This window comes from Oreochromis aureus, linkage group 1 (genome assembly GCF_013358895.1).
Source record: "Oreochromis aureus strain Israel breed Guangdong linkage group 1, ZZ_aureus, whole genome shotgun sequence".
NCBI classification, from domain to species: domain Eukaryota; kingdom Metazoa; phylum Chordata; class Actinopteri; order Cichliformes; family Cichlidae; genus Oreochromis; species Oreochromis aureus.
The window spans coordinates 5,669,047-5,741,135 of record NC_052942.1 but is presented as its reverse complement, the minus strand read 5'-3'; the positions used below and the strand labels follow the sequence as shown (position 1 = coordinate 5,741,135).

At 42.3% G+C, this 72,089-nt stretch overlaps 2 protein-coding genes across 4 annotated transcripts; one reads left to right on the top strand and one right to left on the bottom strand.

Moving 5' to 3' along the window:
• Positions 1–24,294: 24,294 nt before the first annotated feature.
• Positions 24,295–36,769, top strand: LOC116325092 (toll interacting protein). Of its 3 annotated transcripts, none has more exons than XM_031745899.2 (6): positions 24,300–24,495; positions 27,129–27,278; positions 27,947–28,129; positions 35,015–35,167; positions 35,537–35,621; positions 35,715–36,769. In XM_031745899.2, the coding sequence occupies exons 1-6, from the start codon at positions 24,463–24,465 to the stop codon at positions 35,936–35,938; spliced, it is 828 nt and encodes a 275-aa protein (XP_031601759.1). In that variant the 5' UTR covers positions 24,300–24,462; the 3' UTR covers positions 35,939–36,769. The 3 variants fall into 3 exon arrangements, with proteins under 3 accessions (XP_031601760.1, XP_031601759.1, XP_039455337.1); XM_039599403.1 differs by lacking the exon at positions 24,300–24,495 and adding an exon at positions 24,763–24,895; XM_031745900.2 differs by lacking the exon at positions 35,015–35,167 and having other exon boundaries at positions 24,295–24,495.
• Positions 36,770–37,124: 355 nt separating this feature from the next.
• On the bottom strand, positions 37,125–56,050 carry LOC116325093 (intestinal mucin-like protein). The gene is made up of 20 exons (XM_039614357.1): positions 55,225–56,050; positions 53,211–53,496; positions 52,216–52,493; positions 49,664–49,835; positions 48,925–49,169; positions 48,607–48,790; positions 46,531–46,735; positions 44,599–44,771; positions 44,431–44,500; positions 44,108–44,223; positions 43,984–44,015; positions 43,734–43,902; positions 41,641–41,736; positions 41,338–41,378; positions 40,263–40,514; positions 38,613–38,714; positions 38,145–38,273; positions 38,013–38,052; positions 37,804–37,921; positions 37,125–37,498 (listed from the first exon to the last, which is right to left on the bottom strand). Exons 1-20 carry the CDS (start codon positions 55,906–55,908, stop codon positions 37,297–37,299), a joined length of 3,594 nt encoding a protein of 1,197 aa, XP_039470291.1. The 5' UTR covers positions 55,909–56,050; the 3' UTR covers positions 37,125–37,296.
• Between the last annotated feature and the right edge of the window lie 16,039 nt (positions 56,051–72,089).

Here is a 72,089-nt window from a genome sequence, read left to right as displayed (position 1 = left end):
CAAGAAGGCCCTGAGTAAATGTGGTTATCCCAACTGAGCGAAACCGGCGCCCTCTGTGGCTTTTAAACTCCAAAACACCATGATTGCCATGATTTATACATTAGGGAAACCAAACAACCTCTGGCTAAGGGGAGGGCACAACACAGAAGAGTTAACTTGTCAGGCCAGGACTCTGAAGTCTATTCACACCTAAAGGCCTGTGGAGACTCTTTCAGTGATCAGGATGTACACATCCTGGACAGGGAAGAACGCTGGTTTAAGCGGGGAGTCAAGGAGGCCAGTTATGTGAAAAGCGAAAGACCATCTCTGAATCAATGAGAGGGCCTTAGGGCAGGGGCGGATCTAGAGAAATTTTCTTAGGGTGGCATGAGGGTGGCAGAGAAACCAAATGGGGTGGCAAAATTAAAGCCTTTTTTCCCCCAAACACATATGCAGGTGGTTACATATGGTTAAAATGATTCAAATGTAGTAAGTATACACGATTTTCATATAAATATAGTCTATAACTTAATTATTGTCTGTAGCCCACATAATTAAACACTTTAGTTACATAAAACATGTAAGTTTTGATGTTATGTACTGTATAGCCTGTATAATAAATAAATATGTAGCCCAATAAGTATAAAATCTAGAAAGCTACACAACATGGGGCGGTTCATTTACGAACACAAGTCTAACTTTGTCACGGCGAGTGGGATGAGCCGTGTGGAAAATAATAAAGGAGGATCCAATCGCAGGCAAGAATGAAGGTGAGAGGGTGGTTTATTAAACACAAAATGAAATGGACAAAACAGCAAAACGGGACCGAAACTATCTAAACTGAGAACAACTAAACTACTGACACAAACCAGGACCTGAACATGAAGGAGGATGAGCGGAGGTAGCAGGCGACGGACAGCAGGGAGACACACAGATGAAGCAGGGTGCATACGCAGACGGACCAGCAACTACAATGACTAAAGACGTGACTTAAATACACAGTGTTACGCCCCCAGTCTAGGCGGGTGGAGACGCACATAAAGGTTGGAAGAGAGAGAGACAAATACCCGCCCTGGTTCCCAAGCCAAACATCCAAAACCAGTTGTGAGTAAAAAAAAGTGATTTTATTAAAGGTGATGAAGCATAGCTCCAGGGTGAACCCAGGCCAAAACAATAAACAAAACCAACTAAATCCCACCAGAGAAAACTAACTAAACCCTATGAAAGAAATAAAACAAACAAATGACAATACTAACCCTCGCTCCCTAACCTGGAAAACAGGAGAAAACTGTTCCAAAGAAAAAGGCGGCTCACCCCTTCTGCTTCAGCCTATGAGTGCCTAAGCACTAAGTTAACACACTAGGAGCTGCTCTCACCGAACACGCTCACACAAATACACAACAAAAGGTATAAGCTGGAAACCAGGGCCAGGACCGCGTCGGCTGTCAAACCGCTTGCTCGCTTCTCTCTCTCTCTCCGGAGCTGTCAGAGCGGCTTTGGAACGTGGGCACGTGTTCCACGGGCCAATCAGCTGCTTGCTACTCTTCATTAGAGGATGGACCTGCAAAGAGTCTAAAACACAGTAGAGAGACAGAACAAGACAGCACACAGTGGTCATATGGCCGCAGCCGTAACACCCCCCTTCCCAAAATCAAAGACATCGCCCTTGTAGATGTTTTGACATTCACGTTTAAAGGAAGGTACGGGACAGTGCATCCGCCAACACATTCTCTGTCCCCTTTTTATGGCGGATGTCCAAATTGAAATCTTGCACCAGAAGAGACCATCTCATAAGCCTTTGGTTCGAGTTCTGCATACGCATTAGGAACACCAGGGGATTGTGGTCGGTATAGACGATCACAGGCGAGGGGCTGGAACCGACATACACCTCAAAATGCTGCAATGCAGACAGCAGAGAGAGGGCCTCTTTTTCAATCGTGCTATACCTTCGCTGATGGACATTGAACTTTTTTGAGAAATAGCCGATTGGGTGATCCACACCATGTTGGTCTTCCTGTAGCAGTACGGCACCTGCTCCGTTTGCACTGGCATCCACCTCTAATTTAAAAGGGCGCGCAAAATCAGGGGCAGCCAGCACTGGCGCACTGCACAGGAGCGCTTTAACAGCCAGGAATGCACTCTGACACACAGAAGACCACACAAAAGGTTTCAACACACTAGTGAGGCCAGTGAGGGGTGCGACCACTTCCGCGAAATTTCGGCAGAAACCCCAATAGTAGCCCACCATGCCGAGAAAACGGCGGAGCTCACGCCTAGTACGAGGGGCAGGGAAGTCCAGTATGGCCTGGATTTTGGCCAGAAGAGGGCGCACTTGGCCCTGACCCACCTGCTTCCCCAGATATGTCACCATGGCTTTACCGAAATCACACTTGGCGAGATTGAGGGTAAGGGATGCCCTTCCCAAGCGATGGAACACGTCAGTGAGTGTTTCTATATGCTCTGACCAGGTGTCTGAGTAGACGACAATATCATCTAGGTACACTTCACACTTGCGAACGCTTCCCAGCACAATGTTCATGAGTCGTTGGAATGTGGCGGGGGCGTTGCGCAACCCGAAAGGCATGACAGTGTACTGCAGAAAATGGTCAGGAGTGACAAAAGCAGAGATTTCTGCTGCACGTGATGTTAGAGGAACTTGCCAATAGCCCTTTAACAAGTCTAGCTTAGTGACAAACTTCGCAGAACCGACCCTATCAACACAATCTTCCATTCTGGGAAGAGGATATGAGTCAGGCTTGGTCACGCTGTTCACCTTCCGAAAATCTGTACAAAACCGTGGGGTCTTGTCCGCTTTAGGCACTAGGAGACACGGGGAACTCCACGCGCTAGAGCTAGGAACAGCAAGACCATTTTCCAACAGATAAGAGACCTCTGTCTGGAAAAGAGCACGTTTAGTGGGATTCACCCGGTAGGCATGCTGCTTGATTGGAGGATGGCCCCCCACATCGATGTCATGCTCCAGCACGGTAGTACAGGATGGAGTGTCCGAGAAAAGATCAAGATGATTCTCAATCAACTGACACACGTCATCTCGAACATCATCATCTAGATCTGTTAGATGGGACCTGAGGTCACTTTAGATTTCAGAGTTTCTGAGACGTGCGCAGCCCTCCGCACTACCGAAAACTAAATCATCATTTACGGGGTCATACCGGGCTTCTAAACCTGGCACCCCCACAGTCGCAACTGTTGACACACCACCAGCAAAGTAGGGCTTCATCATATTAATATGACACACACGACATTTTTTCCTTCGCTCTGGGGTGTCGATGACATAATCCGTGTCACTCAACTTTGCCTGCACCGTATACGGACCACTGAACTTTGCCTGGAGAGAAGAACCAGGGACCGGTAGAAGGGTTAAAACCTTATCACCAACCTCAAATTTCCTTTGCACAGCCTTCTTGTCAAACTTTCTCTTCATCTTGCCCTGCGCTGCCACGAGAGCATCACGTGCGATTGCACATGCTTTATGCAAACGCTCTCTAAAAGAACTCACATAATCCAACACATTTTCCTTAGGAGCAACTGTGTCGGACAGGAAACTCTCCCTGAGCAGTCGCAGCGGGCCACGCACCGTGTGACCAAACACCAGCTCAGCAGGGCTAAATCCCAGTGATTCCTGCACACTTTCCCTCACCGCTAAAAGGAGCAGCGGCAACCCCTCATCCCACTCCTTTCCAGACTCAAGGCAGAATTTTCGCATCATGGATTTCAAGGTCTGGTGAAACCGCTCAAGTGCACCTTGAGACTCTGGATGGTAGGCACTGGATTTTTGATGTTTAACACCAAGCGACTGCAAAACTTGAGCAAAAATCCTAGACATGAAATTAGAGCCTTGGTCGGTTTGGACAACTCTTGGTAACCCGAACGTAGAAAAGAAATTCACCAACGCCCGAACAACTGATTTAACCTTAAGGGTGCGCAATGGAATCGCTTCAGGGAAACGTGTAGCAACGCACATCAAAGTCAAGAGGTACTGGTGGCCAGATTTTGTTTTAGGAAGTGGACCAACACAGTCAATGAGTATGTGTTCAAAAGGTTCCCCTAAAACTGGAATAGGGTGTAATGGAGCGGGTGGAATGACTTGGTTAGGCTTACCGCTAATCTGACAGGTGTGACAAGAACGACAATACTTAGCAACGTCACTCTTCAGTCCTGGCCAAAAGAAATGGCGCAGAATGCGGTGGTAGGTTTTCCTAATACCTAAATGTCCAGAAAAATTGTCATGGGCAAGACTAAGAACTTTGTGCCGGTACTGTTGAGGCACCAGAACCTGCTTAGACACATTCCAACCCAGATCACCAGTTGCTCTGTAGCCTTTTTGGATGTTGCTGTAGGCTTTATCCAATGTGTTTTTCCCCCTGGTTGCACATTTAATATGCTGTTCAAATCTGGGGAATACTGACCTTAAATCAGCATGGTTGAAGTCCCCAGCTATAATGTGCACTGCGTTTGGATGGGAGTTCTGCTGGTTGCTTATTGTCTTGTGCAGCTCCTCCATGGCCGAGTTAGCATTAGCATCGGGTGGTACATACACGGCCGTTACCATGACAACAGTAAACTCGCGAGGTATGTAGACAGGTCTGCACTTCACAGTCAAATATTCCAAATCCGGGGAACAATGGCTGTCTACAGTCTTTGTGTTTTTGCACCAGCTGTCATTGGTGTAGATGCATAAACCCCCTCCTTTGATCTTACCGGAGTGGCCGTTCCTGTCGTGACGGTGGACCGTGCAGCCTGCTAGCTCAATAGCCGAGTCCGAATTGATGGCTGCAGCCAAGTCTCTGTGAGTAATATTATGCTGCTGTCCCGTACACACTTGTTGATTGCAATCTGTAATCTCAGTTCGTTGATTTTGTTGGTTATGGACCTGACGTTAGAGAGGAAAATACTCGGAAGCGGTGGCTTAAATGGCTGTTTCTTTAGCCGTGCTAGTGGGCCCGCCCTGCAGCCACGCTTTTGCCTCCTTTGTTTACGTTTCCTCTTTGTCTTGCCGCTGGGAAGAACCAACCACGGAGACCCTGGAGCTCTTATTATGTCCTCCGAATGCCGTGAAAATGGTGGTAGTCCGATGTAATGCTCCTTGCACAGCGTAATCCCAAACTCAGAAGGTCCTGACGACTGTAAGTGGACTCTACTCGTTGTATAATAATAAAAAACACACATCCACACAGACACACGTAGAAAAAGTAAAAACAAAACACCGAACGTGAGGAGCAGTGAGCCGCTGCGTCTGTGCGCGCCGCACAGACGCAGCCATCTTAGCAGCGCCGCCATCTTAGTCTTATAACTTATGGGTTGTGTCTTTCTCCCATATGCTCTTCCAGTATTGCTCCGTCTCCAGCCTTGGTGGTGCTGTTCTGTTATTGTTCCCTTGCCACTGAGAGTACACCTTTGCTGGTTCTGTGGAGAACAGCTGGTTTATTCTCCTGCCTTCTATCTCTCTGGTGTACCTCCTCAAGCGGCTGGCCAAGGCTGTGAGTCATTGCTTGGCAGTTTCCAAGGCCTCAGGTATGGACAGCTTGCTGTATTTCTTATGCACCTTCTTTGTCGCGCCTTTCTGCAACTCTTCATTAGAGGATGGACCTGCAAAGAGTCTAAAACACAGTAGAGAGACAGAACAAGACAGCACACAGTGGTCATATGGCCGCAGCCGTAACACACAGGGAAACACAGGGAGATTGCACACAGGTGGTGGACACAGCTGGGAGTAATTAATGAGACGAGACAAGAGGTAAAACTGAACACACTCACATGAGACGCAGACTTTCACAATAAAACAGGAAACAAGAACACTACACCAAGACGCAGACCTGACACTGAGAGACAGACAAGGAATGACACATGGAACCTGAACTCACACAAAACATGAGAACAAAAATCCTAAATACAAATAAACAGAAACATGGAACTCTAATAACAATAATCATCAGCACCATCACCAAAACACCAAGATAACTGAAACATAGTACCAGAGAAACAAAGAATAATCCATGATGCAAAAAGTAAACCAAAACATAATAAACTCAAAATACTGGGTCCAACGGACCCAGAACCGTAAGAGTACCCCCCCTCTAAGGGCTGGCTCCCGACAGCCCTAAACAAAAAAGCACAAAGCACCAGGCCAGGGCGGGCGGAGGGGGTCCAGGACGGAGGGACAGAAAACAAACAAAAAACAAGGAGCACAAGAGTCCAAAAACACAGGAAAGCACATCAAAAACAAGACGAAACCAGAGCACAACAAGAGTCCACGAACAGTTCAGGGGGTCGACCCGGAGGTCGGCCACACAGGAGCCAAAACAGGTCAGGGGGCCGGCCATGCACACGGCAACGGGCAGACAATTCAGGGGGCCGACCATGCACACAGCAACGGCGGCGACGGGCAAACAGTTCAGGAGGCCTACCACTCGGAAGGCAGTGGCGGCCACTGAGCAGATCCGGAGGTCGGCTGCGATGCCAGCAGTGGCGACGATCTCCCTCCGGAGGCCGGCCTCGACGGCCATAACACCCAACTAGAGGCTTAGAAAGCGGCCAGCAGAGGCAAGGCGGAACAGGACGAGCTGGGTCCCATGACAGTGTGGCAACCGCAGGGCCAGACGTGGACGAGGCAGGGCCAGACGTGGACGAGGCAGGGCCAGACGTGGACGAGGCAGGGCCAGACGTGGACGAGGCAGGGCCAGACGTGGACGAGGCAGGGCCAGACGTGGACGAGGCAGGGCCAGACGTGGACGAGGCAGGGCCAGACGTGGACGGGCCAGACGTGGCAGGACCAGGCAAAGGCGAAGCTGAAGCTGGACCAGGCGAGGACGAAGACACGGAGGCTGGGCGAGGCGTGGACGAGTCTGACGAGGCTGGACCAGACGAAGGCGGAGCAGAAGCCGGACCAGGCGTAGACGAAGACACGGAAGCCGGACCAGGCGTGGACGAGTCTGACGAGGCTGGACCAGACGAAGGCGGAGCAGAAGCCGGACCAGACGAAGGCGGAGCAGAAGCCGGACCAGACGAAGGCGGAGCAGAAGCCGGACCAGACGAAGGCGGAGCAGAAGCCGGACCAGGCTTGGATGAAGACACGGAAGCCGGACCAGGCGTGGACGAGTCTGACGAGGCTGGACCAGACGAAGGCGGAGCAGAAGCCGGACCAGACGTGGATGAAGACACGGAAGCCGGACCAGACGTGGATGAAGACACGGAAGCCGGACCAGACGTGGATGAAGACACGGAAGCCGGACCAGGCGTGGATGAAGACACGGAGGCCGGACCTGACGGCAGCGGGACAGCTGCGGAACCTGACGGCAGCGGGACAGCTGCGGAACCTGACGGCAGCGGGACAGCTGCGGAACCTGACGGCAGCGGGACAGCTGCGGAACCTGACGGCAGCGGGACAGCTGCGGAACCTGACGGCAGCGGGACAGCTGCGGAACCTGACGGCAGCGGGACAGCTGCGGAACCTGACGGCAGCGGGACAGCTGCGGAACCTGACGGCGGTGATATTGATGCTGCAGGAGATGATGCTGCAGGAGATGATGCTGCAGACACGGGGGATAGTTCAGCAGGTGACGGCTGAACCAACTTCCCCGGACCGTCAGCTGACATGAGGATGTGCTGGCTGGATCCTCCAGGGCCCCCAGCAGACGAGGCGTGGTGCTGAGTGGGCTCCTCGGACCCACCAGCAGACGTGGCATGAGGCTGGACGGGCTCCTCGGACCCACCGGCAGACGTGGCATGAGGCTGGACGGGCTCCTCGGACCCACCGGCAGACGTGGCATGAGGCTGGACGGGCTCCTCGGACCCACCGGCAGACGTGGCATGAGGCTGGACGGGCTCCTCGGACCCACCGGCAGACGTGGCATGAGGCTGGACGGGCTCCTCGGACCCACCGGCAGACGTGGCATGACGCTGGACGGGCTCCTCGGACCCACCAGCAGACGTGGCATGACGCTGGACAGGCGACTCGGGCCCTCCAGCAGACGTGGCATGAGGCTGGACGGGCGACTCGGGCCCTCCAGCTGACGACACTTGAGGCTGGACGGGCAACTCGGACCCTCCAGCTGACTTGGCTTGAGGCTGGACGGGCGACTCGGACCCTCCAGCTGACGACACTTGAGGCTGGACGGGCAACTCGGACCCTCCAGCTGACTCGGCTTGAGGCTGGACGGGCAACTCGGACCCTCCAGCAGACGTGGCATGAGGCTGACTGGGTGCTCCCGAACCCCCAGCTAACGTGGCTTGAGACTGGACGGGCTCCTCGGGCCCTCCAGTGGAAACAGACACTGAAGCAGTAGGTACGCAGACCTCTGTCAGTGTGGACACTGGCTGGGACTGAGCAGCACAGTGGCTGGACTCAGGCAACAACAGTGGGATGCGGTCCTCAGAGGGCTGAAAGTGTTCCCCAATACACTCAGCAGAGCACGGAGGCGGATGGGTGAACTCACTTGGACTCACAGGGGTGCTGAGAGCCGAGAATGTTCTGGTGAGTTCCCCGATGAAACTGCTGGCGCTGGCGTCTTGACCTCTAGGGGTCCAGAGTCAGCTGGTGAGCGACACCCAGCCTCTGGGGAGGCCCTAGAGGGAGTAAACGTCTCTGAGGTGGCCAGCTTAAGAGAACCAGCAGATGTAATGATGAAGTGTGTTCCCTGCTTAGAATGAGACAGTGAGGATGGTGGCTGAATGGGTGAGTGAGCTGATTGAACTGAGGGCAGCGTGGCTGCTGACTGAACTGAGGGCAGCGTGGCTGCTGACTGAACTGAGGGCAGCGTGGCTGCTGACTGAACTGAGGGCAGCGTGGCTGCTGACTGAACTGAGGGCAGCGTGGCTGCTGACTCAACTGAGGGCAGCGTGGCTGCTGACTGAACTGAGGGCAGCGTGGCTGCTGACTGAACTGAGGGCAGTGTTACTGGCCTGACATTTGACTGGGATGGAAGTGAGGACGGGATAATGGAGCGGACACGGTCATAAACTTGGAACGAGGATTCAGAACAGGCTGTCTTAGAAGCTACGAGCATGGGTGAGACGGGGAAATCATGGTTATCCTCAGTAGAAACACAAAAAATTGCCCCAGAAACCACAGTCACAGAAGCAACAGAATCAACAAAAGTGTCCCTTTCACTCATCACAGCCGGCTGATCTGACATTCTGAATTCCGGCTGTGGGGTGCCGCGCCGACGGCGTGAACGTCGCTTCCTCCGTGGAGACGGCTCCGACGGGCTGGGTAACTCCTCATCCGGCGGTACGGACGGCACGTCCTCCGTTGAAGCGAGCGGGCGAGCAGTGACGGCGGGGGGGTGAAGGTGTAGTTCGTGGAGAATGAAGTTTTGAACGAGCGGGTGGAGTGAGTCCAATAGCCAGGGATAATCAGAGATAAGCTGTTGTAGCTTGTCTTCCACAGCATAGAGAAATGCTTCTCCCTCATGCTTTAGCCACAGGTTGATTAACTTGGAAGCTGAGTCCGTTATGAGCTTTCGAAGCTCCGTGGGTGGGGTGAATGCCACTGGATCCATATCTGGCTGGTCCGTACTGTCACGGCGAGTGGGATGAGCCGTGTGGAAAATAATAAAGGAGGATCCAATCGCAGGCAAGAATGAAGGTGAGAGGGTGGTTTATTAAACACAAAATGAAATGGACAAAACAGCAAAACGGGACCGAAACTATCTAAACTGAGAACAACTAAACTACTGACACAAACCAGGACCTGAACATGAAGGAGGATGAGCGGAGGTAGCAGGCGACGGACAGCAGGGAGACACACAGATGAAGCAGGGTGCATACGCAGACGGACCAGCAACTACAATGACTAAAGACGTGACTTAAATACACAGGGAAACACAGGGAGATTGCACACAGGTGGTGGACACAGCTGGGAGTAATTAATGAGACGAGACAAGAGGTAAAACTGAACACACTCACATGAGACGCAGACTTTCACAATAAAACAGGAAACAAGAACACTACACCAAGACGCAGACCTGACACTGAGAGACAGACAGAGAATGACACATGGAACCTGAACTCACACAAAACATGAGAACACAAATCCTAAATACAAATAAACAGAAACATGGAACTCTAATAACAATAATCATCAGCACCATCACCAAAACACCAAGATAACTGAAACACAGTACCAGAGAAACAAAGAATAATCCATGATGCAAAAAGTAAACCAAAACATAATAAACTCAAAATACTGGGTCCAACGGACCCAGAACCGTAACAAACTTAAGTTTCACACTGTTTTTTGTTAGAAAACAGTCACATTGTTACATGCTTAAATTACACAAAATGTCAGAAATCTGCACTGTCATGAACAAAAATTTAAACCAAATTTTTCATGATTTGTTGGATTAACCCACTTAGGTCTGAAATACAACCAGACATTTTTGACTCCTTTTGAGTTTACGTTTGTATTTCACCCTCAAATTGTTTCATTTTATTTTTTTCCCTTTGCCTTGTTTGGTATCATTCTTTTCAGCTCAAATGAATTTAGTTGTTTTTTCACTGACATACTGCATTAGTACTACTATTACTATTAATAGTACTATTACTGATCTGAAATCACACAAAGAACTTAAAATGCTAGTAGTATTTTTTACAGTAAAAAAAACCCCCACAGACATGTTGAGTAAATTTTTATAACTTGAAATGAAAATATAAATTGTACATTTTGTAAACATATACAATTATTTATATAAAAATGCAGCCAATACACCTGCGGTTTTTTTTTTTCCATTTTGTACAACCATTTAAAAATATTACTAAAACCAAAATGAGAGAACAATCAGGTGTCGCAATAAGATGCCCCACAAATTATGTGTCACAGTAAAAAAAAAAAAAAAAAGTTTGTCCACCAAAAGACAGAGGAGAACAGCACAGGGATAAACCTGCAGGCCTGACAACAGGAGGTGTATCACTCCGCTGGTTTTCTACTTAGTGACAGTGTTTACACTGCAATGTGCCTTTGTGTTCATTAGTGCCCTCACTGACACACAAAACAAAACGACTACACAACAGAACAACTACACAAGACAACACAACACACTAAGTATACACTCCACACTAAACGTCACAAATCTCCCACATCTAAACTCTCTCTCTCTCTCTCTCTCGCTCTATCTCGCTGCCGTTACCGTCACTCCCAAAACTTTCCCTCTTCCTAAACAACCAAATCCTACGTGTTGACTTTTTTAAAATTCGACATGGTACATTTTCGATAGGAAAGAGGTGGCTTTTTTTCCTTTCTTTACTGTTTTCGCGCTGTCCTTAGAAAACGCTTAAAACACACACACAAAAACGTGACGACAGTATTTAGAAAAAAGCGTGGCTTATATATATAATCATAACCCTGGATTTACCGGCCTGTAATTAAAATGTATATACTTTGAAGTGCGAACTTTCAATCTGGGCTGAAACAGAGACTCAGCGTGGCTGCAGCTTGTTGCTATGTCAGTTTAACATAGTCATGTGATTTGGAGGTGCAGCGTGTCCGTGGACCACAGAGAGTTAATAACACTCACCTTGCTTCCATTTCCAGAGTGTAACATCCAACCACCTGTGTAAAATCCGAAATTCCCATGGTGTTGTTCAAAATGTGCTCTGGCACAATCATAAGCATGGCTTGCTACAGAAAACAAGAAAAAAGCCGGTCCTGCTATGGGCTGAACCATTTGTTAATGGTGGAGGGGGGTAACACTATTCAATATATTCAGTTTTAGCATTTATATTCACTGTTGACTGTAACTACGCTTGAACTGTTAATGCTATTTTAATAAACAACACTGTCATATGCAAAACTGGGGTGGCACTTGGGGTGGCAAGGGATCATTTTAGGGTGGCACTTGCCACCCCATGCCACCCTTCTAGATCCGCCCCTGCCTTAGGGTACATCTTTAACCATCTTAATATGCTGTGATTGCAGCCATCTCCCAACTCTCTGTGAATGGTCCTCATGGCCATTGATCAGCGGTCTTTGATCAATGATCAATGGTCTTTGAGCAATGGTTGTCAGTGGTCATGACAATTTGCATATCAAGGTCAAGGAACTGACATCACACCCCACTGTTCATTCAGTGGGCTAGTTTCAGTCATTGTGCAAATGTTCTGTTTATAAGTTTGGGGAAACCTGCAGTCAGCTGAGACTGAAGAAAGATGGGTGATGAGTGACGAAACGGAAATCTCCTATGTCAATATCCTCCCTCCAGTTTCTTTGATCTCATCCTCACTTTCCAGGACCTCCACCATACTCCAACAATGGCATCTGAAGCTGTGTATTTAAGAATGAAAGTGCAGCACAAAATACCTAATACTGAACACAAACTTCCCCTCTCCATCAGGAGCATGTGTTAGACCTTTCTATTGTATATCACCATCAGTGATTAGACCCAGACGAACTTTTAATTCATTTGAAAGCCTCCACCACCACCCTAGCTGCCACCTATCATCCACCTGGGCCTTACACAGAGTTTTCTCAGACTTTTTATCTGATTTAGTTCTCGCTCAGATAAAATATGTATTGTGGGTGATTTTAACATCCTTGTAGATGATAAAAATGACAGCCTCAACACGGCATTCAGTCTGTTATTAGACTCAATTATTAGACTCTCTCAAAATGTAAAAGAACCCACCCACCACTTTAATAACACGCTAGGTCTTGATTTAACATATGACATAGAAACTGAACATTTAACAGTGTCTCCTGAAAACCCTCTCTTGTCTGATCACTTCCCGATAACATTTAAATTTACAATAATTGATTACACAGCAGTGGGGAGTAGATCTCATCACAGTACATGTCTTTGTGAAAGTGCTGTAACTAAGTATAATTCACCCACTGTTATCATCTTCAATGCCCTTGTACCAACACAGAGCAGAGCAGTTATCTGAATGTTACTCCAACTGAGGTCGATTATCTTGTTAACAGTTTTAATTCTTCACTACATATGACTCTGGATACTGTAGCTCCTGTGAAAAAGTGAGCCTCAAATAAAGTACTTGACTCCCTAGTATAATTCTCAAACACGTAGCCTAAAGCAGATAACTCATAACCTGGTATTGGAAATGGTGTGTCACAAATTTAGAAGATCATCATTTAGCTTCGAAAAATGGTTTGCTAATTTATTTTTAAAAAGTTCTCCGTAAATTTAGAACATCTTACTACTCATCATTGATTGAAGAAAATAAGAACAACCCTAGGTTTGTCTTCAGCACTGCCGGCAGGCTGAAAAAAAGTCAGAGCTCTGTTGAGCCATCCATTCCTTTAACGTTAACAAGTAATGACTTCATGAACTTCTTCACAAATAAATTTTTAACCATTAGAGCAGTGGTTCCCAAACTTTTTTTGCCAGGCCCCCTTTTTACAAGAAAAATGTCCCCCCCCCACACACACACACACACAAACACATCCTCCAAACACACACACCCATATTTTGTTTACAAACTCCATTGCGGTTTATTTCACACCTCAAACATTTAGTAAACAATTAAGCAAATACAAGTAAACGGCAATAAATTACAGATAGTAATAAAATATACTGCTAACTCTTTTACGCTGCGTCCACACCTACACGGGTATTTTTGAAAACTCAGCTGTTTCTATGCGTTTGGGCTTTTCGTCAAAACATAAACGGTGTTGCGATTCACCAAAAATGGAGATTATTTAAAACTCCTTTTTTGCGTTTACGTGTGGACGAGGATTACAGAGTTAAATCACGCAACGTCAAAGGTATGCCTCTTTTCACGCCACGCTGTGCGCCACGTTATTGTTTACATGAGATGAATTGCAGAATGGCAGATAGAGACAAAATACTGTTAATCTGACTATCTTCAGGTTTTACACGCTTACATATACACACGCAGTTACTGTCCCTCCATTTAGAAAAATAACAAGGCAGAGGAGTCACGGTGTAATTATTTTACGTGTAGTTGTTTTTTTTCCTGTGTAATAATATTCAACATTGCTGTCAATACATTTTTCAAAAAATGCCTCTCTGTGCAAAATGGGTTTAAACACATAAACAGTTGTGGGATACTGTTAGTCCGTGATTTGAACAGGGGGAACAAATTACAGCAGGATCAGCCTGATATTATTTGTATCCACTGTAACTTTACTGCATAAAGAGCTAACATGTCCAAAATGTCAGGAGTAGTTAGTTATTACAAGAAGTGTTTGTGAACTAAAAATCAAGAATGTGAGATACTGTTTGTCCGTGATTTGGAGAGCCCAGCGCGTGCTCCTGACGCAGGGAAACTAATTTTGCAGGGGAGACCTACCTTGGCACTTGTGCAGGTGAAGCCAAAGGGAAGATACGCTTCACCATATTTTCTAGTCTTTGGCTTGGAAGGAAGTTAGTTTGGAAACATATTTGGCGATGCTTCATCTCCTGCTTTGTTTATGTGGGAGCCCCGTCAAAAACCTGTCCACAGTGTCCAAGCGCTCTTTTTTTTTTTTTTTCTTTTCATACCGCGCCCCCCCTGCAATGGCTCTGCGCCCCCCCTAGGGGGCGGGCCCCACACTTTGGGAACCTCTGCATTAGAGAATAAATTACTCATAATCATCTCACAGATGTAACATTATCTACAGCTACTTTCAGTACCATTGATACTCTTTTAGAGTGCTTTGCTCCAGTTTATCTTTCTGAATTAACTTCAGTATTTAATTCATCCAATTCATCCAAACCATCATGTCTTTTAGACCCCATTCCTACAAGACCGCTCAAAGAAGTCTTTCCATTAATTAATGCTTCAATACTTCAATGCTTAAATCAACCTATCTCTAATAATCGGCTATGTACCCACAGGCCTTCAAGCTGGCAGTAGTTAAACCATTACTTAAAAAGACATCTCTTGACCCACCTGTCATAGCTAATTATATTCCATTCAAATGATTAGAGCATGCTGTAGGTATTACAGGTACTGCGCTGCAGTGGTTTGAATCATATCTATCTAACAGACTCCAATTTGTTCATGTAAATGGAGAGTCCTATTGACATACTAAGGTTAATTATGGAGTTCCACAGGGTTCAGTGCTAGGAACAATTCTGTCTACATTATACATGCTTCCCTTACGCAGTATGATCAGAAGGCATAGCATACTTTTTCATACACTGGAGTGTGTTTGAACACCAGGACCTCAAGGAGCACACAACATCAGTGCTCTCATACATCAACTTCTGTGTCGACAGTGTCACTGTGGACAAACGTCTGCGCGTGTGTTCTAACCAGAAACCTTGAAAGACTAAGGAGGTCCAGGTCCTGCTGAGGCAACATGACGCTGTTTTCAGATCCGGTGACAGTATGCAGTATAGTGCAGCCAGATTAGATCTGAAAAGAGGTATCAGAGAGGCCAAGGCCGCGCACAAGAGGAATATTGAAGACCACTTAACAACAATTGGCGACAGGTATGGCAGGGAAATGGGCAGCCTTAGAGAATCTATCCACAATGGTAAGGATGATCGAGTGACCAGAGGAACACGGCAGCCCCATGACGAAGTCGACAGCGATGTGCGACCACGGGCGACTGGGGACGGGCAGGCGATGCAAAAGCCCAGAAGGTGCCTGGCTTACCCGGAGGTCCCGATCCCGGATCATGCTCGTGCCGCTGAACCTGGCGCACCACAGCCTTGATCTCCCCCACCAAAGCCCCCACCACACAGGAGGGGGGAACGATCATGCCCACGCCCAAAACCTCAGCTTCCGAGGAAAATTGGCATGACAATGCATTGGCCTTTGTGTTACGGGAGTCCGGACGGAAGGAAATCGTAAAGTTAAAGCGGCTAAAAAACAACTGCCACCTGGCCTGCCTGGAATTAAGCCACTTCGCTTTGCGAATGTAGACGCAATTCCTATGATCGGTCCAAATCATAACCAGATGTTCCGCACCCTCCAGCCAGTGGTGCCACTCCTCCAAGGCCAACTTAACAGCCAGGAGTTCCCAGTTACCCACATCATAATTTCTCTCTGCGGAACTAAACTGTCGAGAAAAAAAAGCGCACGGGTGGAGACGCCCATCGTCCGGCGAAATTTGAGACAGCACTGCTACCGTGCCTGTATCGGAAGCATCAACCTCAACAACACGACTGAAAAACCTCTGAAAAACACGAGCAGGGGGATGTCAAACTAGTAAGCGGAAGCACAACTCGACTGAAATTCTTAATGAACTGCCGATAAAAATTAGCAAATCCCAGAAACCTCTGCAATTGCTCGCGTGTGGAAGGGGTCGGCCAACTCACAATGGCTTCAAGCTTACAGGGGCCAGCTCTTAACTGTCCCTTTTCCAGTATGTAACCCAAAAAGGACACCGACCCCGCGTGGAAGACACATTTCTCAGCTTTCACGAACCCTTTATTTTCCAGAAGCCGCTGTAACACACAGCACACCTGCTGTACGTGGTCATCCAGTGATTGGGAAAAAATGAGAATGTCGTCCAGATACACAAAGACAAAACGGTTCAAAGAGTCCCGCAACACATCATTGATCAGAGCCTGAAACACCGCTGGCGCATTGGTCAGTCCAAATGGCATTGCCATATACTCATAATGTCGCAGCGGAGTGTTGAATGCCGTCTTCCACTCATCCCCCTGACGCATGTGTACCAAGTGATACGCATTATGAAGGTCCAACTTAGTGAAAACAACCGCTTCCTGTAACGGAAGAAAGCAGTGGAAGGGGATATTTATTCCTCACAGTGATGGTATTAAGTCCACGATAGTCAACACAAGGTCTGAGAGATCCGTCCTTTTTCCCCACAAAAAAACTCCCCGCAGCCACGGGTGAAGAGGATGGCCGAATCAAGCCTGCCTCCAGGGACTCCGTAATATAGGCTTCCATGGCAGCCCTCTCCGGCCCAGAGAGGTTGTACAGCCGACTAGTAGGCAGCGGAGCTCCAGGCAACAATTCAATAGAACAGTCATACGGCCAGTGAGGAGGCAAAGATGTTTGCTGAAAACTGACCTCAGATCATGATAGACCTCTGGCACAGACTACAGGTTCAAATCCTCTTGTGTCGATTCGGGAGCACTGGCCGCAGAAGGAGGTAAAGCAGACCGCAGACAGTGTGACAAACAGTGGCTACTCCAACTCTCTATACGACGGGTGGCCCAGTTGATATGGGGATTGTGGCACTTGAACCGAGGATAACCAAAGACTATGGGGGAATCAGGGGATGCGAAAACAAAAAAATGGAGAAATTCGCGATGATTGCCCGAGAGAATTAATGAGACAGGTTCCGTTTCATGGGTGACCGAGGGCAAGGGCTGACCATTGAGGGCAACAACCGAAACAGGGACCTCTAGAAGCCGTGTTTTAATACTGAGGAGACGTACCAGACCTCTGTCAATCAAATTCTGTTCAGCCCGGGAGTCTAAAAGAGCTTGAGTAAAGTAGGTCTTAGAGTTATTAGACAGCGGAGAGCTGCATGCGGGGAACCTGAGACCGAGAAAAGGTGCCACGCACCAGTACCCCCGCAGTTACTGGTGGGCCCCGCCTTTTAACCGAAGCTGGCAGGTAGATACAAAGTGGTCTGACTGACCACAATCCAAACATAGCCGCACCTTAAAACGTCTCTGACGCTCCTCAGGGGTAAGTCTCGTGCGACCCAGCTGCATTGGTTCCTCAGTATTATTCCCAGGAGGTGACCACGCTTGGACGTGAGCGGGAAGGAGTGAAGGTTGAGTGACCGTGCGCATCGAGGCACCTTCCCCCGAGGTTGCGCGACCCTTGCCTCCCAGTTCTTTCTCCCTCTCTCTCTCATGCAGATGGTTATTGATGTGAATGGCTAGCTTCACCAATTCCTCAAAACTCTCCGGTTGGTCTTGGGTAGCGAGCTCGTCCTTCAAACGTTCGCTTAACCCGCAGACGAACGCCCCGCACAGCTTGGCATCCCCCCACCCGGTCTCAGCCGCCTTAACGCGGAAGTTGATGGAACACTCCACTATGGAGGAGTCGGAGCGCCGACAGCTGTCGTGCGGCTTCGTCCGCGCGCAAAGGGTGGTGAAACACGGACTTAAAATCTTGGATAAATTGAACATATGTGAGGGACTCAAGATGGAGGATGGAGAGCCAGATATGATTCGGCCCAACTTAAAGCTTGATCATGAAGGGCGCCGATCAAATATGAAATTTTAGAAGCGTCGTCAGCAAATGCACGGGGAGAACGCTGAAAAAGCAAAGACACTTGAATCAAAAATGGACTCTATGGCAGAACACACAGAAACGCAGGGAATGCAGAAAGTGCTCTTTATTTACGTCTGGATTATTTACACAGGGTGGGAGATTGTGTACAGTGATAAATAAACGGAGGGAAACCAGGGAAGGGGGCTGACGCACACTCGGAGGGAAAGGGGTAATCAGTGCACGCAGGGTGGATCTACGAGAAAAAGGGGAAGATACCAAACAATCAGTAAAAAACGGCAATAAACATGGGGAGAGTTCGAGAGCACACTTGTCACACTGGCAGTACAGGCTCGGGCGAGAATCTCCGGGATGTGAAGGTAAAGATGAGATTGATCTCTGTAGTGATCCCGGAAATACGGCTTCACCAGCAGCTGACAGGCAAGTGGGTGATGGATCCGGCTAAGGATACAGGACAACAGGTAAGCAGACAAAATCCAAAACATGGGTTGGCCGTTAGTGCACACCTAGGAGATTAACAAACACGTTACCACTCAGGGAGGCGACAATACTCTGACACCAGACGTCTGTCGTGCTGCTCCTAAATAACGCTCCATCAAATGACGTCTGATGTACCGCCAGTGTGCCAGTATCCCGTGACACACCGCCCCGCCTACCTGTGCTGAAAAAGGAAGCAAACTCATGACACCACACCAGAGAAACCCCACCAACTCCTAATAGGCAGCACCTAACCAACTACAAGCCTGGCAAAACCATGATGACTGAGGGCAACGTGGCACTTGCGGAGGAGCTGGACCACTTCTTTGCACACTTTGAGGTGAAGGGATCAGAGGCTGCCATAGCTCAAACATCGAATGGCAGCAGCAGCCCAAGCTTCATGGTGCAGGAATATGAGGTGAGGTGTACACTGAGGGCTGTGAAAGCCAGGATGGCCACCAGTCCAGATGGGGTGACCAGGAAGGTCCTAAAAGAATGTGAAGACCAGCTGGCTGGGGTCTTCACTAAGATCTTCAACGCTTCACTGTAGCAGTCCTGCATCCCGCCATGCCTAAAGTCGGCCACACTTATCCTACTATTTAAACAGACCAACATTAGCAGCCTCAATAACTACTGACCAATTGCTCTAACACCTGTTATAATGAAGTGTTTTGAGAGACTGGTCCGACGCCACATCGTGTCTTGCCTGTCACCCACACGCGACCCACTCCAGTTCGCATACAGAAGTGAAGATGCCATTGTTACAATGCTCCACACCACAATCTTCCACCTGGAACAACAGGGGCATTAAGCCAGGTCGCTCTTTGCTGACTTTAGCTCTGCATTTAATACGATACTCCCTGACAGACTAATAGTAAAACCGCTGAATATCGGACTTCCTTTTATTACCTGCTGCTGGATCAAAGACTTTCTCTCGGACCGTGTAGAGAGATATAGTAGGGCCTCATCTTTCCTCAGCCCTCACCCTTAACACCGGCTCTCCACAAGGCTGTGTACTAAGTCCCCTACTGTACACTCTGTACACACATCACTACTTAGTACCCACCCACACAATGCAGTCATTAAGTTCGCGGATGATACCACCGTGGTCGGCTCATCTCTGGGGGCAACGAGACAACATACAGAGCTGAGGTTCAGAGGCTGCTGGATTGGTGTGCAGAGCAGACAACAACTTGGACCTCAATACCACCAAGACAAGAGAGCTGGTAGTTGACTTCAGAAGGAGGAAGTCTGTGCTACAGCCTATAAGCATCAACGGGGAGTGCATGGAAAGGGTTTGAAGCTCCTGGGTGTGAACATAGATACAGACCTCCAATGGAGCTCAAACACCTCAGTGGTTGTAAAGACGGCCCAAAAGCATCTCCATTTTCTGGAATGTGCTGACATACTGCATCTGTGTATGGTTCTCCAGCTGCACACCGTGGCACATGGGTCATTAATATGGCCCCAAAAAATCATTGGACATCCTCTTTCCTCCCCGAAGGACCTATATAGCACTCGTTGTCTCAAGACAGCACGCAGCATCCTACAGGATTGCACCTGGGTGTTTAGGTTTATGCTGCCGTCTGGAAGGAGATTCAGAGTGCTGAGGTTGCAGACAAACAGACTCAAGAACAGCTTTTACAACAGAACAAAAGCTCTAATCAATGCTAACAGCTGACCTGATTGGCTACCTGTCTGGACTTTTTTAGGAGGGCAATAACAACAACAACAACAACAATAATAACAAAGTGCAATAAACATTCACTCTTTCTTTTATTCATTTATCAAGTCATTCCTTTACCTTTCTTTTTTGCTCATACATTTCTTCCACTTAAAAAAATACCCTTTAAGTTACTGTGTTGTGTTGTGCTTTGTGGTGTTTAGTTGTCTGTATTGCTGACGTAGGACAGTTTCCAATTTTATTGTACTATTGTACTGGGTATGACTGTGTAATTCAATTCAATTCAATTTTATTTATATAGCGCCAAATCACAACAAAAGTCGCCTCAAGGCGCTTTATATTGTACAGTAGATAGCACAATAATAAATACAGAAAAACCCAACAATCATATGACCCCTATGAGCAAGCACTTTGGCGACAGTGGGAAGGAAAAACTCCCTTTAACAGGAAGAAACCTCCGCAGAACCAGGCTCAGGGAGGGGCGGCCATCTGCTGCGACCGGTTGGGGTGAAAGAAGAAAAACAGGATAAAGACATGCTGTGGAAGAGAGACAGAGATTAATAACAGATATGATTCGATGCAGAGAGGTCTATTAACACATAGTGAGTGAGAAAGGTGACTGGAAGGAAAACTCAATGCATCATGGGAATCCCGGCAGCTCACGTCTATAGCAGCATAACTAAGGGAGGATTCAGGGTCACCTGGTCCAGCCCTAACTATATGCTTTAGCAAAAGGAAAGTTTTAAGCCTAATCTTGAAAGTAGAGATAGTGTCTGTCTCCCGAATCCAAACTGGAAGCTGGTTCCACAGAAGAGGGGCCTGAAAACTGAAGGCTCTGCCTCCCATTCTACTTTTAAATACTCTAGGAACAACAAGTAAGCCTGCAGAGCGAGAGCGAAGTGCTCTAATGGGGTGATATGGTACTACAAGGTCATTAAGATAAGATGGGGCCTGATTATTTAAGACTTTGTATGTGAGGAGCAGGATTTTGAATTCAATTCTGGATTTAACAGGAAGCCAATGAAGGAAGCCAAAACAGGAGAAATATGCTCTCTCTTTCTAGTCCCTGTCAGTACCCTTGCTGCAGCATTTTGGATCAGCTGAAGGCTTTTCAGTGAGTTTTAGGACATCCTGATAATAAAGAATTACAGTAGTCCAGCCTGGAAGTAATAAATGCATGAACTAGTTTTTCAGCATCACTCTGAGACAGGATATTTCTAATTTTAGAGATGTTGCGCAAATGGAAGAAAGCAGTCTTACATATTTGTTTAATATGTGCATTGAAGGACATGTCCTGGTCAAAAATGACTCCAAGGTTCCTCACAGTGTTACTGGAGGCCGAGGTAATGCCATCCAGAGTAAGAATCTGCTTAGATACCATATTTCTAAGATTTTCAGGGCCGAGTACAATAACCTCAGTTTTATCTGAATTAAGAAGCAGAAAGTTGGCGGCCATCCAGGTCTTTATGTCTTTAAGACATTCCTGCAGTTTAACTAATTGGTGTGTGTTACCTGGCTTCATGGATAGATAGAGCTGCGTGTCATCTGCATAGCAGTGAAAATTTATGCTATGTCTTCTAATGATGCTGCCTAGGGGAAGCATGTATAATGTAAATAGAATTGACAGAGATGAGTCCACTGTCAGAGGCCATAAGAAGATTATTTGTAACCTTCACTAAAGCTGTTTCTGTGCTGTGATGAGCTCTGAAACCTGACTGAAACTCTTCAAATAAGCCATTCCTCTGCAGATGATCTGTTAGCTGTTTGACAACTACTCTTTCAAGGATTTTTGATATGAAAGGAAGGTTGGAGATTGGCCTATAATTAGCTAAGACAGCTGGGTCTAGAGATGGCTTTTTAAGTAAAGGTTTAACTACAGCCACCTTGAAGGCCTGTGGTACATAGCCGATTATTAGAGATAGGTTGATCATATTTAAGATCGAAGAATTAATTAATGGCAGGACTTCTTTGAGCAGTTTTGTAGGAATGGGGTCTAAAAGACACATTGATGGTTTGGAGGAATTAATTATTGAAGTCAACTCAGAAAGATCAATTGGAGAAAAAGTCTAACTTAACATCAATGGTACTAAAAGTAGCTGTAGATAATATTACATCTGTGGGATGATTATTGGTAATTTTTTCTCTAATGATAAAAATTTTATTTGTGAAGAAGTTCATGAAGTCATTACTAGTTAACGTTAAAGGGATTGTTGGCTCAGTAGAGCTCTGACTTTTGTCAGCCTGGCTACAGTGCTGAAGAGAAACCTGGGGTTGTTCTTATTTTCTTCAATCAGTGACGAATAGTAAGATGTTCTGGCTTTGCGGAGGGCTTTCTTATAAAGCAGCAAACTATTTCTCCAGGCTAAATGATGATCCTCTAAATTTGTGACACGCCATTTCCTCTCCAGCTTACGAGTTATCTGCTTTAGGCTACGTGTTTGAGAATTATACCACGGAGTCAGGTACTTGGATTTGAGGCTTTAGTTTTCACAGGAGCTACAGTATCCAGAGTCGCACGTAGTGAGGAGGTAAAATTATTAACAAGATAATCGACCTCTGTTGGAGTAGCGTTCAGATAGCTGCTCTGCTCTATGTTGGTACAGGGCATTGAAGATGATAACAGTGGGTGGATTATATTCTTAAACTTAGTTACAGCACTTTCAGAAAGACATCTACTTTGATAAAGTCTACTCTCCGCTGCTGTGTAATCAATTATTGTAAATGTAAATGTTATCAGGAAATGATCAGACAGCAGAGGGTTTTCAGGAAACACTGTTAAATGTTCAGTTTCTATGCCATATGTTAAAACAAGATCTAGAGTGTGATTAAAGTGGTGGGTGGGTTCTTTTACATTTTGAGAGAAGCCAATTGAGTCTAATAACAGATTAAATGCGATGTTGAGGCTGTCATTTTTAGCATCTACATGGATGTTAAAATCACCCACAATAATTATTTTATCTGAGCTGAGCACTAAATCAGATAAAAAGTCTGAGAAATCAGAGAGAAACTCTGTGTAAGGCCCAGGTGGACGATAGATGATAACAAGTAAGACTGGTTTCTGAGTTTTACAGCTGGGGTGGACGAGGCTAAGCATCAGGCTTTCAAATGAATTAAAAGTCTGTCTTGGTCTTTCGTTAATTAATAGGCTGGTGTGAAAATTGCTGCCACACCGCCCCCTCGGCCTGTGCTTCGGGATTTCTGGTAGTTAGAATGACTCAGGGGTGTTGATTCATTTAAACTAACATACTCATCCTGCTGCAACCAGGTTTCTGTAAGGCAGAGTAAATCGATTTGTTGATCAATTATTAAGTCATGTACTAACAGAGACTTGGAGGAGAGAGACCTAATATTTAATAATCCACATTTCACTGTTTTACTCTTTGGTTCAGATGTGGATACTGTATTGTTCTTTCTTTGTAATTTTTTATGTTTAAGTTGTTTATTGCTGGTTTTTGGTTTGTTTTTGTCTTTTGGGAGCTGACACAGTCTCAATGGAGATGGTTTTTGGGGGTAGCAGGAGGAGAGAAGCTGCAGAGAGGCGTGTAAGACTGCAACTCTGCTTCCTGGTCCCAACTCTGGATAGTCATATTTTGGGGGGTTTAATGAATTTGTCCATATTTCTAGAAATGAGAGCTGCTCCATCCAAAGTGGGATGGATGCCGTCTCTCCTAACAAGACCAGGTTTCCTCCAGAAGGTTTGCCAATTATCTATGAAGCCCACATCGTTTCTGGGACACCACTCAGACAGCCAGCAATTTAAGGAGAACATGCGGCTAAACATGTCACTCCTGGTCTGATTGTAATGACAATAAAGAGTTATCTCTTAATCTTATCTTGAAGGGTAAAGTGTAGTCGTGGTCAGCAAGACTAGAACATCGCAATATAATGCAGTGCATTCCATTCATTTGTGGATCGGGTGTAGCTCTTCACCTGAGCTAGTAACTGAAAAATCTTGAACGTGGTATGGCTAGAGTGGATTCTATTGCCCACTCCAACGCAGTAGGTGGCGGTAAAGCACTGTAATACTGGTTGTCACATGACATAAATAAAAAATCAAGCAGGAAGAGGAGGTCTGTCGAACGGTAAACATCCGTCATAGTGGACAGTGGTTTTGTTTTTCAACGGCATACGCTTGTGATTTAAGAAAACAGAGAAAATCTCGATAAAGAGGAGACGACATGGCAACTACCATCAGCACCCAGAGGGGACAGGTAGCGGCCTCGGCGTTTGTCTAGTTTGTTGGCACTGGCACACACACACCTAAACGTAACTGTGGATTGTAGTTCTGGCAGTTCATTAAATGACCAAAAAAAGAGTTGCACAGAGACCCACAGCACTGATACTAGCTTAGCATTCAATACCCGGACAACGTCGGCGAAGGTAATTAACTGATAAGCGTTAGCTTAGGTAGCTAATAGCAACTCAAGGATTAAACTGCCAGGATAGCAACACTGACGTGTTCCGTGTTACACAACAAACGATAAAAAAACAGTTGCACTCCCGTGCTTCAAATCTGGGAAGCTTAATTTTCAGTTTCTATGTTGCTCCTTAGAGGACTCCGGATGTTTTGTTATTACAAAGAGTCAGAAAACATTAAGCCTTTGATCTGTGGTGAGCTGACATTTTCTAATGATTACTCATAAACCGACTAATTACAAGTTAATGAAGTTCTGAGACTTGACAAGCAAAACGGTGTTCACGTCCAACATTTTCCACGTGCTAGAATTACGTTAAAATGTTAGAAGAAAGGCTAGATAAACATATTAAAGGCTTGGGTTTACATCTTTTAAACTCACAAAATCCTAAAAACTAACAGAAAAAGTTTTCTCGTGGCTTCTTTAGTTCAATATACCCTTGAACATAGAAATGTGTGGAAGACATCCTGCTCTTAGCGACAATAAGTTGGCATCATTTTCTGTGTTTATTCAGGTAGATGAAGACAAACTGATTTAGCCCACTATGTCTTGCAGTTTTTTAATGCTACATTCCTTGCTCCTTCTCTCTTGTACACTTTCACTTGTGGAAGACAGAAAGTGAGAGATATAGTCGCTATAATGACTGTGGGAGAAGACTTATTTTTGAACACTGAAAGAAATATGCTAGCAGCATTTCCACCCACTGAGTGACTTCATACTGGATTGGTCAGAACAGTAAAAATATCTGTCATTATATGGATATAAATTGTTGGACAGTTTTCTCTCTGTAAACCACCACATTGGATTTTAAATCGGACAATATGTGATCAAAATGCTTTCCTTTAGTTTTCATTTTAGAGTTTTTACAAAATATTTTGGAATTAATTGTTTAGACAGGTTAAATGGGGCCTGTTGCATTGCTATTACATGACAAATGAAGCAGACATAATATCTTAAGTTGATTCAGAGTGAAGAATTTTGTATTCTGTAACTTTTCACTGTAATTTTGAATATGAAACCCAAGAGATGTCAGTGTACGCAGGGAAGGCTATTATGATGCAGAAAAAACAAACTAAAGCATGTGGTAATGTTTGTGACATAACCACATGCTGCAGAAAATTTGATTTCAGACAGTCATTGATTAAAAGGATTTTTAAGTATTAAAAACCTACACAGACACTTTAATCATATATTGGTCCATTTAAAATCCACTATAGTGGTCTACATGACTACTGGGTCTCTCTACAACAAGTGTAGCTAACTAAAATTCAACAGCGCCACCAAGATGTTTTCCAAATGAGCTATACATATAAATCAACACCTCTCAAACAATTTCAACAAAAATTGAAAAAAACAAACAAACCCCAAAACAAACCAAAGAAAAAATCCTTTGAATTTATTACAGAACTGTTTCATCATGACTCACTTAATTGACTGTATGTTCTACCTGCAGGTTAGAATTCAAATTCGGATGCTGATATGTAAAACACGATTAAGTCCATCAACCCTCATTTGAATATAGGTGTCTATAAATGTACGTTAACCAAAGTCCTGCTTGTAGAAGGAACTCTTGCCACTCTTGCGGCAACCTAGAAATACCTCTGGGGACTTTTTTGGGTAGTACTTTTGAAGCATTATCTAAATGAACTTACATTTATGTCGTCACTAGTACATCACCAGTCAAATAAGATAAAAACTGCTTACAATATTTATTGACTTTGTCCCAAAATAAGGTATAGTATATATTTTTTACATTCTAACCAATTTAAAATTCTTCTTCTGAAATACAAAGACCTAAATGAATATGCACCATAAAGACCTCGTAATACTATATTATCTCAATAGAGCACTTTCCTCTCAGAGTGCATTCATATTTGTGGTTCCTAGAGATTTCAAAAGTAGAACTGGGGCAGAGCTTCTAGCTTACTGGCCCCTCTCCTAGGGAACCAGCTCTGAGTTTGTATTCAGGGTTGGATCACCCTGCTAGAGGACTTCATTTGTTTTCCATTTGTTCTCCTCTTTACCTTCATCTTAGTTTCAATAAGCACTTCATTTATCCCATATTTAAATTATATGGCAATACTACATGCTGCATGTCAGTAACTTTTGGTTTCTCTCTTCCATCTCAAAAAATACGTACAATGTTAAATAATTTTGTATGAATAATACAATCTTAATACAACACCAAGCAATCTTCTCTTCCTCCAACCCCTTTTATGCTGGTGAAAAATAAATAACTAAGTGGCAGTTTTTCTGGGTAAAATTTAAACCAGTTTTTTGCTGTCAGGAGCCAACTTCTTGAAATTTAGCAAACATGATCGTCAGTTGAAATTAATATCTCGACGTAATCTCATGGAGTATGTCATGTTTAACTGTCTCTCTGAGTGACTACGCAGAGTAACTCTTAATCCCTGTGTCTTTGTATTCAGGTGTATATTGGGGAGCTTCCACAGGATTTTCTGCGAATCACTCCCACCCAGCAGCAGCAGCAGGTCCAGCTGGATGCCCAGGCAGCCAGGCAGCTGCAGTATGGAGGCTCCATAAGCACTGTAGGAAGACTTAGCATTACAGTGGTCCAGGTGAACACAGCTTCACTATTAGAAATACAACTGGATGACACTACAGTATTTGTTCCATTGTGGATAAAATATACACACCAACAGCTTGTTCTTTTATGTTACACATAAAAGCTTGTTCCGCTCGTTTATTTTGTTTAGTTCTAAACTGCCCGTTTAGTACAATTGTTAGAGAACACAAGACTGGTTCGGCCAAGTGTAAAAAGCAGGATTGACTATTTCTTAGTTAATTTGATCAGAAAATTCATTATAGCAAAAGTGCCAGAAATTCTTTATATCAAACTGTTATTTTTTTCCGATCTTCATCCATATTCTATGCGCTAGTTGACAGACAGGTGTTTTTTGTTACCTCCTTGTCGAACTAATCTAACGCAGAGGACAGTGCAGTGTAGCCAATGGTGGCATGGAAATGTTTTTGTCTTTCATGTAGTGCATGTTTTATGTCTGAAAAAGTTTTTTGTTAAAAAGTTCCTCAGACCCCAGGAAGAGTAACTACTGCTATTACAGGAGCTAATGGGGATCTTAATAAACTAAGCTAAGTTTTAGTTAGTTTTTATGTTTTTGTGTATAACTTAGATTAAATACAGGAGTACATGTGCAAGCTTTACTGTAATATATGCATCTTAAATTAATCAGTTAATTGAAGCCACCTGTCTTGTTTTATTGTGTAGGCCAAACTGGCTAAAAACTATGGTATGACCCGAATGGATCCATACTGTAGGATCAGACTGGGCTATGCTGTCTATGAGACACCAACTGCTCATAATGGAGCCAAGAACCCACGCTGGAACAAGGTGATCCAGTGCACGGTGCCTCCTGGGGTTGACTCTTTCTACTTGGAGATCTTTGATGAGGTGAGGAGGTCACAGAGCTTCTGAATGGTTAAACATGGGCACAGCTTTTCAAAGGATGAGCTCTATAGGGTCCTTTTATTTGTGTTTTCTCCTTTTTTTTATTTTATATATTTGTCTATTTCATTTTATCATTATCATATTGTTCAAGTAAGTGGACTGGTTCTTATATAGCACTTTTCTACTCCAGGGTGTTAACCTGGCCCGACCCTGCTTAGCTTCCGAGATCAGATGAGATTGGGCATGCCTAAGGTGGTATGGCCATAAGCTGTGAAATAAGGCAATAACAGAGCTGACAATCAGAGGAAAAAAACTAAAGGACAGAAAGAAGAAAGAAGCAGGGAGAAAACAGGAGAAATATAATAATAATAAGAAGATGGAGCACAATTAGAAAAACATAATGGGTCGAGCACTGGTTTAGCTCACTGGAATGAGCAGGTGACCGTATGCCGCACAGCTGGGAGTGGCCAGACCAGGTTAGAGTCCGACCTGTGGCCCCTTTGCTGCATGTCTTCCCCTCTCTCTTTCCTTCATTGTCCCTATCAAAAATAAAGCCATAAAAAGGCCCAAATATACAGTCAGGTCCATAAATATTGGGACGATATATATATATATATATATATATATATATATATATATATATATATATATATATATATATATATACACACATATATGTGTATATATATGTGTAGATATATATATATATATGTATATATGTACAGGGCTCTAGAGTGCGACCAATATGGTCGCAAATGCGACCAAATTTTTCAATGGTGCGACTAAAAAAATATATATTTTTTAGCGAAAGAAGCAGCAAACTACGCTTCACATTTGATTAAACATCGTCATGAATTCCCTCTGAGTTTTGCTGTTTTGCTTCCATCACGATAAAAATCACACTTCATGCACAGCTCTCTCTCTCTCTCTCCCTGTACTTCAAGAACAGTTTCCCGTCTCAAATCTCTGTTTTCTGCATTATCCATTCGCTTATTACCCACCAGTCTACCGTTGTTTACAGCGCTGTCGGCTGCTGTCTTTTTCTTTTCTTTTTCTTTTTTTCACTTAAATGACCTCGGACAAGAAAGCCTAATTTCTGCTGTTCAATACTGAAGAAATTTAAACTTTTTAAAATTGTGCAAAATTGCAGAATATTTTTAAGGTTATCTGCTATAAAAAGCCAGGCCAGAAAAATTTCCTTCATGTTTTTCTGTGTTTTATTCTCAGTTACATTCACACAAAGGCATCTGCTGTGATGTTCACAATTCTGATGAAGTCTCACATGTATCAGTACTGATAAATGATCAGAATTATAGTATTTCTAACTGTCTGAGGCTATTCAACTTTTGGAGATTTACTTTCCTGGATGATTGAGAATGCATCAAGACGATGTCTGAGGCTAAATTGAATCGAATCAGGACTTTGAGAACTGGAATCGAATGGATTATAGAAATCAGTGATGATACCCAGCCCTAGTGAGTAGCCTAGGCCCGACAGAAGTGGATGTAGCTGTGGGTAATAAGAAAAGTTGAAAAGAACTATTGACAACTTTTTTGTTAAGTTAAGGCCTGATCCATCTGAAATTCATAGGCAGTGCTCTGACACGGTGCCATCAATCTTTGAATGCTGAAAAAGCACAGTGTATCCAGAAAACACATTATATGCTGCAATAAATGCACTGCCCACGTGTCCCCTCTCCCCACTGCCTTTCAGCAGCATGCAGCAGCAAACAGGTCGTCAGAGGAGCCAAGATGATGATTAAGTTTTCTACAATAACATTTTCTACAATATTGACAAAGCACTTTAAGCACAAGATTGTTAGTTAATAATTTAGAAATGAATATTGTCTGTATGGACTGCAACTTCCCCCCCAAAAAAGTGCACATGTAAAACTCTGGTGTTAAGCAATGCGGTTGAAAAATTTGAGTGCGCCTAACTTTTGTGCCGGTGCGCCTAACTTTTTAAACTTTTTAAAGAAAAACATAATAGGTCATCCACTGGAGCACCTGTAAGGTGTCATCCAAATAACAAACAGCATCTGTAAGAGAAAATCCAGTGCAATGCAATTTCTAAACAGAATGCAAACCCAAAGAGCACAACTCCCCCAATGGACATATACTAAAAATTGTTATAATTTTTTAAAATGTTTAATATTTTTATTGTTATTTATTTATTATTATTTTTTAGTTTTATGCTGATATCAGCATTGTTAAAATGGAAATCTGGTGTTGTATGTTAATCTTTTTGTGTAATTGTGAAGTCATATAATGTTGTATTAATAATGTTTTAAAGAGCTCAAATAAAGAAATTGCGCATGTCCCCCCAATCACTAATATATTGCTTTAAAATCTAGAGATGATCCAATGGAAACTAAAGTTGTTTCATAATTTTGTACAAGATGGAGTATATGATTTAGCATAGTCTTGCTGAAATATAAAAGCCCGCCCCTGAAAAAGATGGATGGGAACATGCTCTAAAATCTGTATATACCTTTTAACTAACACGTTGCCATATCACATCGTCCACAGTATTACCGGTACAAACTTTAACACAATATTAAAATGTTATTTAGCTATATCATTGCTATAGGAGTGTCATGTGTTTACGTTCTCTAGTGTGTGCAGCAACAAAACATGCCCAAGCATGTCTGCGAGTAAGACCTGGTGTCAGCCTCTAAGGATTTACTACCTAAAAGGGGGAGCTACTTCAACATCCTCCAATAAAGCACAGTACTATACAAAATATGCAAGAAAACTCTTCAGTTCAGTTCAGTTCATTTTTATTTCAAACATATACATTCACCAACATTTCATAAAATCATTCCATGCAGTTTGAAAAGGAGTAGGCTGAAGTATATACTTATTTAGCCCTACCCCCTCAGGTTTAGATCCTCATCATCTAAATTTGAACAACAAAACGTTTACAATGCCTTCAACTTAGAACATAATAACATCACAAAAAAATAAAATAAAAAAAAATTGTCATGTTCAACAAGAAAATCAAGAAAATAAACATCAGTTTGACTGCTGTCTTGGGTTAATTGCATTTTCTTCATTCTTATACTTATTTAAAATTTCTTTTTTGAGTTTTATTTTAAACTGGTTTATATCACTACTGACCTTTATTTCTTCTTTTAACTCATTCCAAAATTTAACTCCCGCTATTGAAATAGACATCCTTTTCAATGTTGTTCTTACTTTTTGTAATTTTAAATTCCACTTCCCTCTAAAATTATACCTCCCTTCTCTTTCTAAGAACCATTTACTTATTTCGATTGGGAGCATCCCTTTCCTTGCCTTATATATTATTTGCACTGTTTTAAACTTCACCAGATCCTGGAATTTTATAGCTTGCGTCTTAATAAAGAGCGGGTTTGTGTGAGCCCTATACCCCTCCTGATTTATTAGTCTAATAGCCCTTTTCTGCATTATAATTATAGTCTGAATATTACTTATATATGTATTTCCCCAAACCTCTACACAATAACTCATGTATGGTAATAGTAAAGCACAATATAACATATACAATGTTTTCCTATCCAAAAATTGTTTTACTTTCCCCAAGACAGCAATGCCCCGTGCTAACTTTCCCCTCACATAAGTGATGTGTGATTTCCAACAGGCCTTATGATCAATGATCACACCAAGAAATTTTATGGTATTAACCCTTTCTAGATATACATTATCAACACAAATTTCAATATTAATGTTTTTCTTATAGTTTCCGAATAACATAAATTTTGTTTTATTTAAATTTAAGGACAATTCCTTCCTTCTAAAGGTGAAAGAAATTATTTGTGTCTTAACACTTGGAGGCAAAAACACATTGTTGAGTACAAGCAGGCTACAAAGGTGGAGATTAGTAGCTGGTAATGTGCTACCCAGATAAGCATAGCTCTGTGGAGGTGAGGAATACTCCTCTAGCTCTACTCATGACAGGAGAAGCAAATGGTGGAAGGAAATTACTTATGCAGTTACACAGTGGAAAAGAAGGGCTTTTGAAAAGGTGGTTAAAAAGCTTGCCCCAAAATACAACACCCAGGTAAAAAAATATTTGTGTCAGTTTTATTATGTGACAGTATTGTGAACGCTACTAAAGAGTTACAAGGTTATTTGTTAAGCAGTAATTTTTTGCTTAAGATTTCCAGGGAAAAACTGTCTGGGCTGCTTTTATGCTTAAATTTTACTTGCATAGTATCACTGGATATAATGCCATGTCAGTGCTATTGTAGTATAATTCTCCTAGCACAGGGGTCGGCAACCTGCGGCTCTTTAGTCCTTATACTGCGGCTCCACGTGGTTTGGAAAAAAAATTGTAAGTATTTATCTGAAGTGTATTTTATTTGTGTTAGTTCTTTTTGACTTGTAGTTCTAAATTGGAAGATTATTGTGATCTTGAAATATAAAAATAAAATTATACATTATTATTATTTTTCATCGCTCAAAATAAGCGTAACAATCGCATAAACCATACCCGCTGAAATGCTGTGCATTTATCGAAACTTTCAACCCCAGGCAGGCCAAGTATGGATCTTCGGATCCACATACGTATGTGAGCAGCTATTCTCCACCATGAACTATGGTAAAAACAAACACCGCTCACGCCTCACAGATGACAGCTTACTGTCCTGTGTAAAGATGAAGTGACTTCGTACAGCCCCAATTTGCAGACGTTGTGCACAGAGGTTGGGAGCAGAAGTCCCATTGTAAACATACCATGGCAGACGCGACGATGTTTGCATGAACATGTTTTTCAGCATTTCTTTATTGACCACTTTTCACACATGGTTGCTGTACCCACACAGCCGGCTGTAGCTTTTCAGCTCACAGCCCGACACATAACAACACAACAGCCGAGAGAGCACAGACTTTAAGCCGGCAAGGCGTGATTGCGGATGCCGCTCAGGTGTGTCCACCTCCCCTGCAACGGCACTGCAGACCACACCCCGACACACACATTAACCACGTAAAATAAATATTTATCCAGATATTTTGCAAATATGTATTTTTCATTTTTTAGCAGCATTGTGCTTTTTTTCCAATTATTTTTGAAATTCAGGTCAAGACTCCGCTACAGGCTGCAAAATTCCAAAGGTGATATAAGCATGACGGCTCACTACAGTTTTTGTTTGCTATATGAATAATTTAAGTTCAGCTTCAGCTTCATTTAAAAGAGACCTTCAACTGGGTATATCTCCTTTTTTGTTATATTTTTTAAGAGTTCAAAATGTGTTCATGACATAAATACAATTTTATTTTCTCTGTAGCACTTCATGGATTTCATAAGCAACACAATTTAGTTCTTTATACAAAGCATAAAGGTAAAAAGCAATAACAGTGTTATCTTCATTTTAGATGTCAAAAACGTATTTGCGGCTCCCAGTGTTTTCTTTTCCATGGAAACTGGGTGCAAATGGCTCTTGGGGTGTTAAAGGTTGCTGACCCCTGTCCAAGCACCTTGTTTCTGTAGTTTCACCCTTCAAATGAGGAAATGTGTTGCCAAGGATGGACAAAGTAAATGAAACTACAGTTGAAACTACTTTCAAGATTGATTTTGAAAAACTGTGTCAGACAATTTAGGAAAGTGTTTCTGAGCCCATGCAGTGAAATGACAGCCTGTTGGGCTCTCGCTGCCACTGCAGAGACAAGGATCTCAGTGTTAATTTTCAGCCTTTTCCCTTATACACAGAGATGAATCTGGATTCCGTTATTCCTTTGATGATACTATGTATATTAGGTGATGTGCTATTCAAAGAAAATTTTATGTTGAGGAACATTATTCTGGAATTATTTCACAATTTGTAGACAGAGTTTTGCCGAATGATGAACCCCTGCCCATCTTTACTTCTGAGAAACTCTTCTAAGATGTTCTTCTTATAACCAATCAAACACTCACCTGTTGCCATTTAACCTTATCACTTCCAAAAACCTCCTCCAGTTGTATTTTTTCTAGGATCACTTACTTTTTCAGCCTTTTGTTGCCCTAACAACTTATTTAGATAACCTTTATTTATAATTCAAACATCTGATTGCACAAGTTATAAAACCAATGAAACATCAAAGTATGTTTTCTTACATTCTGTCTCTATCAGCAGTGCATATTTATTGATGATAAGGGGTGTACTCAAACGGTACAGGGAAAAGGCCTATAAAAATCTACATTTAAACTTTTAAATCCTAAAGATCATGTTCTAGTGCGCCTCTGGATCATCTTCAGCATGACTCCTACTTTTTAGATCTCTTGGGAGAAGTCCTGTTATGTCCCTTTGTACTTGTTCTTCTGAGAAACGTGCAGTTATGATCCATTATCACAAAATGTAGTCAATTTGAAACAGAAGTTGATAGTTTCTCTGCTTGAGGTTGAGGTCTATGGTGAAATCACACTGAGTACATCAGCGACTGGTAATTTTTTTTTAATTAATTAATTTTTTAAAGATGGCTGCCCTTCCCTGAGTATAGTTCTGCTGGAGGTTTATTTCTGTTAAAAGGAAGTTTTTCCTTCACCAAGGAAAAACCAAGTGCTTGCTCATAAGCAGTTGTGTAGTTGTTGGGTTTTCTTGTAGGGTCTTTACCTTACAATATAAAGTGCCTTAAAGTGACTGTTGTTGATATTTGGTGCCAAAAAAGCTTGAAGGAGAGACAGCTAAATTTAAATCAGGTGTTTTAAATGAGCCTGTTCCCAGAACTTTTTGGTCACATATTATATTCTGAGCTGAACTGAACTGTTGAGTGAATTTTTTTGATACTCAGGTAATTTCCTTGTCTTAAAGCCTAACAAATGAAGAAACCGTTGAATTTGAACTCTGATGCTGTTAATGATCAAGCAGTATACATTTGCATGTATCTACTGACCTGATAATTGTTTTAATGTGTTTTTGCTGATGCACAGAGAGCATTTTCTATGGATGACAGGATAGCATGGACACATGTCACGATCCCTGAAGGCCTAAGGGAGGGCAGAGTGGTGGATGAGTGGTTCAGCCTGAGTGGCCGGCAGGGTGACGACAAGGAGGGCATGATCAACCTGGTTATGTCTTTTACTGTGAGGACATTTACACATACCCTTCATCAGATAAGATGGAAAGTGCATCACACCTCTGTGTGTTAAATCAATGATTTAGTTTTGGTTATGCTGTTACTATGGACCATATTATTCCCGGAAGTAGCATAAGTATTTGGACAATGACACAATTTCCATAAATTGTTTTGTTTAATGTAACAAAAATAATCTTGAAAGCTTGGAACATGATAGCCTTTAATATATATTATTAATTTTTATTTAGGTTCAAGTAAAAGGCTTTAAAAATGATGAAGTCTTGCTTCACTGTCAGGAAAAATCTTGAAAACCATCTTTCATTTCTGTTTTATTTATTTCCATGTAGTGAAACTGTTAACCCTGTCTTTGTGCCAGTCTTTACCAGCAGGAGTAATGACTCAGCCTGTTGTCTTTATGCCATCTGTATATCAACAAGGAGTAGGATACGTGCCCATCACAGGTCAGTCAGTTAATTACTTTTTTCTCTCCAAAACCTTGTATCTAATAAGTTAAAAGCTGGTTCTTGTATAAGCAGTGTCAACTGTGTTCCTAGGAGTTCCTGCAGTCTACAACCAGGGCATGATGCCTATGGCAGTGCCAACTACCATGCCAGCAATTGGGAACCAGGGCCTACCGTGCACGGAGCAGGACCTTAAGGCTCTGCAAGACATGTTCCCCAACCTGGATAAAGAGGTGGTTCGCACTGTACTGGACGCACAGCATGGCAACAAGGATGCTGCCATCAACTCTCTGCTGCAGATGGCTGAGGAGCTCTAACTATACAAGACAGTCTGAAACCAGACATGCCAACAGATGCATGCATTCACAGTGAAAGTAGTCTATACACAGAGATCCACCCCTTCTCTTATAGACATGTTTGTACTCCTCCCACAGTAATATACTCTCACACACTGCAGCAGCAGCTGAGTTCCCAAAAGAATTTTGTTTCCAGTTCAAATGAGGTTCCAGAGTGCTTAAACTCAACTCTGCTCCCAAGTTCTGACAGAGTCATTTTGGTATAACCATTATAACTTACTGGGTGTTCTAACCTCTGATCACAGGATTGGATTTTCACAGTCCACCATCTATTCATGTTGATGCTTTCGTAAACGTATGTTTTGCACCTGCCGTAACTGCAGTAAATCGCAACCTACTTCTGTATTATTGGTATCTGTAAAGTGTGTAGTGCATTTCAAATTAATCATTGTGTACATATATATAGAAATGTATGCAGAAATAATAATTAATGAATGACTACCCTGGTTAGAAGAAATCTTTTGTCCACTGTGAGTCATCTCTATCAATGTTTGCCATCACTAAGTCAGAACATGAAGGTTTGATGTGCAGTTACTTTCCAAATGAACTCCAGAGATAGAAGGCAGTACAAAATGAAGAGGTCACTTTGCTACTGATATCTGAATGGAGGTCAACAGTATGACATCTGCAGAGGTTTTAAGACCAACAAAGCTCCTTGGTGACGCTGTATTCTAATCCTAAGTCTTCTATTCACACTTGTAACCTGCCAACATTTTGTCTGCCAAAGTTCTTGTCTATGAGACTGTCAGTCTGCAAAACTATTAATGTTTAAAGTGCAGTCGTGTCATGTGATTCTGTTATTTCAGTGTACTACACATCTTTAAGTCCAGAAACTTTGGTATTCAATTGGTGTTCGCTGATTTCAGAATATTCATTCATTTATTTATCTAGCATGAATTGCAGTCATATATCACTAGACAAGAACAAGTAGTGCACATGTTTTTTAAGTGAGAAGCTGATGCAGAAGCCAGCCGATAGCAGATGTAATGGAAATGGAATATAACCTTTCTGTAAGATTGTTCCCTTCACAATGTCAAATTTATCAAAAAGTGTTAAACCGCTATTTTATTTTTTTTTTGAAAAGTAAGTATTTTTCAAACCTTTGTGTTCTTTGATGTTCAATCCCCACAAAGACTTGGTAAAAATGTTCATGTTGCAGAAAGGACTTTAATTTTTATCACCAAGAAAAGACAGTTTACATCACAGTGGTATGTTGTGATACAGAAAAGGAGCATTTGTTCAACCAGAGATAAGAAAACGTGGTACAAAGAGTGTCAAAGGTGGTCTTAGCCATCGTAAAGCATTCAAGTTACTGATGATCAGCGTCTCCTGCGGCGCTGTGGTTTGGGCGTTGTTCCTTCCACGCATTCTGTTTTGATGCACTGGCATGACTGTGCCATGGTGTAGCTGTGCTGCAGCTTAGACCCATCAGCACAGGTAAGCTCCACCTGCTCCACACTGGTGGTGGCTTCTTGGCAGCACTCGCAATTGTGTACCATTGTGTTGGCTGCCATAGAATACCTGAACACACACACAGAAAGACCAGTTGATGAAGAAAAATATGAATGTTCCTTACAATGCCTAATCCTCAGTGGGTGAGGTTTAAAGATAATTATTACTTTAATGTTGCACTCATAAATACTAGTTATTATTGGTAAGTAAAGTTCACTTACAGCAGATACATAATAGTGTATTCTTACTAGTCTTTGGTATGCAGTAAAAAAAAACAAAAAACAGATGAAATACTCTCAGAATACAGTGAACATGTAGCAGGCAGTTAAGGGAAATGAAGGCAATCTTGGTTAAATTTAAAATAATAGACTTACATGGAGAAACTGTCACAGTGTCCGGCGCAATATGTGATGTTAACTGGCTGTGCACTCTTGCAGTTGTTCAGTTCAATGATTCTCTGCTCCTTCTGGGTCTTACACAGACTTATGTTGCCTGGAACACATGACAGCAGTTGCACACTCACATGATGCAGTTTTAAACTTTGTTCTTAACATGTATTTAGTTATTTAGTTTGATGGCTTACACGTTTTGCAGCACCCATTGGCATCTGTTGTTTCAGTGCCCTGGAGGAAGAAGACATTTCATGTTGTGTGAAATATTCAGCAGTAAAACGCAAAATCCACTAATCTGATCTGTAAAAGTCTAATAAACTCACAGGTTCACAGTCCAAGGGATTAAACGGAGGACAAGTAGTCTTGGTTTCCTTGGTAACAAGCTGTCCATTGAGCTTCTCACAGGTATATTGCACACATTTGTTATTAGGAGGTATGTAAGAGCTGTTGACCTGTAAAACATGAAAGTTAGAACCAAGAAAGTTGTCACAAAGAGACCATCTATCACTTCTGGCTCAAAACAGAGGGTACCTGCATGTCATCTCATTTCAAAAATAGAGAAGGTCTGATAACTCAGTTTGATTTAGTTGCAATTAATAGGTTCCTGCTTGTTTGCTTATTGTTGGTTTTTGTTTTGTTTTTGTTTTTTTACACTTTTTTGGCTTTGAATTTATAAGCTTTTGTTTTTTAGGTTCTAAATTGCTGATTAGTTTTTAAGAAAGAGAAAGAAAGGAGTGCTGCTATGCTGCTAATAATGCTAGTATTTATTCGCTGTTGGTTGCAGTACTGACCTCAATAACATGCACCGTCACGTTGTCAGTTGTGGTGAAAATACAGTCCGTCTGAACACATGTTCCACAGCACTTTCCTGGTTCAGTCTGATATTCATAACCCTGCGAAAGAGAGGGATAAGGAGAGTAAGAGAGCTTTGTAACAAAAGATAACAGTATGTGTGTGTTTGTCTAGACCTGAGTATGCTGGAATATGCTCCACTGTGGCTGAATTAAAACATATCTGCATGTGAAGGACTCTACCACTTATCACAAATGCTTGAATACAGTTCTTGCTAAGGGGGCACAGCCAGTTAGTAGGTTTAAGGGCCAATTACTTTTTAGCATAGGGTCAGGTATAGGTTTTCATAGGTTTTGCTTTCTTTTTTTCATTATTTAAAAACTGCATTTAATATTTACTTGAGTTATCTTTATCTAATGTTAAAATTTATTTGATTACCTTAAACATCTAAGTGTGGCAAATATGCAAAAAACGAAAAAATCAGCAAAGGGCAAAAATGTTTTATCATTACTATTTGCACAACAAAAGTAAAGAAGAAAGCTAGTTTATAAAGGATAGGGTAAACACATATATACTTAGAGGCTAATAAGTTTCAAGTTACATGACAATAAAACTTGAAACTTATTTGTTAATGATGCCTTCACAAAGTTCTTAAAGAGAACCTGTGCTCTTTTTCAGATCTGTAGTCATGTTCTTGGACTATACGAGAGTAGCGTTTCAAAATTCATAGTTCTTAATAATGTTTATCCTTAGTTCATTATCTGAAACATGTATTTTTAATTCTTCTGTCACCTTAAAGGTATATTAGCCAACTTTCTATTGAATGGCTCCACCTCACTAAGGAAACATTTGAACAACAGGTGGGTGGTGTTTCTGTGTTCCCAGTAAAAGCTGTGCACCTGAGTGGTCCATATTAGTGATATCCAATCTCAGTGACATCATATTGAGTTACTAGTGAAAAAAAAAAAAAAACACCAGCAGAAATGGTGTTTAGAGAAGTCTGAAGGATTGCGTGTGCATAAATATGTTGGCCTCATTATTTCAAGCTACAGATGTGTTTAATGTAACATAGTAATACCATTTTGTTTTGTTTTGGAGTCGTTTGGCCAAGTTTCACAAATCTGTTCATTTCAATTCACATCTATGGTCCTAGTTTTTTGGTGCTATTGTACTGAACATTGTACTGAACATTGTACTGAACATTATACTGGGGGGCAACCGTGGCTCAGGGGGTTGGGAAGCGCACCTGTAACCGGAAGGTCGCCGGTTCGATCCCCGGCCTTTCTGTCCTGGTCGTTGTGTCCTTGGGCAAGACACTTTACCCTACCGCCTACTGGTGTTGGCCAGAGGGGCCGATGGCGTGATATGGCAGCCTCGCCTCTGTCAGTCTGCCCCGGGGCAGCTGTGGCTACAACCATAGCTTGCCTCCACCAGTGTATGAATGTGAGCGTGAATGAATAATGGCATTGTAAAGCGCTTTGGGTGCCTTGAAAAGCGCTATATAAATCCAATCCATTATTATTATTATTATTATTATTATTATACTGCGATTTGCTCAGGCTTGCTTGCTGGTGTGAGGTGTGGTGTGATGATTCCTCTTTATGATAGTAATGAATGTGTCATGTGAGTTGATATGTGAATGAGCTTACAGCAGAACAGTTTTTGTTGCAGATGACAGGTTCACAGGTAATAACGTTCAGCTTGGTGACAGGATCCATTTCGGGGCCACAGTAACATTCCTGGCAGGGCCCGGGTGTAAATGACTCTGACATTGTTGATGTTTCTCCAGCTCCTGATGGTGCTGTTGTTGTTACTGATGGTTGTTCTGCCATTGATTGTGCTTCTGGTGCTTCCAGCGGGGGTTCTGATAGTGTGTCTGGCGTTGGGATCTTGGCACCAGGCTAAAGAATTGTATGTTATATATTATATAAATAGCTTCAAGGAATCTTTCATACCTCTATATTTATTTTAAGCCTTATCGTAATGATGGGTATAAAACAAAGCAAGTTCAGCACAGAAAGAGTTAGCTGGCTTGACAAAAATCTAAAACACCAGTCAAAGATATCATATATATTAGGGGGTGTTTTACATGTCAATTGAGCACTACCAGAGATCATATCAGGGAGGTGAGTGATAGAGATCTATAAAGAATATAAAAAATAACAACATAATATGACACTTTGGCAACAAATAGGACAAGAGATGCTGGATATTTGATCAACACAAGTGCACAGGGCAGTAAAATAAATGCATTAACTAAAGTTATAAGCACATCGTGCGGTCTCTGTGCTGTTTTTTTATATTTACCTCCACATTAGATCCCTGATACTTCAAACTGCACGGGCTGAATAAACATTAAAGTTACTTGGTGTGTTCAGCTCTGACACTCTTCCATAGCCTATGTGAAGTATTGCCTACAAATGTAACTGATTCACTTTTTGTTCTCCAATAGCTGCGATTGAAATTAAGACCTAACGTAACCATCTGAATACATGCAAATTCCAGTGAAAGTGCCTCACACAGTTTTCACTGTTGTAACTTTACACCTGGGCTTCATTCAGTGGTTAGTCAGGCACAGTTTAAAAAGTTGAATATACTGATGTAAGTCATACACTTCAGCATACTGCACTTGATTATGGATATAATTCAGGACAACCGATGGACCTTTTTTGATGTATTAGGGAAAACCACTTATTGTTTCCAGAGTTTGAACTATGTGCTTACCTTGTATTCAGTCATATTATAGACACACACACCTTTAGGAACTGCAGACACAAAGAGACATGGGTTTGATTAACATTCACACCTATTGCATTGATGATCTGTTATAGTTAACACTGTACTAGACTCCATCCATCCATTCATTCATTCATTCATTCATTCATTCACTTCCTTATCAGGGTCATTCTTGCTACTTATAACACACAAGTAGGAAGAACATTCTTTAGTATCATAATTAGGTATCTTTCTTCAGAACATTATAATTCAACAACAGATAGGACAGGCTGATAGATTAGAGTGACATACCACACTTGTAGGATAGACAACAGGTGCCATTGGTAATGCTCAGTTGGAAGCCCGGCAAGCACGTGGGTGGAGCAGGGCACAGGTTTATATTGCATTCTGTTGTAAAAGGAATGAGAACTTGTCAGAATGTGATGATGAAGATTTGCAGAATTTTCTATCTGATAACAATGACTTAAAGAACCAGGAAATCAATTCTGTATGTTTACATGATTAAGTACAAGTTGGGAAGAGATTTTGCTGAGCCAAGCTCTCTTTTAATTCAATTCAATTTTATTTATATAGCTCCAAAACACAAAAATAGTTGCCTCAGGGCACTTTATGTTGTAAGGTTAAGACTTTACAATATTGTAAGGTCTTACCCCAACAGCCAGATAACCCCCTATGAGCAAGCACTTTGCTGACAGTGGGGAGGAAAAACTCCCTTTTAACAGGAAGAAGAACCAGCCTCAGGGAAGGGCAGTTATCTGCTGTGACCAGTTACGGGTAAGAGGAGAAAGACAGGACCAAACACAAGCTGTGCAAGAGACCCAAAGATGAATAATATCTAATGATTAATTTCAAAGTGGTGTATGAACGTGTATGCCTGCCATTTTACTTTTAAATATCCTATGAACAACAAGTAAGCCAGCAGCCTGAGAGTGAAGCACTGTGTTGACCTTATATGGTACTGTGAGGTCCACATATACTCATATGCCAGAAGGTTGGTTGTGTATTCCAGCACAGTGGAAGGGCTGGACAGGGCCATAGAAGGTCCTTACGAGCAGGACCGATATCTTCTACTAAAGACTTCATTGGGGTGATGACACCCTAACTGCCAATAGCATTGGGATGAAATCCTTGGATCTATTATCAGACCCTACGTGCACGACAATGAACAGGCTCGTGTGGATTCAGGTAGTTCCTCAAGGATAAAGGAAATAATATCATTGACTGGCTTCTAGGATTACCTGACTAAGTCCCATATAACACCTCTGCAACATTTGGTCCATCCAACACAAACAGGTTGCACTTCAGACTGTCCAGGAACTCAGTTATACCCTGATCCAGACCTGGGAGGAGACCCCCAGGACACAGTCGGTGATCCACTACCCTGCGCCGTGAAGTGCTTGGCATTTCCCATCATGGTGTCCCCCGGGAGACCATCTATATATTTGACATTGCCAGATTTAAGCACATGGGCTCCATACAAACTGCTAAATACCATTTTGCGTTGCTGCAATGAAATTTTACAAAATGGACTAGCCTGCCACATATTTTTTTCACTTTGATTTTTGGGGTGTCTTTGAATTAAGCCCTCTGTTGGTTGATAATCTCTGTTTCTATCAAATAATATTACATGCTTTTAGTCCTAAAACATCCATCTTTATCAGTTGAGAAAACCAGCATGACCTTTGTCCCCTGAGATCTGATGTGTGTTCCTTCAATTATTTTGAGCAGTGTTCCAAAACATTGTGGTCAACAAATTAATGTGAATGTAGTCTTTTTTTTTTCTAAACAACCATGTGATGATTTCAAAGAAATGCAATAAGTATATTGGCACAAACTCTGTCGATTTTGATTTTTCATTTTCATTATTATTCACTGACTGAGTTGGAGATATAAGATTAGAACCAGGGGGATAGAACTAAGGTGTCTCTGAAAAGCAAACAGAAATGCAAATCTGCATATTTTCCATAATACTAAATAATTAAATTATGGATGTACCAGGCATGAGACTACCTCCAGGTGTTATCTGGCATATTAGGCTCAGAGGGTAGAGTGGGTTGTCCACGAACCGAAAGGTTGTTGGATTGATGCCTTACTCTTCCAGTTTGAGTATTTGAGTATCCTAAGTTGCCACTGATGCATCCAATGGAGTGTGAGTGTGTGCGTAAATGTCGGACAGCACAGAGAGATGGATAAAAGTGCTGTGTGAATAATATGTGTGATTGACTATACGAGTCTTGTAATAAAAACACACTTTGAGATGAAAATTGAGTATAAAGACTGTACTAGTCCCAAAAAAGGCAATTTTCATCAGTGTCAGTCATCCATTTGTGTGACATCAACTGCAAGACAGTATCTAAAGCTAGTTCAAAGACACTATAACTGACCACATGACTGTGTTGTGCAGCAGTTCACTGTATTGTTGACCAGTTGCTGGCCAGGTTCGCTGCAGTTAGGACTTTGTACAGACTGGCACTGAACAGGCTCACACTGGACGCTCATGGAATCCTTGTCACAAACACAGGTTTGGCAGTCACTTGTCCAAGTCTCACCCAGCTGTTTAAAAGAAACACACCAATTCAGATTCACACATCTTATTTATTGTTAAGAATGCATGAACATAAGAACAATTCTCACCTGTTTGGGTTTTCCATCAGGTCCAACACAAGCTGAAAGGCAATCACAGACAGTAGCAGGTGATGTTTTGGAGAAAAATATTCCAAAACCCAGAAAAATAGTGTTTTATAGAATCTCGTCTTACCACAGGTGTCAACACATATGTCATGTACTGTGTTGAATAATGTGGTACCATGAGGACAGAAGCAACCTTCCTTAGTGTCGTTACTGGATGCCGCTGTTTGATATGCCATGTTGTATCTGATGGGAAAATGAATTAGCCCAACATAGTAAAGACCCTACAAACAGAGATTGGGCTAATCTTGATTAAAAATAATAAAATATTTAATTAATCCTACTATCAAAATATTGCATAAAAATGTAGTGTTTTTGAAATATACACATCACTAACTTCCCCAGGATCATTAAACAAACAAAAGTCCTTCACACTGATATAGTTTACACTACCCGTTATTGCATGTAGGTTCTACAGATGGACCACAGGGCATGTACACTTTGTTGCTTGGACACTTGTGCTCTGAAAGATGGAAGTATGTTAAGAGCACATTCTTCAGAACCGCAAAAACCGTAGTGTTATAAACTATCAACTGTATGCATATAATATTTATATCTCACCACAGAGCCCATTGGTAGCATTTCTCCAATCAATACAGATTCCTTCATTAGAACATTCAGTGGCATAAGCCTCCAGACTGCAGCAGCTGTTTTTCCCAAGATTGCAATTGTCAAACACACATGATGTCACAAATGGTCCTGGAGGTACAACTGTGTGGCATGGTGCAAATAAACTAGAAGGGACATACAAGCCAGAGTACAACAGGAAAATGATTATTCACAAAACGTCTAAAAACAGAAAAAAAGGCAAAAAACCAAACAAACAAAAAACAAAATCTAAAAACATTCATGCATCATATAATGACTAAAAACATCCATACGTGTAGTAGGCCAGTTACTTGCCTCAGTGCTATCGCTTAGCTTATAAACTTCACTACAAAAAGTGAAGAAACTAGTGTTTGATCAATTTTTTCTGTGTTTTTGTTTTTGGTAAATGGACTGGATAGTGCTTTTACCAAAACAAAAATAAAATTGGTAAGAAGAATGGACAGTACTTGTCTACTCTACCTAAGCACTCATGCCTCATTATGAACAACATCCCTAATTCAGACAAGCACTTTCTTTTATATGCGTGTTAAGTGTTTTCAATCTAACATCCACATGCACTGACACTCCAATGGATGCATCAGAGAGCAACTTGAGGTCAATATTTTGCCCAAGGATATTTGGCATACAGACTGGAGCAGCCAGGGATCAAACCACCTACCTTTCAATTAGGAGTTGACCTGCTCTACCTCCTGAGCTACAACCACCTAGACTGCTGCTCAGCCCACAAATGTGGATTCTTTACAAATGTGGTACCATTTTATAAAGCTTGGCCTTCAATTTGGAGACTGTACTAAATAATAAACCACTTTAGCAGGGTCCATGCTCACAGTTGTTTTTGATCAAGCACCAATAAGGTACCAGAAGCTCAAAACCAGTCAATAGTCAATAGAGTAAGCTGTAAGGCATTTGCAGAGAAGATTTGACAAGTTTTTCATGGGCGCATACACTAAACTCAGTGGCTCCATTTAAGGGGAAATAAACAGGCTTTCCAACACTATGATTTAGTGTTGCAGCAGCCTACACCTATTGCAGCATAACTAAGCGAGGATTCAGGGTCACCTGATCCAGCCCTAACTATATGCTTTAGCAAAAAGGAAAGTTTGAAGCCTAATCTTAAAAGTAGAGATAGTGTCTGTCTCCCGAATCCAAAGTGGAAGCTGGTTCCACAGAAGAGGGGCCTGAAAACTGAAGGCTCTGCCTCCCATTCTACTTTTAAATACTATAGGAACAACAAGTAAGCCTGCAGTGTGAGAGCGAAGTGCTCTAATGCTGTGATATGGTACTATAAGGTTATTAAGATAAGATGGGGCCTGATTATTTAATACCTTGTATGTGAGGAGCAGGATTTTGAATTCTGGATTTAACAGTGAATGAAGGGAAGCCAATATAGGAGAAATATGCTCTCTCTTTCTAGTCCCTGTCAGTACTCTTGCTGCAGCATTTTGGATTAACTGGAGGCTTTTCAGGGAGTTTTTAGGACATCCTGATAATAATGAATTACAGTAGTCCAGCCTGGAAGTAATAAATGCATGAACTAGTTTTTCAGCATCACTCCAAGACAAATTGTACCTATTTAATAGATCAGACTGGAATGGATGACTGGAGAACTGTTTACTAGTAATAGAACTAGGCTAAGTCATTCAGTACTGTCTCAGTTTTGTCCTCATCTGTATGCTCTGCCACTTTATGATACATACTATTGATTTAGAATATTTGTAGCGCTCCTTCACAGGGTGTCAACTTGACAGTCAATTTGGAAAGAAAATACCATTATACCACATACCCCAAATCAATTTGTTCTACATGTGCAGAATAAGCACATTTTTCTATCTACCAAAATAAAAACTATAAAGAGTTTGCTGAACAGTTTGTGGTTCTCTTTACCTGCTAGTTAGTAGATCACAGATAGCAGGTTTACAAACAGGTGGTGTTGAGTGTGGGGGGTTTGATGTAGTTCTGGGTGTTGGTGGGGTTGTGGGGATAACACAGGGTGTATCTGGGACCTGCCACTCGCCTGCAGTGTCTGAGCAACTTCCCACCTGGCCATTTGGAGAACGGCATTCATTGCTCTGGGAGTTGTCACAGGTACCTAGTAAAGGAAAGGCAGCAGAATGAAACCAGAAAAAAAGCCTAAGAAAGAAACTGATTATATGATCAATATCAAAGGTATGTAGGCATACTTACATACTTACACACTTTTTTTCTTATCTAAGCTTCACTCTTATTAAATTAACAGGTTGTTCAAGACATGTACAGATATTTCTTTAAATGTGAAATTAGTTAAAATTTCAGAACAAACATAATTTTTAGCGGCAATCAAAATGTTTTACACACACTACCGGTCAAATGTTTTAGAACACCCCAATTTTTAAATTTTTTTATTGAAAATTATGCAGTTTAATGTCTCACTGCACTCTGAAATGAAAGCATAGGACAAAATGATCAAAATGTATTCTAAACTTTTGACTCATCAAAGTAGCCACCTTTGGCAGATATAACAGCTGAACACCCCCGTGGCATTCTTTCTACAATAGAAATCAAATATTGTTCAGAAAGTTCTTCTCATATCTGTTGCACAAGTTCCCCTAAATGTGGACCTTGTAGGTTGCTTTGCTTTCACTCTTCTGTCCAGTTCATCCCAAACCAGCTCGATGGGGTTTAAGTCTGGAGACTGTGCTGTATGCTCAACAGCATACAAAAATCCTGCATGATGAACCAAAGATTTCACATTTTGATTCATCAGTTCAAAATAAATTCTTCCAGTCTTCAGTAGTCCAACAGCAGTTTTTCATGGCCCAGGCAAGCCTCTTTGTCTTATTCTGACATCTTAGGAATGGCTTTCTTGCTGCAGAATCGAAGTCTTCTCTTCACAGTTGAAACTGAGACTTGCTTACTACGACCACTATTAAACTGTGCTTGAAGCTGTTGTCCTGTGAGCCGCCAATCACACAAGCTGTTAACTCTCAGAAACTCTGATTCATTTGTGGCTTTGGGTCTGCCAGACCTTTTCCTGTCAGTTTGTTTCTTGCACAAAAAAGTTGAGCCCGTCCCATCTCGATCAAGTGAAGAGGACAATGATGTGACCGTTTCAGGAGATGATAAAATATTTCTTAACACCCCGATAGCTTGCTGAAGAACTCGAGTTTCTTCTCCCCCCTCCATGCTGTCAGACACTTGAAAGTGACCCGCGTGTGCTTCTTGGTCAATCACAGCGGTACAGACACCCAGCCTTCCGTTTCCATTAAACTCCTTCCGTTTCCACTATACTCTTTCATTCACATACATTATTCTCTTGCATACATATATTTTCTTCTGACATGTATGCATTCTCTGCTTACATACATATATTATTTGTGAGGTTAAATGCATACTGAATGCATGTAAATGAGAGCAAAATGTAGGAATGCATAAATGAAAATGCATGTATGTTAGAGTGAAAATTTGTAAATATGTACATTAAAATACATGTATGAGAGAGCACAATATTGCAGTGTGTGTGTTAAATATGTGTAAACATGAGAATAAAAATATCTAAATATAAAAATTAAAATAAAACTATATGAGAGTGAAAGTATATGTATGTGAAAGAAAAATATATGTATGTGAGAGTGACAATACGTGTGTCTGACAGAAGAATATATGTATGTGAGAGTGAAAATATATGTATGTGAAAGAAGAATGTATGTGTGTGAGAGTGACAATATGTGTGTCTGACAGAAGAATATATGTATGTGAGAGTGAAAATATATGTATGTGAGAGTGACAATACGTGTGTCTGACAGAAGAATATATGTATGTGAGAGTGAAAGAATGAATTTTGGCTTGTACGGCCCCTCATAGATTAGAGTTAAATTTGATTGCAAGTGGCTGGGGAATCTTTTATTATTATTATTATTTGGCTTATTAATGGTCATTGTTTAGGCCTGGGTGAAAGATTGGGAGAAGCGTTCTCTAACTCACCACATTGTCCCTCTGTGTTTCCTTCAAAGAGGGAGTAGGGAAGGTCAATGCTGAATGAAGAGCCTGAATAGACTATTTTTGCACTGATGTCCTGTAACTCCAATGTGGTGATTATATCTGTGCTAGTAATGTGCAGGACAGAATTGCTATAGGCAGGATAGATCTTTTGCTGATTCACAAACACCTGTAGGTAACAACACAATTTACGTTAGAAAATAGTGTGAAATAAGCACAATGTTATTATGCTACACATTGTACTCATTTGCAAGATTAACCATTAGATCAGCTTTCGCTTTGTCAAATTGAATTATTGCTTACCACATTAGTTGATACTCCTGAAGACGTCAGCTGAGTCAAAACCACTTTGAAGGATTTATATGCAACAGTAAGAGCCTTGGGACAGAATGTGCTGTTTGATGGATCACAATCACGATTAACTACAATAGTCAGGTTATATTTAGCAATAATCTCTTTGACCAGGTAGTAAGAGCAATTCTCATTGAAATTGTAGGATTCTCCATCAAATGTTAAGTAGTGGGATCCACACCAGATACTGCACACACCTGCAGGGTGAAAAGAATCATGTATAGAAATGTTAAGTAATAACTGGAACAGGAAAAATAGGCAAGTGTCATAAGTAAACAAAAGAACATACTATAGATCTGCCTAAACAGTCAGAATGCAGGCTGATGTAATTTTATTTATAAAGAACATTTAATACAAGGTTGGCCAAAGTGCTGTAGATGAAACAGAGTGTTGCACAGTAACATAAAAACTTCACTATACATATATGGACACATGCCCACTCACAACAAGAAATGTGCCACGAAAAGACAATAGACAATAAATGCCTAAATAACTAACAACAACATGAATGGTAATCATGGCCATTGATCACTGGTGGCTTTTCATGTATTTACAAGCCTCAAGGCTCTGACACAAGATTATCTGCAGTATATCAAAGTGACAGATTTCATAGTTTGTATTTATACACACTATAAATACAGTGTATATTTATATTTTGGTGTATATTTATATTATACATAATTCAGCTTACATCGACATTCATAGTGAGGGCAGCATCCATCATCATCAGAGATCTTAGCAGCACTGCGTCCATTGGTACAGATTGGCTGCTGCATAGTAGGACAGACTGTTGGCATCATTATAATCTTCCCATTAATGCAAGTAGCTGTAGTGCAGTTGCCGGCATCCCAGGACTCTCCATTCTGAATAAGGATTGACAAACAAAAAGCGTTTTAGGAGACCATGGGTTTGTTTAAAAATACACTGTCTTTCAAGTCTATTTTCGTAATCTCATTTGGGTTTATAATTATTCTTATCCCAGACATATGCTCTTTTATTTATTTATTTTTTGCATTTTGCACATATCTAAAATATATGTTTATTTATTGTGAAAGTTTTCGACCCACTTTTTACATTTGTAAATCTGTGAAGTAACAGTAAAGCTGAATCTGAATCCAAGTCACCAGATAGGTTAATATGTGAAAGAACCCTCACAGGCACAGAACATGCTAACAAAGAGCCCCAACTTGTTTTCAAACCAGAAACATTCATCCTGTGAGGCAGCTGTGCTAGCCACTGCTTGAATGTGCCACTGTGTTTCTTTTCTGCATTTCATTTTTTTTTTTTCAGCTTAGTGCACCGCTGTACACAGTGGTGCACTAAGGTAGGCCTATTATCAGCAAATCAAGACCAATTACACCATGGACTTGGAATTACCAAATGCTCTATTGCAGATGTACAGGGTGGGCCATTTATATGGATACACCGTAATAAAATGGGAATGGTTGGTGATATTAAAGTCCTGTTTGTGGCACATTAGTATATGTGAGGGGGCAAACTCCTCAAGATGGGTGGTGACCATGGTGGCCATTTAGAAGTCGGCCATCTTGGATACGGCTTTTGTTTTTTCAATAGGAAGAGGGCTATGTGACACATCAAACTTATTGGTAATGTCACAAGAAAAACAATGGTGTGCTTGGTTTCAACGTAACTTTATTCTTTCATGAGTTAATTACAAGTTTTTTCTTTGTTCACAGCCATTGACATCTCGAAGAGGTTAACACGTGAGGAGCGGATCGAAATTGTGTTGATATCTGGTGAATGCAGTAACCGGGTCATTGCAGCAGATTTCAATGCAAGACACCCTACGAGACCACCCATCTCCCATGCTACAGTTAGCAAACTGCTTGCTAAGTTTCGTGAAACTGGTTCAGTGTTGGATTTGCCAAAATGTGGACGCAAGAAAACTGTCACTAATGAAGAAACATCAGTGGCTGTCCTAGCTTCATTCAGCAAGAGCCCACAGCGTAGCACTCGCGCATGTCACTGGAGAGTGGCATTAGTCGAACATCCCTTCGGCGGATATTAGCTACTCACAAATGGCACCCTTACAAACTCCAGCTACTGCAGCATCTCAATGAGGATGACCCAGATCGGCGCACAGAATTTGCAGAATGGGCAAAACAAAAATTGGAACAGGACCCTCAGTTCACGCAGAAGATTTTGTTCAGTGATGAGGCAAACTTTTATGTGAATGGTGAAGTTAACAAATAAAACCACCGCTATTGGTCTGACACTAACCCACATTGGATGGATCCCTTCAAGACTGCTGGAACAACAAAAGTGATGGTTTGGTGTGGTATATGGGGTACAACGATAGTGGGTCCATTCTTCATCAATGGAAACCTCAAGGCCACTGGATTTGAAATTGCTACATGATGATGTGTTTCCCTCTTTATGCACGTGAAGCTGGCACGTTCCCTGAGTTTTTCCAGCAAGATGGTGCACCACCACATTATGGGTGCCAGGTCTGAGCATTCCTAGATGAACAGTTTCCTGGAAAGTGTATTGGTTGTCGTGGGCCAGTTGAATGGCCCCCAAGGTCTCCCGATCTGACCCCCTTAGACTTTTATCTTTGGGGTCATCTGAAGGCAATTGTCTATGGTGTGAAGATACGAGATGTGCAGCACCTGAAACTACGGATACTGGATGCCTGTGTTGGCATTTCTCCTGTGTGTTGCTATCAGTGTGTGAAGAGTGGGAGAAGAGGGTTGCATTGACAATCCAACACAATGGGCAGCACATTGAACACATTTTATAAGTGGTCAGAAACTTGTAAATAACTCATGAAAGAATAAAGTTACGTTGAAACCAAGCACACCATTGTTTTTCTTGTGACATTACCAGTAAGTTTGATGTGTCACATGGCCCTCTTCCTATTGAAAAAACAAAAGTTGTATCCAAGATGGCCGGCTTCTAAATGGCCACCATGGTCACCACCCATCTTGAGGAGTTTGCCCCCTCACATATACTAATGTGCCACAAACAGGACTTTAATATCACCAACCATTCCCATTTTATTACGGTGTATCCATATAAATGGCCCACCCTGTACACTCTCTGCTTTACAGCCTCTCAACTGGTATTCACCAAGGCATCACAGTGGTAAATGAAAAAATTACATATAGCTATTACTGCAGACATGTTGACTGTGTCACACCAGCACCAAAGTGGTATTTAACAAAAAGCCCGTACATTGCCCTCACTCAATAAATAATAAAAACATATGTAATTATATCACACCTGTCTCGGTGGATACACATCATTGCAGGCATTTTGAGTAGATGAAGTTATTGATGTACTTGAAGTAAAGGAGGCAGGAATAGTTGTTGTCAGAGGTACTGAGCTGGAAATTGTGGCCTTTGTGGTAGTGCTGAATACTGTAGTTGTAGAGTGTGCAGTAGTGGGCACACTTGGTGTCACAGGACATGGACTGGATTGTGTCTCAATTTCACAAGATGCATTGCAAATTGCAGCATAACACCACCCTAAGCCATCAGTGACATTGTACACCAAGTCCCCTTTGAAAAAACAAACAAAAACAAAACACAGATAATTAAACAAGCGCTGTATTGGTATCCAACTGGACAGACTGGATGCTCAAAGATTTAACGTCTGTCAAATTAACAGGTTTTGCTATGTCCATTTCTACCTAAAGACTGATATGCATTTTCTTCATGAAAAACCCTGGAATTTAGAACAATATGCATTCAAATAAGAACTTCAGATGAGAATATAAAACTATAAATTTGAGGTAAGATAATGAATGAAAACAACACTGAGGGACTTAATGAACTATATACAGTGACACACTGTACAGAAAGTTCCCCAATTACCTATGAAACCCATGCTGGTTTTTGTGGAGACCATTCAGACAGCCAGATAGTAGTAACATGCAGCTGAAGTTAATGTGTCACCTGCTCTGGCCCCAGAAATAGAATCATCTATAATAGTTGGGGTCTACCATAATGACTATAAAAATAGCTAGAAATAACCTAATTTTTTCCTTGAAAAGAGTGTTGCCAAGTGGGTAACATAAAGGTGTACCAAGGCTTCTGTTCTGGACTACACTTCTTCCTCACAATCACCTGTTTTCCTGGCTGTCTGGGGAGAATCTGCTATAGGACAGCTAACTGGGACTAAAATTGAAATTTAAAACAAAAACAGAGGTGCCCTAACAACATGTGTTCAGACATAAAGAAAAAGGAAAATAATAACAAAAATGAAAAATAACCTACCAGCATGATGCGAAGCTCCATTGACAATGCATACACATAGTGTCGAAGTTGTATTAAGGGGTGATGGAGAAGCAACTGTGGTTGTGGTTACACTGGGGTTTACACTAGTTGTGTAAACAGTTGTGCTACCTGGAAGTGTCTCTGTTATAGGAGCAATAGAAGTTGTACCTCTAGATGTTGAGGGTAAAATAGTTGTGTTTAAAAGAGAAGGATTTGTAATTACAGTTGAGGAAAACGATGATGCTGTTACAACAGCTAAAGTTGATGCAGCTGTGGTAGAGGATGTTGTTGGTCCCGTTGTAACTATTTTTGGTGTTTTTGTTGTCATAATTGTGGCTGTTGTGGATTCAAATGCTGTTGTTTGTGCAGGTGTTGCAGCTGTTCCTTTAGTGGTAGTGAGAGGACCAGATGTAATTTCAGTGCTCACAGATGGTTTTGATGTAACCGTGGTGGATCCTTGACCTGTTGTTTCAACATGTGGAGCTGTGGTCGTGGTTTCAACAACAGCTGTGGTAGAGGATGTTGTTGGTCCCGATGTAAGTATTTTTGGTGTTTTTGTTGTCATAACTGTGGCTGTTGTGGATTCAAATGCTGTTGTTTGTACAGGTGTTGCAGCTGTTCCTTTAGTGGTAGTGAAAGGCCCAGATGTAATTTCAGTACTCGCAGATGGTTTTGATGTAACCGTGGTGGATCCTTGACCTGTTGTTTCAACATGTGGAACTGTGGTCGTGGTTTCAACAACAGCTGTGGTAGAGGATGTTGTTGGTCCCGTTGTAACTATTTTTGGAGTTTTTGTTGTCATAATTGTGGCTGTTGTGGATTCAAATGCTGTTGTCTCTGTAGGTGTTGCAGCTGTTCCTTTAGTGGTAGTGAAAGGCCCAGATGTAATTTCAGTACTCGCAGATGGTTTTGATGTAACCGTGGTGGATCCTTGACCTGTTGTTTCAACATGTGGAACTGTGGTCGTGGTTTCAACAACAGCTGTGGTAGAGGATGTTGTTGGTCCCGTTGTAACTATTTTTGGTGTTTTTGTTGTCATAACTGTGGCTGTTGTGGATTCAAATGCTGTTGTTTGTACAGGTGTTGCAGCTGTTCCTTTAGTGGTAGTGAAAGGCCCAGATGTAATTTCAGTACTCGCAGATGGTTTTGATGTAACCGTGGTGGATCCTTGACCTGTTGTTTCAACATGTGGAACTGTGGTCGTGGTTTCAACAACAGCTGTGACAGAGGATGTTGTTGGTCCCGATGTAACTATTTTTGGTGTTTTTGTTGTCATGACTGTGGCTGTTGTGGATTCAAATGCTGTTGTCTCTGTAGCTGTTGCAGCTGTTCCTTTAGAGGTAGTGAAAGGCCCAGATGTAATTTCAGTACTCACAGATGGTTTAGATGTAACCGTGGTGGATCCTTGACCTGTTGTTTCAACATGTGGAACTGTGGTCGTGGTTTCAACAACAGCTGTGGTAGAGGATGTTGTTGGTCCCGTTGTAACTATTTTTGGTGTTTTTGTTGTCATAATTGTGGCTGTTGTGGATTCAAATGCTGTTGTCTCTGTAGGTGTTGCAGCTGTTCCTTTAGTGGTAGTGAAAGGCCCAGATGTAATTTCAGTGCTCACAGATGGTTTTGATGTAACCGTGGTGGATCCTTGACCTGTTGTTTTGACATTTGGAACTGTGGTCGTGGTTTCAACAACAGCTGTGACAGAGGATGTTGTTGGTCCCGATGTAACTATTTTTGGTGTTTTTGTTGTCATGACTGTGGCTGTTGTGGATTCAAAAGCTGTTGTTTGTGCAGGTGTTGCAGCTGTTCCTTTAGTGGTAGTGAAAGGCCCAGATGTAATTTCAGTACTCACAGATGGTTTCGATGTAACCGTGGTGGATCCTTGACCTGTTGTTTCAACATGTGGAACTGTGGTCGTGGTTTCAACAACAGCTGTGGTAGAGGATGTTGTTGGTCCCGATGTAACTATTTTTGGTGTTTTTGTTGTCATAATTGTGGCTGTTGTGGATTCAAATGCTTTCGTCTCTGTAGGTGTTGCAGCTGTTCCTTTAGTGGTAGTGAAAAGCCCAGATGTAATTTCAGTACTCACAGACGGTTTAGATGTAACCGTGGTGGATCCTTGACCTGTTGTTTCCACATGTGGAACTGTGGTCGTGGTTTCAACAACAGCTGTGGTAGAGGATGTTGTTGATCCCGATGTAACTATTTTTGGTGTTTTTGTTGTCATAACTGTGGCTGTTGTGGATTCAAATGCTGTTGTTTGTGCAGGTGTTGCAGCTGTTCCTTTAGTGGTAGTGAAAGGCCCAGATGTAATTTCAGTACTCACAGATGGTTTAGCTGTAACCGTGGTGGATCCTTGACCTGTCGTTTCAACATGTGGAACTGTGGTCGTGGTTTCAACAACAGCTGTGGTAGAGGATGTTGTTGGTCCTGATGTAACTATTTTTGGTGTTTTTGTTGTCATAATTGTGGCTGTTGTGGATTCAAATGCTGTTGTCTCTGTAGGTGTTGCAGCTGTTCCTTTAGTGGTAGTGAAAGGCCCAGATGTAATTTCAGTACTCACAGATGGTTTAGCTGTAACCGTGGTGGATCCTTGACCTGTTGTTTCAACATGTGGAACTGTGGTCGTGGTTTCAACAACAGCAGTGACAGAGGATGTTGTTGGTCCTGATGTAACTATTTTTGGTGTTTTTGTTGTCATGACTGTGGCTGTTGTGGATGCAAAAGCTGTTGTTTGTGCAGGTGTTGCAGCTGTTCCTTTAGTGGTAGTGAAAGGCCCAGATGTAATTTCAGTACTCACAGATGGTTTTGATGTAACCGTGGTGGATCCTTGACCTGTTGTTTCCACATGTGGAACTGTGGTCGTGGTTTCAACAACAGCTGTGGTAGAGGATGTTGTTGGTCCTGATGTAACTATTTTTGGTGTTTTTGTTGTCATAATTGTGGCAGTTGTGGATTCAAATCCTGTTGTTTGTGCAGGTGTTGCAGCTGTTCCTTTAGTGGTAGTGAAAGGCCCAGATGTAATTTCAGTACTCACAGATGGTTTTGACGTAACCGTGGTGGATCCTTGACCTGTTGTTTCCACATGTGGAACTGTGGTCGTGGTTTCAACAACAGCTGTGGTAGAGGATGTTGTTGGTCCTGATGTAACTATTTTTGGTGTTTTTGTTGTCATAATTGTGGCTGTTGTGGATTCATATGCTGTTGTCTCTGTAGGTGTTGCAGCTGTTCCTTTAGAGGTAGTGAAAGGCCCAGATGTAATTTCAGTACTCACAGATGGTTTAGATGTAACAGTGGTGGATCCTTGACCTGTTGTTTCCACATGTGGAACTGTGGTCGTGGTTTCAACAACAGCTGTGGTAGAGGATGTTGTTGGTCCTGATGTAACTATTTTCGGTGTTTTTGTTGTCATAATTGTGGCTGTTGTGGATTCAAATGCTGTTGTTTGTGCTGGTGTTGCAGCTGTTCCTTTAGTGGTAGTGAGAGGACCAGATGTAATTTCAGTACTCACAGATGGTTTTGATGTAACCGTGGTGGATTCTTGACCTGTTGTTTTGACATTTGGAACTGTGGTTGTGGTTTCAACAACAGCTGTGGTAGAGGATGTTGTTGGTCCTGATGTAACTATTTTTGGTGTTTTTGTTGTCACAATTGTGGCTGTTGTGGATTCAAATGCTGTTGTCTCTGTAGGTGTTGCAGCTGTTCCTTTAGAGGTAGTGAAAGGCCCAGATGTAATTTCAGTACTCACAGATGGTTTTGACGTAACTGTGGTGGATCCTTGACCTGTTGTTTCAACATGTGGAACTGTGGTCGTGGTTTCAACAACAGCTGTGGTAGAGGATGTTGTTGGTCCCGTTGTAACTATTTTTGGTGTTTTTGTTGTCATAATTGTGGCTGTTGTGGATTCAAATGCTGTTGTCTCTGTTGGTGTTGCAGCTGTTCCTTTAGTGGTAGTGAAAAGCCCAGATGTAATTTCAGTACTCACAGATGGTTTAGATGTAACCGTGGTGGATCCTTGACCTGTTGTTTCAAGATGTGGAACTGTGGTCGTGGTTTCAACAACAGCTGTGGTAGAGGATGTCGTTGGTCCCGTTGTAACTATTTTTGGTGTTTTTGTTGTCATAATTGTGGCTGTTGTGGATTCAAATGCTGTTGTTTGTACAGGTGTTGCAGCTGTTCCTTTAGTGGTAGTGAAAGGCCCAGATGTAATTTCAGTACTCACAGATGGTTTTGACGTAACTGTGGTGGATCCTTGACCTGTTGTTTCCACATGTGGAACTGTGGTCGTGGTTTCAACAACAGCTGTGGTAGAGGATGTTGTTGGTCCTGATGTAACTACTTTTGGTGTTTTTGTTGTCATAATTGTGGCTGTTGTGGATTCATATGCTGTTGTTTGTGCAGGTGTTGCAGCTGTTCCTTTAGTGGTAGTGAGAGGACCAGATGTAATTTCAGTACTCACAGATGGTTTAGATGTAACCGTGGTGGATCCTTGACCTGTTGTTTCCACATGTGGAACTGTGGTCGTGGTTTCAACAACAGCTGTGGTAGAGGATGTTGTTGGTCCTGATGTAACTATTTTCGGTGTTTTTGTTGTCATAATTGTGGCTGTTGTGGATTCAAATGCTGTTGTTTGTGCTGGTGTTGCAGCTGTTCCTTTAGTGGTAGTGAAAGGCCCAGATGTAATTTCAGTACTCACAGATGGTTTTGATGTAACCGTGGTAGATTCTTGACCTGTTGTTTTGACATTTGGAACTGTGGTCGTGGTTTCAACAACAGCTGTGGTAGAGGATGTTGTTGGTCCCGTTGTAACTATTTTTGGTGTTTTTGTTGTCATAATTGTGGCTGTTGTGGATTCAAATGCTGTTGTCTCTGTAGGTGTTGCAGCTGTTCCTTTAGTGGTAGTGAAAGGCCCAGATGTAATTTCAGTACTCACAGATGGTTTTGATATAACTGTGGTGGATCCTTGACCTGTTGTTTCAACATGTGAAACTGTGGTCGTGGTTTCAACAACAGCTGTGGTAGAGGATGTTGTTGGTCCCGTTGTAACTATTTTTGGTGTTTTTGTTGTCATAATTGTGGCTGTTGTGGATTCAAATGCTGTTGTCTCTGTAGGTGTTGCAGCTGTTCCTTTAGTGGTAGTGAAAGGCCCAGATGTAATTTCAGTACTCACAGATGGTTTAGATGTAACCGTGGTGGATCCTTGACCTGTTGTTTCAACATGTGGAACTGTGGTCGTGGTTTCAACAACAGCTGTGGTAGAGGATGTTGTTGGTCCTGATGTAACTATTTTTGGTGTTTTTGTTGTCATGATTGTGGCTGTTGTGGATTCAAATCCTGTTGTTTGTGCAGGTGTTGCAACTGTTCCTTTAGTGGTAGTGAGAGGACCAGATGTAATTTCAGTACTCACAGATGGTTTAGATGTAACCGTGGTGGATCCTTGACCTGTTGTTTCAACATGTGGAACTGTGGTCGTGGTTTCAACAACAGCTGTGGTAGAGGATGTTGTTGGTCCCGATGTAACTATTTTTGGTGTTTTTGTTGTCATAATTGTGGCTGTTTTGGATTCAAATGCTGTTGTTTGTGCAGGTGTTGCAGCTGTTCCTTTAGTGGTAGTGAAAGGCCCAGATGTAATTTCAGTACTCACAGATGGTTTTGACGTAACTGTGGTGGATCCTTGACCTGTTGTTTCCACATGTGGAACTGTGGTCGTGGTTTCAACAACAGCTGTGGTAGAGGATGTTGTTGGTCCCGTTGTAACTATTTTTGGTGTTTTTGTTGTCATAATTGTGGCTGTTGTGGATTCAAATGCTGTTGTCTCTGTTGGTGTTGCAGCTGTTCCTTTAGTGGTAGTGAAAGGCCCAGATGTAATTTCAGTACTCACAGATGGTTTAGATGTAACCGTGGTGGATCCTTGACCTGTTGTTTCAAGATGTGGAACTGTGGTCGTGGTTTCAACAACAGCTGTGGTAGAGGATGTTGTTGGTCCCGTTGTAACTACTTTTGGTGTTTTTGTTGTCATAATTGTGGCTGTTGTGGATTCAAATGCTGTTGTTTGTACAGGTGTTGCAGCTGTTCCTTTAGTGGTAGTGAAAGGCCCAGATGTAATTTCAGTACTCACAGATGGTTTAGATGTAACCGTGGTGGATCCTTGACCTGTTGTTTCAACATGTGGAACTGTGGTCGTGGTTTCAACAACAGCTGTGGTAGAGGATGTTGTTGGTCCTGATGTAACTATTTTTGGTGTTTTTGTTGTCATGATTGTGGCTGTTGTGGATTCAAATCCTGTTGTTTGTGCAGGTGTTGCAACTGTTCCTTTAGTGGTAGTGAGAGGACCAGATGTAATTTCACTACTCACAGATGGTTTAGATGTAACCGTGGTGGATTCTTGACCTGTTGTTTCAACATGTGGAACTGTGGTCGTGGTTTCAACAACAGCTGTGGTAGAGGATGTTGTTGGTCCCGATGTAACTATTTTTGGTGTTTTTGTTGTCATAATTGTGGCTGTTGTGGATTCAAATGCTGTTGTTTGTACAGGTGTTGCAGCTGTTCCTTTAGTGGTAGTGAAAGGCCCAGATGTAATTTCAGTACTCACAGATGGTTTTGACGTAACTGTGGTGGATCCTTGACCTGTTGTTTCGACATGTGGAACTGTGGTCGTGGTTTCAACAACAGCTGTGGTAGAGGATGTTGTTGGTCCCGTTGTAACTATTTTTGGTGTTTTTGTTGTCATAATTGTGGCTGTTGTGGATTCAAATGCTGTTGTCTCTGTTGGTGTTGCAGCTGTTCCTTTAGTGGTAGTGAAAGGCCCAGATGTAATTTCAGTACTCACAGATGGTTTTGATGTAACCGTGGTGGATTCTTGACCTGTTGTTTCAAGATGTGGAACTGTGGTCGTGGTTTCAACAACAGCTGTGGTAGAGGATGCTGTTGGTCCCGTTGTAACTATTTTTGGTGTTTTTGTTGTCATAATTGTGGCTGTTGTGGATTCAAATGCTGTTGTTTGTACAGGTGTTGCAGCTGTTCCTTTAGTGGTAGTGAAAGGCCCAGATGTAATTTCAGTACTCACAGATGGTTTTGACGTAACTGTGGTGGATCCTTGACCTGTTGTTTCCACATGTGGAACTGTGGTCGTGGTTTCAACAACAGCTGTGGTAGAGGATGTTGTTGGTCCCGTTGTAACTATTTTTGGTGTTTTTGTTGTCATAATTGCGGCTGTTGTGGATTCAAATGCTGTTGTTTGTACAGATGTTGCAGCTGTTCCTTTAGTGGTAGTGAAAGGCCCAGATGTAATTTCAGTACTCACAGATGGTTTTGACGTAACTGTGGTGGATCCTTGACCTGTTGTTTCGACATGTGGAACTGTGGTCGTGGTTTCAACAACAGCTGTGGTAGAGGATGTTGTTGGTCCCGTTGTAACTATTTTTGGTGTTTTTGTTGTCATAATTGTGGCTGTTGTGGATTCAAATGCTGTTGTCTCTGTTGGTGTTGCAGCTGTTCCTTTAGTGGTAGTGAAAGGCCCAGATGTAATTTCAGTACTCACAGATGGTTTTGATGTAACCGTGGTGGATTCTTGACCTGTTGTTTCAAGATGTGGAACTGTGGTCGTGGTTTCAACAACAGCTGTGGTAGAGGATGCTGTTGGTCCCGTTGTAACTATTTTTGGTGTTTTTGTTGTCATAATTGTGGCTGTTGTGGATTCAAATGCTGTTGTTTGTACAGGTGTTGCAGCTGTTCCTTTAGTGGTAGTGAAAGGCCCAGATGTAATTTCAGTACTCACAGATGGTTTTGACGTAACTGTGGTGGATCCTTGACCTGTTGTTTCCACATGTGGAACTGTGGTCGTGGTTTCAACAACAGCTGTGGTAGAGGATGTTGTTGGTCCCGTTGTAACTATTTTTGGTGTTTTTGTTGTCATAATTGCGGCTGTTGTGGATTCAAATGCTGTTGTTTGTACAGATGTTGCAGCTGTTCCTTTAGTGGTAGTGAAAGGCCCAGATGTAATTTCAGTACTCACAGATGGTTTTGACGTAACCGTGGTGGATCCTTGACCTGTTGTTTCCACATGTGGAACTGTGGTCGTGGTTTCAACAACAGCTGTGGTAGAGGATGTTGTTGGTCCCGTTGTAACTATTTTTGGTGTTTTTGTTGTCATAATTGTGGCTGTTGTGGATTCAAATGCTGTTGTTTGTACAGATGTTGCAGCTGTTCCTTTAGTGGTAGTGAAAGGCCCAGATGTAATTTCAGTACTCACAGATGGTTTTGACGTAACTGTGGTGGATCCTTGACCTGTTGTTTCCACATGTGGAACTGTGGTCGTGGTTTCAACAACAGCTGTGGTAGAGGATGTTGTTGGTCCTGATGTAACTATTTTCGGTGTTTTTGTTGTCATAATTGTGGCTGTTGTGGATTCAAATGCTGTTGTTTGTGCTGGTGTTGCAGCTGTTCCTTTAGTGGTAGTGAAAGGCCCAGATGTAATTTCAGTACTCACAGATGGTTTAGATGTAACCGTGGTGGATCCTTGACCTGTTGTTTCAACATGTGGAACTGTGGTCGTGGTTTCAACAACAGCTGTGGCAGAGGATGTTGTTGGTCCCGATGTAACTATTTTTGGTGTTTTTGTTGTCATAATTGTGGCTGTTGTGGATTCAAATGCTGTTGTTTGTACAGGTGTTGCAGCTGTTCCTTTAGTGGTAGTGAAAGGCCCAGATGTAATTTCAGTACTCACAGATGGTTTTGACGTAACTGTGGTGGATCCTTGACCTGTTGTTTCGACATGTGGAACTGTGGTCGTGGTTTCAACAACAGCTGTGGTAGAGGATGTTGTTGGTCCCGTTGTAACTATTTTTGGTGTTTTTTGTTGTCATAATTGTGGCTGTTGTGGATTCAAATGCTGTTGTCTCTGTTGGTGTTGCAGCTGTTCCTTTAGTGGTAGTGAAAGGCCCAGATGTAATTTCAGTACTCACAGATGGTTTTGATGTAACCGTGGTGGATTCTTGACCTGTTGTTTCAAGATGTGGAACTGTGGTCGTGGTTTCAACAACAGCTGTGGTAGAGGATGCTGTTGGTCCCGTTGTAACTATTTTTGGTGTTTTTGTTGTCATAATTGTGGCTGTTGTGGATTCAAATGCTGTTGTTTGTACAGGTGTTGCAGCTGTTCCTTTAGTGGTAGTGAAAGGCCCAGATGTAATTTCAGTACTCACAGATGGTTTTGACGTAACTGTGGTGGATCCTTGACCTGTTGTTTCCACATGTGGAACTGTGGTCGTGGTTTCAACAACAGCTGTGGTAGAGGATGTTGTTGGTCCCGTTGTAACTATTTTTGGTGTTTTTGTTGTCATAATTGCGGCTGTTGTGGATTCAAATGCCGTTGTTTGTACAGATGTTGCAGCTGTTCCTTTAGTGGTAGTGAAAGGCCCAGATGTAATTTCAGTACTCACAGATGGTTTTGACGTAACTGTGGTGGATCCTTGACCTGTTGTTTCCACATGTGGAACTGTGGTCGTGGTTTCAACAACAGCTGTGGTAGAGGATGTTGTTGGTCCCGTTGTAACTATTTTTGGTGTTTTTGTTGTCATAATTGTGGCTGTTGTGGATTCAAATGCTGTTGTTTGTACAGATGTTGCAGCTGTTCCTTTAGTGGTAGTGAAAGGCCCAGATGTAATTTCAGTACTCACAGATGGTTTTGACGTAACTGTGGTGGATCCTTGACCTGTTGTTTCCACATGTGGAACTGTGGTCGTGGTTTCAACAACAGCTGTGGTAGAGGATGTTGTTGGTCCTGATGTAACTATTTTCGGTGTTTTTGTTGTCATAATTGTGGCTGTTGTGGATTCAAATGCTGTTGTTTGTGCTGGTGTTGCAGCTGTTCCTTTAGTGGTAGTGAAAGGCCCAGATGTAATTTCAGTACTCACAGATGGTTTAGATGTAACCGTGGTGGATTCTTGACCTGTTGTTTTGACATTTGGAACTGTGGTCGTGGTTTCAACAACAGCTGTGGTAGAGGATGTTGTTGGTCCCGTTGTAACTATTTTTGGTGTTTTTGTTGTCATAATTGTGGCTGTTGTGGATTCAAATGCTGTTGTTTGTACAGGTGTTGCAGCTGTTCCTTTAGTGGTAGTGAAAGGACCAGATGTCATTTCAGTGCTCACAGATGGTTTTGATGTAACCGTGGTGGATCCTTGACCTGTTGTTTCAACATGTGGAACCGTGGTCGTGGTTTCAACAACAGCTGTGGTAGAGGATGTTGTTGGTCCCGATGTAACTATTTTGGTGTTTTTGTTGTCATTATTGTGGCTGTTGTGGATTCAAATGCTGTTGTTTGTGCAGGTGTTGCAACTGTTCCTTTAGTGGTAGTGAGAGGACCAGATGTAATTTCAGTACTCACAGATGGTTTAGATGTAACCGTGGTGGATCCTTGACCTGTTGTTTCAACATGTGGAACTGTAGTCGTGGTTTCAACAACAGCTGTGGTAGAGGATGTTGTTGGTCCCGATGTAACTATTTTCGTGTTTTTGTTGTCATAATTGTGGCTGTTGTGGATTCAAATGCTGTTGTTTGTGCAGGTGTTGCAGCTGTTCCTTTAGTCGTAGTGAAAGGCCCAGATGTAATTTCAGTACTCACAGATGGTTTTGATGTAACCGTGGTGGATCCTTGACCTGTTGTTTCGACATGTGGAACTGTGGTCGTGGTTTCAACAACAGCTGTGGTAGAGGATGTTGTTGGTCCCGTTGTAACTATTTTTGGTGTTTTTGTTGTCATAACTGTGGCTGTTGTGGATTCAAATGTTCTTGTTTGTGCAGGTGTTGCAGCTGTTCCTTTAGAGGTAGTGAAAGGCCCAGATGTAATTTCAGTACTCACAGATGGTTTAGATGTAACCATGGTGGATCCTTGACCTGTTGTTTCAACATGTGGAACTGTGGTTGTGGTTTCAACAACAGGTGTGGTAGAGGATGTTGTTGGTCCCGTTGTAACTATTTTTGGTGTTTTTGTTGTCATAATTGTGGCTGTTGTGGATTCAAATGCTGTTGTCTCTGTTGGTGTTGCAGCTGTTCCTTTAGTGGTAGTGAAAGGCCCAGATGTAATTTCAGTACTCACAGATGGTTTAGATGTAACCGTGGTGGATCCTTGACCTGTTGTTTCAACATGTGGAACTGTGGTCGTGGTTTCAACAACAGCTGTGGTAGAGGATGTTGTTGGTCCCGATGTAACTATTTTTGGTGTTTTTGTTGTCATAATTGTGGCTGTTGTGGATTCAAATGCTGTTGTTTGTGCAGGTGTTGCAGCTGTTCCTTTAGTGGTAGTGAAAGGCCCAGATGTAATTTCAGTACTCACAGATGGTTTTGACGTAACTGTGGTGGATCCTTGACCTGTTGTTTCCACATGTGGAACTGTGGTCGTGGTTTCAACAACAGCTGTGGTAGAGGATGTTGTTGATCCTGATGTAACTATTTTTGGTGTTTTTGTTGTCATGATTGTGGCTGTTGTGGATTCAAATCCTGTTGTTTGTGCAGGTGTTGCAACTGTTCCTTTAGTGGTAGTGAGAGGACCAGTTGTAATTTCACTACTCACAGATGGTTTAGATGTAACCGTGGTGGATCCTTGACCTGTTGTTTCAACATGTGGAACTGTGGTCGTGGTTTCAACAACAGCTGTGGTAGAGGATGTTGTTGGTCCCGATGTAACTATTTTTGGTGTTTTTGTTGTCATAATTGTGGCTGTTGTGGATTCAAATGCTGTTGTTTGTGCAGGTGTTGCAGCTGTTCCTTTAGTGGTAGTGAAAGGCCCAGATGTAATTTCAGTACTCACAGATGGTTTTGATGTAACCGTGGTGGATTCTTGACCTGTTGTTTCAAGATGTGGAACTGTGGTCGTGGTTTCAACAACAGCTGTGGTAGAGGATGTTGTTGGTCCCGTTGTAACTATTTTTGGTGTTTTTGTTGTCATAATTGTGGCTGTTGTGGATTCAAATGCTGTTGTTTGTACAGGTGTTGCAGCTGTTCCTTTAGTGGTAGTGAAAGGCCCAGATGTAATTTCAGTACTCACAGATGGTTTTGACGTAACTGTGGTGGATCCTTGACCTGTTGTTTCCACATGTGGAACTGTGGTCGTGGTTTCAACAACAGCTGTGGTAGAGGATGTTGTTGGTCCCGTTGTAACTATTTTTGGTGTTTTTGTTGTCATAATTGCGGCTGTTGTGGATTCAAATGCTGTTGTTTGTACAGATGTTGCAGCTGTTCCTTTAGTGGTAGTGAAAGGCCCAGATGTAATTTCAGTACTCACAGATGGTTTTGACGTAACTGTGGTGGATCCTTGACCTGTTGTTTCCACATGTGGAACTGTGGTCGTGGTTTCAACAACAGCTGTGGTAGAGGATGTTGTTGGTCCCGTTGTAACTATTTTTTTTGGTGTTTTTGTTGTCATAATTGTGGCTGTTGTGGATTCAAATGCTGTTGTTTGTACAGATGTTGCAGCTGTTCCTTTAGTGGTAGTGAAAGGCCCAGATGTAATTTCAGTACTCACAGATGGTTTTGACGTAACTGTGGTGGATCCTTGACCTGTTGTTTCCACATGTGGAACTGTGGTCGTGGTTTCAACAACAGCTGTGGTAGAGGATGTTGTTGGTCCTGATGTAACTATTTTCGGTGTTTTTGTTGTCATAATTGTGGCTGTTGTGGATTCAAATGCTGTTGTTTGTGCTGGTGTTGCAGCTGTTCCTTTAGTGGTAGTGAAAGGCCCAGATGTAATTTCAGTACTCACAGATGGTTTAGATGTAACCGTGGTGGATTCTTGACCTGTTGTTTTGACATTTGGAACTGTGGTCGTGGTTTCAACAACAGCTGTGGTAGAGGATGTTGTTGGTCCCGTTGTAACTATTTTTGGTGTTTTTGTTGTCATAATTGTGGCTGTTGTGGATTCAAATGCTGTTGTTTGTACAGGTGTTGCAGCTGTTCCTTTAGTGGTAGTGAAAGGACCAGATGTAATTTCAGTGCTCACAGATGGTTTTGATGTAACCGTGGTGGATCCTTGACCTGTTGTTTCAACATGTGGAACCGTGGTCGTGGTTTCAACAACAGCTGTGGTAGAGGATGTTGTTGGTCCCGATGTAACTATTTTTGGTGTTTTTGTTGTCATTATTGTGGCTGTTGTGGATTCAAATGCTGTTGTTTGTGCAGGTGTTGCAACTGTTCCTTTAGTGGTAGTGAGAGGACCAGATGTAATTTCAGTACTCACAGATGGTTTAGATGTAACCGTGGTGGATCCTTGACCTGTTGTTTCAACATGTGGAACTGTAGTCGTGGTTTCAACAACAGCTGTGGTAGAGGATGTTGTTGGTCCCGATGTAACTATTTTCGGTGTTTTTGTTGTCATAATTGTGGCTGTTGTGGATTCAAATGCTGTTGTTTGTGCAGGTGTTGCAGCTGTTCCTTTAGTCGTAGTGAAAGGCCCAGATGTAATTTCAGTACTCACAGATGGTTTTGATGTAACCGTGGTGGATCCTTGACCTGTTGTTTCGACATGTGGAACTGTGGTCGTGGTTTCAACAACAGCTGTGGTAGAGGATGTTGTTGGTCCCGTTGTAACTATTTTTGGTGTTTTTGTTGTCATAACTGTGGCTGTTGTGGATTCAAATGTTGTTGTTTGTGCAGGTGTTGCAGCTGTTCCTTTAGAGGTAGTGAAAGGCCCAGATGTAATTTCAGTGCTCACAGATGGTTTTGATGTAACCGTGGTGGATCCTTGACCTGTTGTTTCAACATGTGGAACCGTGGTCGTGGTTTCAACAACAGCTGTGGTAGAGGATGTTGTTGGTCCCGATGTAACTATTTTTGGTGTTTTTGTTGTCATTATTGTGGCTGTTGTGGATTCAAATGCTGTTGTTTGTGCAGGTGTTGCAACTGTTCCTTTAGTGGTAGTAGTGAGAGGACCAGATGTAATTTCAGTACTCACAGATGGTTTAGATGTAACCGTGGTGGATCCTTGACCTGTTGTTTCAACATGTGGAACTGTAGTCGTGGTTTCAACAACAGCTGTGGTAGAGGATGTTGTTGGTCCCGATGTAACTATTTTCGGTGTTTTTGTTGTCATAATTGTGGCTGTTGTGGATTCAAATGCTGTTGTTTGTGCAGGTGTTGCAGCTGTTCCTTTAGTCGTAGTGAAAGGCCCAGATGTAATTTCAGTACTCACAGATGGTTTTGATGTAACCGTGGTGGATCCTTGACCTGTTGTTTCGACATGTGGAACTGTGGTCGTGGTTTCAACAACAGCTGTGGTAGAGGATGTTGTTGGTCCCGTTGTAACTATTTTTGGTGTTTTTGTTGTCATAACTGTGGCTGTTGTGGATTCAAATGTTGTTGTTTGTGCAGGTGTTGCAGCTGTTCCTTTAGAGGTAGTGAAAGGCCCAGATGTAATTTCAGTACTCACAGATGGTTTAGATGTAACCGTGGTGGATCCTTGACCTGTTGTTTCAACATGTGGAACTGTGGTTGTGGTTTCAACAACAGGTGTGGTAGAGGATGTTGTTGGTCCCGTTGTAACTATTTTTGGTGTGTTTTTGTTGTCATAATTGTGGCTGTTGTGGATTCAAATGCTGTTGTCTCTGTTGGTGTTGCAGCTGTTCCTTTAGTGGTAGTGAAAGGCCCAGATGTAATTTCAGTACTCACAGATGGTTTAGATGTAACCGTGGTGGATCCTTGACCTGTTGTTTCAACATGTGGAACTGTGGTCGTGGTTTCAACAACAGCTGTGGTAGAGGATGTTGTTGGTCCCGATGTAACTATTTTTGGTGTTTTTGTTGTCATAATTGTGGCTGTTGTGGATTCAAATGCAGTTGTTTGTGCAGGTGTTGCAGCTGTTCCTTTAGTGGTAGTGAAAGGCCCAGATGTAATTTCAGTACTCACAGATGGTTTTGACGTAACTGTGGTGGATCCTTGACCTGTTGTTTCCACATGTGGAACTGTGGTCGTGGTTTCAACAACAGCTGTGGTAGAGGATGTTGTTGGTCCCATTGTAACTATTTTTGGTGTTTTTGTTGTCATAATTGTGGCTGTTGTGGATTCAAATGCTGTTGTTTCTGTTGGTGTTGCAGCTGTTCCTTTAGTGGTAGTGAAAGGCCCAGATGTAATTTCAGTACTCACAGATGGTTTTGATGTAACCGTGGTGGATTCTTGACCTGTTGTTTCAAGATGTGGAACTGTGGTCGTGGTTTCAGCAACAGCTGTGGTAGAGGATGTTGTTGGTCCCGTTGTAACTATTTTTGGTGTTTTTGTTGTCATAATTGTGGCTGTTGTGGATTCAAATGCTGTTGTTTGTACAGGTGTTGCAGCTGTTCCTTTAGTGGTAGTGAAAGGCCCAGATGTAATTTCAGTACTCACAGATGGTTTTGACGTAACTGTGGTGGATCCTTGACCTGTTGTTTCCACATGTGGAACTGTGGTCGTGGTTTCAACAACAGCTGTGGTAGAGGATGTTGTTGGTCCTGATGTAACTATTTTCGGTGTTTTTGTTGTCATAATTGTGGCTGTTGTGGATTCAAATGCTGTTGTTTGTACAGATGTTGCAGCTGTTCCTTTAGTGGTAGTGAAAGGCCCAGATGTAATTTCAGTACTCACAGATGGTTTAGATGTAACCGTGGTGGATTCTTGACCTGTTGTTTTGACATTTGGAACTGTGGTCGTGGTTTCAACAACAGCTGTGGTAGAGGATGTTGTTGGTCCCGTTGTAACTATTTTTGGTGTTTTTGTTGTCATAATTGTGGCTGTTGTGGATTCAAATGCTGTTGTTTGTACAGGTGTTGCAGCTGTTCCTTTAGTGGTAGTGAAAGGCCCAGATGTAATTTCAGTACTCACAGATGGTTTTGACGTAACTGTGGTGGATCCTTGACCTGTTGTTTCCACATGTGGAACTGTGGTCGTGGTTTCAACAACAGCTGTGGATGTTGTTGGTCCTGATGTAACTATTTTCGGTGTTTTTGTTGTCATAATTGTGGCTGTTGTGGATTCAAATGCTGTTGTTTGTGCTGGTGTTGCAGCTGTTCCTTTAGTGGTAGTGAAAGGCCCAGATGTAATTTCAGTACTCACAGATGGTTTAGATGTAACCGTGGTGGATTCTTGACCTGTTGTTTTGACATTTGGAACTGTGGTCGTGGTTTCAACAACAGCTGTGGTAGAGGATGTTGTTGGTCCCGTTGTAACTATTTTTGGTGTTTTTGTTGTCATAATTGTGGCTGTTGTGGATTCAAATGCTGTTGTTTGTACAGGTGTTGCAGCTGCTCCTTTAGTGGTAGTGAAAGGACCAGATGTAATTTCAGTGCTCACAGATGGTTTTGATGTAACCGTGGTGGATCCTTGACCTGTTGTTTCAACATGTGGAACCGTGGTCGTGGTTTCAACAACAGCTGTGGTAGAGGATGTTGTTGGTCCCGATGTAACTATTTTTGGTGTTTTTGTTGTCATAATTGTGGCTGTTGTGGATTCAAATGCTGTTGTTTGTACAGGTGTTGCAGCTGTTCCTTTAGTGGTAGTGAAAGGACCAGATGTAATTTCAGTACTCACAGATGGTTTAGATGTAACCGTGGTGGATCCTTGACCTGTTGTTTCAACATGTGGAACTGTAGTCGTGGTTTCAACAACAGCTGTGGTAGAGGATGTTGTTGGTCCCGATGTAACTATTTTCGGTGTTTTTGTTGTCATAATTGTGGCTGTTGTGGATTCAAATGCTGTTGTTTGTGCAGGTGTTGCAGCTGTTCCTTTAGTGGTAGTGAAAGTCCCAGATGTAATTTCAGTACTCACAGATGGTTTTGATGTAACCGTGGTGGATCCTTGACCTGTTGTTTCAACATGTAGAACTGTGGTCGTGGTTTCAACAACAGCTGTGGTAGAGGATGTCGTTGGTCCCGATGTAACTATTTTTGGTGTTTTTGTTGTCATAACTGTGGCTGTTGTGGATTCAAATGCTGTTGTTTGTACAGGTGTTGCAGCTGTTCCTTTAGTGGTAGTGAAAGGCCCAGATGTAATTTCAGTACTCACAGATGGTTTAGATGTAACCGTGGTGGATCCTTGACCTGTTGTTTCCACATGTGGAACTGTGGTCGTGGTTTCAACAACAGCTGTGGTAGAGGATGTTGTTGGTCCTGATGTAACTATTTTTGGTGTTTTTGTTGTCATAATTGTGGCTGTTGTGGATTCAAATGCTGTTGTCTCTGTTGGTGTTGCAGCTGTTCCTTTAGTGGTAGTGAAAGGCCCAGATGTAATTTCAGTACTCACAGATGGTTTTGACGTAACTGTGGTGGATCCTTGACCTGTTGTTTCCACATGTGGAACTGTGGTCATGGTTTCAACAACAGCTGTGGTAGAGGATGTTGTTGGTCCCGTTGTAACTATTTTTGGTGTTTTTGTTGTCATAATTGTGGCTGTTGTGGATTCAAATGCTGTTGTTTGTACAGATGTTGCAGCTGTTCCTTTAGTGGTAGTGAAAGGCCCAGATGTAATTTCAGTACTCACAGATGGTTTTGACGTAACTGTGGTGGATCCTTGACCTGTTGTTTCCACATGTGGAACTGTGGTCGTGGTTTCAACAACAGCTGTGGTAGAGGATGTTGTTGGTCCCGTTGTAACTATTTTTGGTGTTTTTGTTGTCATAATTGTGGCTGTTGTGGATTCAAATGCTGTTGTTTGTACAGATGTTGCAGCTGTTCCTTTAGTGGTAGTGAAAGGCCCAGATGTAATTTCAGTACTCACAGATGGTTTTGACGTAACTGTGGTGGATCCTTGACCTGTTGTTTCCACATGTGGAACTGTGGTCGTGGTTTCAACAACAGCTGTGGTAGAGGATGTTGTTGGTCCTGATGTAACTATTTTCGGTGTTTTTGTTGTCATAATTGTGGCTGTTGTGGATTCAAATGCTGTTGTTTGTGCAGGTGTTGCAGCTGTTCCTTTAGTGGTAGTGAAAGGCCCAGATGTAATTTCAGTACTCACAGATGGTTTAGATGTAACCGTGGTGGATTCTTGACCTGTTGTTTTGACATTTGGAACTGTGGTCGTGGTTTCAACAACAGCTGTGGTAGAGGATTTTGGTGGTCCCGTTGTAACTATTTTTGGTGTTTTTGTTGTCATAATTGTGGCTGTTGTGGATTCAAATGCTGTTGTTTGTAGAGGTGTTGCAGCTGTTCCTTTAGTGGTAGTGAAAGGACCAGATGTAATTTCAGTGCTCACAGATGGTTTTGATGTAACCGTGGTGGATCCTTGACCTGTTGTTTCGACATGTGGAACTGTGGTCGTGGTTTCAACAACAGCTGTGGTAGAGGATGTTGTTGGTCCCGTTGTAACTATTTTTGGTGTTTTTGTTGTCATAACTGTGGCTGTTGTGGATTCAATTGCTGTTGTTTGTAGAGGTGTTGCAGCTGTTCCTTTAGTGGTAGTGAAAGACCCAGATGTAATTTCAGTACTCACAGATGGTTTTGATGTAACCGTGGTGGATCCTTGACCTGTTGTTTCAACATGTGGAACTGTGGTCGTGGTTTCAACAACAGCTGTGGCAGAGGATGTTGTTGGTCCCGATGTAACTATTTTTGGTGTTTTTGTGGTCATAACTGTGGCTGTTGTGGATTCAAATGTTGTTGTTTGTGCAGGTGTTGCAGCTGTTCCTTTAGAGGTAGTGAAAGGCCCAGATGTAATTTCAGTACTCACAGATGGTTTAGATGTAACCGTGGTGGATCCTTGACCTGTTGTTTCAACATGTGGAACTGTGGTTGTGGTTTCAACAACAGGTGTGGCAGAGGATGTTGTTGGTCCCGATGTAACTATTTTTGGTGTTTTTGTTGTTATAATTGTGGCTGTTGTGGATTCAAATGCTGTTGTTTGTGCAGGTGTTGCAGCTGTTCCTTTAGTG

Coding starts and splice junctions, on each gene's coding strand:
- LOC116325092 (XM_031745899.2), top strand. CDS start 24,463: ATGGCAACTACCATCAGCACCCAGAGGGGACAG. Junction 28,130..35,014: donor ACTTGGAGATCTTTGATGAG/GTGAGGAGGTCA, acceptor GCTGATGCACAG/AGAGCATTTTCTATGGATGA. Junction 35,168..35,536: donor ACCTGGTTATGTCTTTTACT/GTGAGGACATTT, acceptor TCTTTGTGCCAG/TCTTTACCAGCAGGAGTAAT.
- LOC116325093 (XM_039614357.1), bottom strand. CDS start 55,908: ATGACAACAAAAACACCAAAAATAGTTACATCAGGACCAACAACATCC. Junction 38,274..38,612: donor TGACGGTGCATGTTATTGAG/GTCAGTACTGCA, acceptor CATGTTTTACAG/GTCAACAGCTCTTACATACC. Junction 37,499..37,803: donor CACTGTGACAGTTTCTCCAT/GTAAGTCTATTA, acceptor GTGTGTGTTCAG/GTATTCTATGGCAGCCAACA.